Genomic DNA, 71,941 nt, shown 5'->3' on the forward strand with positions numbered 1-71,941 from the left:
ATGTTTCTGGAAACTAGCTTTACTATGAGCCAGTGATGATTATTTTTAATGAGACTGTAAGTGTCAGGGCTCTGTGTGCGGGCAGGCGGAGAGGAGGATCCAAACGCAGGACTCAGACACTAACTTGAAACTCAAAGAGCTCAGCTTTATTGCTGGTACGAAAGCAAAACATGAAGTGAACATGGAATATGGAGAACCGAAACACACAGGCATAATCTGATGGCACGACGCGACACCTAGCATGGGAAAACACAGGGCTTAAATACACAGGGTAGTAATGAGGGAATGGGCCACAGAAGGGAGACACAGCTGGGGGAGATCAGGGCTAACGAGACGGGGGAGCTAGGCTGCACACACACTAACATAAGACAAAGACTTTCACAATAAGACAGGAAACAAGAAGTACTAAACCAGATGCAGACATGACACTGAACAGAAACTGCAATACACATGAGAACCCAAAACCTAAGAACTGATCCCTCACCAAGAATAACAGAAATAGATCCATAATGATAATAATAAACAAAGCACCAGAACATCAGAAAACAATCCATAATGCAAAAATAAACCAAAACATAATAAACTCAAAATACTGAACTGAATACTGAATACAGAACCGTGACAGTAAGGTTGTATAGTGCAGATGCAGGCACTGTGGGGTTACCCTTATCAGTGCAGAGGCTGCAGCACTTGTAAACAATCATCCAGTTATTACTATTATTATCATAAACTGTTAGATCTGTTACTACTCCTTCAATGAGAGGTCTGGACCTTTACCAGGCGTTACCACTGCAGTTCTTTCATTCTTTTGTCAACCATTCTACTGTAGGTATGATGGTGTGCTTGAGAAGTAAACAGTGCAGTCAATATATTTGGTACAACTGCGGTAACAGTTTTATTAATAATAGAAATTTTTTTAATGCAAGTAATGTAATAAAAACATCCATTAGTTCTAGTAAAAATAGAGCTGGCAGACCTCAGTCTAAGGACAATAAAGATGGTGTCAAACTTTGGAAATCACCAACCACCTTACTCAGACTAATATTGTTGATTTGAACACTGCCACCTCAAGCTTCCCTTTCAACTTCTCGGGGTTGTTATTTATCTTTTCAGATCCTTCCAGCAAATGTCTTCTTCTATTATTAATACTGGCACCTAATTACATCATCTAATTAAATTCTGTAATTACACACAGATCTATTTATGTGTATCAGTATTTCTGTATGAGTGCATGGGTACGTGTATATATAGATAACACTATGCATGAATATACATATATTAGTATAGGTATGTGAGCAAAATTGCATCCACATTTGCATCTGTGTAGATGAACATATCAGGCTCATCACAGTTGAGATTTCAATTCTATTTTTCTCCCATCCAGGACAAGCTGTTTATAGCTTTTCCTGTTACCCTTGTACAGTGGGGCAAAAAAGTATTTAGTCAGCCACCGATTGTGCAAGTTCCCCCACTTAAAATGATGACAGAGGTCAGTAATTTGCACCAGAGGTACACTTCAACTGTGAGAGACAGAATGTGAAAAATAAATCCATGAATCCACATGGTAGGATTTGTAAAGAATTTATTCGGAAATCAGGGTGGAAAATAAGTATTTGGTCAATAACAAAAATACAACTCAATACTTTGTAACATAACCTTTGTTGGCAATAACAGAGGTCAAACGTTTACTATAGGTCTTTACCAGGTTTGCACACACAGTAGCTGGTATTTTGGCCCATTCCTCCATGCAGATCTTCTCGAGAGCAGTGATGTTTTGGGGCTGTCGCCGAGCAACACGGACTTTCAACTCCCGCCACAGATTTTCTATGGGGTTGAGGTCTGGAGACTGGCTAGGCCACTCCAGGACTTTCAAATGCTTCTTATGGAGCCACTCCTTTGTTGCCCGGGCGTTGTGTTTTGGATCATTGTCATGTTGGAAGACCCAGCCTCGTTTCATCTTCAAAGTTCTCACTGATGGAAGGAGGTTTTGGCTCAAAATCTCACGATACATGGCCCCATTCATTCTGTCCTTAACACGGATCAGTCGTCCTGTCCCCTTGGCAGAAAAACAGCCCCATAGCATGATGTTTCCACCCCCATGCTTCACAGTAGGTATGGTGTTCTTGGGATGCAACTCAGTATTCTTCGTCCTCCAAACACGACGAGTTGAGTTTATACCAAAAAGTTCTACTTTGGTTTCATCTGACCACATGACATTCTCCCAATCCTCTGCTGTATCATCCATGTGCTCTCTGGCAAACTTCAGATGGGCCTGGACATGCACTGGCTTCAGCAGCGGAACACGTCTGGCACTGCGGGATTTGATTCCCTGTCATTGTAGTGTGTTACTGATGGTGACCTTTGTTACTTTGGTCCCAGCTCTCTGCAGGTTATTCACCAGGTCCCCCCGTGTGGTTCTGGGATCTTTGCTCACCGTTCTCATGATCATTTTGACCCCACGGGATGAGATCTTGCGTGGAGCCCCAGATCGAGGGAGATTATCAGTGGTCTTGTATGTCTTCCATTTTCTGATGATTGCTCCCACAGTTGATTTTTTCACACCAAGCTGCTTGCCTATTGTAGATTCACTCTTCCCAGTCTGGTGCAGGTCTACAATACTTTTCCTGGTGTCCTTCGAAAGCTCTTTGGTCTTGGCCATGGCGGAGTTTGGAGTCTGACTGTTTGAGGCTGTGGACAGGTGTCTTTTATACAGATGATGAGTCCAAACAGGTGCCATTCATACAGGTAACGAGTGGGGGACAGAAAAGCTTCTTACAGAAGACGTTACAGGTCTGTGAGAGCCAGAGATTTTCCTTGTTTGAGGTGACCAAATACTTATTTTCCACCCTGATTTACGAATAAATTCTTTACAAATCCTACCATGTGAATTCATGGATTTTTTTTTCACATTCTGTCTCTCACAGTTGAAGTGTACCTCTGGTGCAAATTACTGACCTCTGTCATCATTTTAGGTGGAGGAACTTGCACAATCGGTGGCTGACTAAATACTTTTTTGCCCCACTGTATAAACCTTCACAGTCAAGCAGATAGTTGGACCAGTAGCCCACAGTTTGACTTTCCAGATGTCTCCTGTTACTTCCAGATGGGCTGAAGTCAGGTTTGAAAAGTCTCTCAAGTTCAAGAGCTGTGAGTTTCTTTTCCATGTGACACAGGACCGGGGAAAGCAAAGTAGGGTGTTGCTGGAGCGCACTCAGGAAATTAAGTGCTGAAAGACCCTCTTTAAATCTAAAGAATGAGGAGAACTTTTTGTCATTTACCAGTTACATGCACAAACTATGGACACACTTTGAACTTTGGAAACCTTGGAGAATGTAAAACATTTCAGTTGGAAATTATAGAATTATTGTTATGACGGTGTTGTGCATAGTCTCTTCTATAATAGTCTCACCTGTCAATTACAGAGTTTCGAGCAATTATATACCACCGGAGATAGTCAGACACAATGTCTTTCTTTTCCTCAACTGTGGAAACATGCCTTAGACAACCAGCCACCTGTAGCATAGTACTGTGTTTTATGACAGTGGACATCCACTGAACCAGCACTGTCGATCTGAAAAACCCATAAAAATGGACATACACAATGTAAGCTTATGTGTCTGATTTTCATTCCTGTCACGGTCTGGCTGGCAGACCGTGGGGGATGTTGGAGAAAGGACCCAAACGCTGGACTTAGTGGAATGAGCAGTGGGTTTATTTACAGTGAGGTAAATGTACACCATACAATAAATCTCCAAAGTGCTCCCTCGACTCCCGTGACGTGTCTTCCCCTAAGTGCTGGTATTCCGTGCTCTCTGCTCCCGTGCCTACGCACACCCTGTGCGTCCTGCAGTCCCGTGTTCCGCTCTCCTGAGGGAAAAACAACAGACACCGCCGTTATGGCACCAACTCCAGCAGGCATACACTGACCAGTACTTTAAACACTGACATGCAGTCTAACTCAACGATCCTGCGCCGGAGGAAGCTCCATCGCTCTGTTAAGTAGCTCCCCCGACGAGCCCGATCAGAAGCAGGTGTGTGAGAACCTAGGCATGACCGGCAGCCGGCAGGGCCACGCCCATCAGGCCTGCAGGTGGCTGTCCTTCATTCTTCAGTCACACCCGCAGACACCCACACACCCACACCAGCATGGAACACAAGAGCACAGTGCAGCAAACATACATCCAATACACTAATAACAATAATAATAACAATAACAATAATGGTTCACACTGTTCACGAACCCCGAGTCCCCGGAACCGGGTCCGTGACAATTCCTGTTTTTTCCCTACACAAAGAAAGAATATTTTAATTTCATACAGATGAAGAAACTGTAGTTCTATCCTGCATTCAAATCCTGCGCTGTCCTCACCTCTTGTAAAGCTTTCCCTATGTCGTCATCTGTGACTGAGGCAACTGTTGCTTTTACTGAAGTCTGGCCTACAAGATAATGTACCAGCTCTTCTGACAGGAAATGGGGCCCTGGACCACCATGCACAACTGACACAGCTATCATCTTTCCTGCTAGGTAGTAGTCATTCTCCCTTACAGCTGTGAATGAATACAGTAAATGATAAACTCTCTCACACACACACACACCTCTCTCTATCGATCGATCAGAGCCGATCGATGTCAGATCAATCGACCAGATAGACATACTAATGCTGTGTTGAAATAATCCAAAAAAATATTATGAGTTGCTTCTGATAATAATATAAAAAAATTGATTTACAAGTCCCAAAAATGTTTTTAACCCTCCTGCCATCCTTTAAAAAACTCACACCCATCACCCTAGGGACCATTCTCAGCCATGCCATAAAAAGACCATATATCCATATTTTATTCCACTTTAAATTAGCCAACCTTGTAAAACTACTTCTCCCTGAAATATTCATGTAAAGTTTTAATTATATTTTCGTTGTTTTAACCCTTCAAATCCCAGTGTTATTACATGAGCGCCCTGTGTTATAAGCCCCAAAAACCAAAAAACGAAACTAAATATTTCCACAAAAAACCAGTTGAAGTAATATGTGATTGTCATTATAAGTAGGCCTTTAGATGGACCAAAGATTGGCACCAACATACATTTTGACCTGCCATTATTTTTTTTGCATTTTTTTTGCAATTTAAAAATTAAAACTTCAAGGCCCTGAGTCTTCATTGACATCCAAGAAAAGAAGAAAAAATAAAATCATATGATGATAATTTGGGGTTGAAAAATAGCGTTTATAATGGAAGTCAATGGGCAGAAAATGGTCCCCAGGGTGATGGGTGTGGGGATTTCTGCTGCTCAGCCATTTTAGGCTGATTTAAGGAATTCACACTGGAATATTAACATTGACAGGTAAAAACTATCCTGTGGCAAGTTTGGTTATATTCCACTGAACACAGTGGAAATGGCAGCCATTTAACACATAGCAGTGGCACAAAAAGGTCCCAAGAAGGCAGGAAGGTTAAATTAAGTTTATCAAACATCTGATCATTGCATACCCTTTGCATTGTAGACGAGGAATCGATGTCCTTCTGGTCCATCAAAAATGGGAAGATCTTTCATGTGTTTCATTAGCAGACTCAAAAACTCTCGTTTTGGGCCACCTGCATCAAATCCTTCTTCTAGAATGCCAGCATCATCAGTAAATTTAACCAACATGTCATTGGTTTCAGAGTATGACAACCGCCTGAAACCCCTGACTGCTCCATCCCAGACATTTGCTCTTGAGATGTTGAATCTGCTGACACTTCCATGATGAATAGCACTGGATAAGTTTGCAATGATGTCAGGTAGAGTAATGTTAACGTCTTCCCTGTAATCACAAAAATGAAAGACAGAATGCAAGACTATACAATTTAGTGTTGTTATTTGAAGTAGTATTTGATATTTTACAGTGTTTTGGAATCCATCAGTGAAGTAACTTCAACCAGCTCTTCATCCTCGTCCTCAATGCATGGGGCACACAGGTCTGCATATTTACTGTTGAGAAATTATAATTCCAACATTAGAAAAACTTGTGTTGACCCTATAACTATCTTTACCCATTTCACAAACCCAATCCTGTACTGTAGTTACAGGTTTAAAATTACGTATAAGACACAATTTTATTTACCTATAGGGACTCATGACTGGATTTGTTTCGTTTTGGTGATCAAGATCCTCTGTATCAGATATTACAATCTGAAAAACAAGAAAAACAAAGATTGCATACTGTACATAAACATACATAGCATTGTATTATTTCAACAATAGCAAAAAACCTCATGCTGACATAAATTGCCCAAATACCTGACATGGCTGTATGGTAGATGAAGGTCCTGGAGCATGTCTGAAACAGAATAAGAGTATTGGAATTAAAATGTCCAGATAAGAAGCTCATACAGTTTAATATTTTTTATGATACCAACATTATAAAAATGCTATGAAACCAATAAATATTTTTATTAGGGCGGGGCAATAAAATAACAACAATATGTATTGCACTATACTTTTTTCTCAATGGAAATATGAGACTATTGCAATAGAGCTATCCATCCATTTTATATGCTGCTTATTCCTCTAATCCCTCTTTTTTTTCATTGACATAAGAATAGTCAATCAATTCAATTCAATTTTATTTATTTATTTATATAGTGCCAAATCACAATCATATGACCCCCTATGAGCAAGCACTTTGGCAACAGTGGGAAGGAAAAACTCCCTTTTTTAGTTATCTGAAACGAATGTAATATGTTAATACATCTGTCTGTCTGAACGTATGACAGGAAATAAATATTTAAATCAAAACAAGCTTCTGAGGATTTCACATCTTACTTATGAGCAACGGCACATTTAATATGCACAAATCTAGCTGTTTATATTGTGATGTATATCAATATTCCCTGAAATAAAACAAAGAAATATTGTGACATATTGTATTGCCCAACTCTAATATATAGCAGAACAAGCTCTGAAATAACTTACTCCTTCTCTGCATGTTTACCATTAGGGGTACTCTGGTCTTGTGGTTTGAAAACCTAAGATGAAAAATATGCACTTTTCAAAGCTTTCAACAACTTCGTATTGCATTTAGATAGTTCATCAAAATAATAATAATAATTTTTTTAAAGAACATACAATCACACAATGAAAATAATCCACCCATGGATGTTACAGAATTATGATCATTATAGAGAAAAAAATAGAGCACTCAGCCTGGGCCACTCACAGGCCTCTGGCATGGTGGAGGGGGGAAAAAGTACACACCAATGTGTCTGCCTGGTTGAACTCAGCTGTGCTTCTTGATGTAATCACAATCTCAGGGTCTGAGTCTGAGGTACCATCCTCTGCAATCAGAGCTGAGAAAATAAACACATTATTAGTTGTTGTATATGTAAATACATCAAAATATAAAATTAACAAACCTTGTTTGAAGTGGCTCTCTGGGCAAATGAAAAGAGAAATCCTGTTGTAGTTCTTTCCTATTTCCTCTTTGTAGTCTGCCAGTCGGAGTGGCCTTTCTGTCCCAGGCACATTTATCACCTCTGTGCAGTCGGGATACAAAAGGACATATGGTCCCTCCACCAAGTCCTTGTTGAATGTTATCATTTTTTCTACAGCCTGCTTTCAGGAGGTCAGGGGCTGTAATTTCGGGGCTAATAAATAAGGGCAGTGTTTTCCCTCTTAGCGGTTTTAAGTCCGTTTGTTGTGACACCATTATTCCTATATTGATCTAGAAACAAATAATAAAAGCAAGATCACTTTAAGAATAATTGCCAAATCCTCGTTTATAAATTTACCTGTGATGGCTTACCTTGACAGGTTTACTCTGTAACTTGAGTTTAAATTTTGCTCCACAGTTGAAGGCTTGACGCTCTTTGGATTTTGATTTTTTGTACTCCATGAACTGCTTGTATGACGGACATGTTTGTTCTGGTTGAATGAAAAACGTTTAACATCAAAACGGGGTTATAAGCACTCTCCATTACTAAACGTAGACGAGAATACAGTATAAGGAAACATAAAAAGAAATCGGAGCCAAAATGGTAAATAAACGTGCTATTTAACTGAAATAGTATAGACTGTCTGAAGAGAAAAAAAGTGAGTAATATATCAAAATTACTTTGTACAGAATTTTTTGTATGTTTTGATGTCCCTGGGGAGTTTGATCCTTCGGCCTGGTCTGTGTCCCGCAAAAGCTCCAGAGACCGTCCACAGGAAGCACAAAAAGGGGTGAAGAGGCAGAAGCTAACGCCACAAAACGGGCAAAACATTTTCCAGTTCTCTATGTAGTGCAGCGAGCACCGTCAGGGTAATGAGGAAGCGCTGTGAGGAGTGCATTTCTCGACGTTTGTTTACATCCTGAATCACTTTTCTGAGCTACAAATATGGAGTAATCGTTGTGTCACTTCCGGTATTTCAGACAATCCCTTTCCGTCAAGGATTTTTAATTTGTTGCGGGTTTTTGTAATTTGTTGAGGTTTTTTTTTTTAAAATTTGTTGTGGGTTTTTGTAATTTGTTGTGGGTTTTTGTAATTTGTTGTGGGTTTTTGTCATTTGTTGTGGGTTTTTTAAATTTGTTGCGGGTTTTTTAAATTTGTTGCGTTTTTTTTTTTAATTTGTTGTGGGTTTTTGTAATTTGTTGTGGGGTTTTTTAATTTGTTGCGGGGTTTTTTTGTAATTTGTTGTGGGTTTTTGTAATTTGTTGTGGGTTTTTGTCATTTGTTGTGGGTTTTTTAAATTTGTTGCGGGTTTTTTAAATTTGTTGCGTTTTTTTTTTTAATTTGTTGTGGGTTTTTGTAATTTGTTGTGGGTTTTTGTCATTTGTTGCGGGTTTTTTAAATTTGTTGCGTTTTTTTTTTATTTGTTGTGGGTTTTTGTAATTTGTTGTGGGGTTTTTTAATTTGTTGTGGGTTTTTTAATTTGTTGTGGGTTTTTGTAATTTGTTGTGGGTTTTTGTAATTTGTTGTGGGTTTTTGTAATTTGTTGCGGGTTTTTTTTTATTTGTTGCGATTTGCACTTCCCAGCCACCGTAGTATATGAAGCTGAAAATGAAGACACGAAGTTGCAACAATTTATGAACTTACACTATTTCTCTCTTTTGATATTAACTGAACATGAACTTAGTGTTTTATTTTGTATGATTTGGCACTATTTGAGAATGATTTGAGCCCATACATTAATGAGGTTCCATCTGAGGGAGTCTTTGCAGCTTAATGAGTTACCCCCTGCAGGTCATTAATTGGGATTTTCTGAATATTGTAGCTGCAGAGAAGAATAAAGTGAAGTTCCAAATGGAGTTAGGGTTTTTGAGATGTTTTTAATCCAATTTATTTTGAAAGTGTAATTTAGGGAGCTGAAATCTATAAAATCTAAGCCACCATTGTTATAATTGTTCATAACTACGGATTTGCAAATGTAGTGAATTTTGTTTTTCCACAGAAAATTAAATAATATTTTATCAACAGATTTGCATGCAGAGTTATTGACATGTAAAGATTGAGCAGCATAGGTCAGACGAGACAAACCCTCGGCTTTGGTGAGCAGTGTTCTACCCTTTAGGGACAAATCCCTTTGCAACCAATTGTTGAGGACATTTTGAGTTTTATTGATGATAGGGTTAAAGTTTAGAGCGTTCCTAGAATTCATATCCTTGGTAATAATGATTCCCAAATATGTTACACAACTTTTCACTGGGATACCGGAAACATAGGACCAGAGATGGGCAGTAACGCGTTACTTGTAACGCGTTACTGTAATCTGATTACTTTTTTCAAGTAACGAGTAAAGTAAGGGATTACTATTGCAAAATCGGTAATTAGATTACCGTTACTTTCCCGTAGGAACGCTGCGTTACTGCGTTACTAAAACCGTGATTTTTTTTGCGAGAATGTCTCATGACAGTGACGTAAGCAAGTGCGACGTTGGTGACAGCAGCTGTGTGCAGATCAACAATGGATAATATATCGAGTGCGGGAGAGAGTATGAGCGTGCAGCGTTTAAAGCGTGGAAGTACTGACCTTACTTTGAGTTTGATTCCATAAAAAGTGACAAAAACATTAGCGTCCATCGTGCGTGGGAAGAAAACTTCTTTTTACAGCGAAAAAAACCCCTAAACTTCCGAGCAAGCACCGAGTAGCTACGACGTGATGGGAAACTCACAGAGACACTCGCGCGGATTCTTCAACTGACCGCAGCACACCTACACCAGGGTAACCCTCCGCCTACCCTGCTCCTGCTTTACAGGTGAAAATAGAGCAAAAGGACCGCTGAGTCTTTGACTTTATTTATTTTCTGCTGTGTTTTACTTGCATCTGTTTGAAAGAGTGAGTGAAAACACAAAAAATATTTTATTTTATGTGCTGGAATGTGCAGAAAATAGGTTTAAATGTTAAACTAATTTATTCAAGTCAGAGAATGTTGCATATAATTAAATGTTTTGCTTGATGCATAAAGTTAAAAGATTAAAACTGATAAAACAAGTTAAAAAAAGAGACTTTTCCATTTGATTACATTTTGTATGATGGATTATGTAGAAAAAGTAGAATTGGGCTGAAAGATCTATCACTTTATCACCTCTTCAGGTTGTAAATCGTGTTTTTAAAAAGTAACTAAGTAACTAAGTAATTAATTACTTTTGAAAATAAGTAATCAGTAAAGTAACGGGATTACTTTTTGGGGGGAGTAATCAGTAATTAGTTACTGATTACTTTTTTCAAGTAACTTGACCAACACTGCATAGGACACGGTACACTTGTTCACATCTTTAAGGAAGAGCACTGTGTCATCTGCCAGCTGACTGATAAAAATCTTTCTTCCTGAGGTCTGAGTCCAGCTTTCCAATGCCAGCCAGGTCACATGACACAGGGGTGTGCTCTGATGTCAGCAGGCAGGTCAGTGGATCCCTCTGGTGATGGATATATGGCAGTGAAACAGGAGGAGGCCTGAGAACAGATAGCAGGCTTAACTAGCAGGACAAAGTAGCATGTAGTACTTGAAGGAGTCATCACAGCCAATCAGTTCTCAGGAAAATGGAACATCACATAAATATTTCTCTTCTTTGATTTTCATCAATGTATTTCCTTTGATATATTTTCTGTCAATAGTTCTGCCTGATTAGAAGCTCATAGGCACTTCCTGTCACTCTACAATAAAATGATGTAAAGGCTGCCCTCTCTGCCCTCCCACTAGCTGACCTAACTGACACAAGTAAACTGTGCTAAGATACCCTACATGGACTAAGGTTCTTGGCCACATATATATAGATTTGCTTGGCTGTAGAAATCCATGTCATGGAGCTCCCAGCGCACATTTTTGATGCTTCTGTTTGTGGCAGAGGAGGTTTGGAGCTCTGCAGAGCCTTGGTGACTTTTACTGACTGTGCACCCCTACCCATTTATTATGAAGAAACAGCACAAAAGTTTTTGCTTTTTTTTTGTATAATACAGATGTATGATTTAGATTTATACTTATGTGGCAGCTATTTACTGACCTGACAAAGTTATTGGAAATGATTTCATGTCATGAATTACACAAGTTATTTTCCATGAAAACTAAAAGTGGGGAGATTTAGATTGTCCAATCAATGTTGCTACTAATTCCCTGATTGATACATTTCTTTACATTTGCCCATTTTTTTGTTGATTCAGAAATAATTCATTTATCAAATTAAACTCCAATTCCTGCAAGCTTTGACAAAGCTGAGCATGTTCGGTCTGTTGTGTATACAGTCGTGGCTCTAAATACAAACTGAAGTGGCAAAGTGCGCAAAAGCAAACTTTGTACTACTGACAAAACATGAGACCACAACTGTATTCATAACTCAGGCTGACTCAGGCTCTGTTAGAGCTTCTGCTCTGTAACCCTGTTTTGCTTGGCTTCAATAAGTCATTTCAGCCAGGGATGATTCTGAAGTTCCTCTAGGGTGAGGCGGTCTTCATGGTTCTGACAGAAACAACCCAACAGAAAACACTTGTCCTGCTAGACCTTAGTGCAGCGTTCGATACTGTCGACCATAATATCCTATTAGAGCGATTAGATCATGCTGTAGGTATTACAGGTACTGCACTGCAGTGGTTTGTATCATATCTATCTAATAGACTCCAATTCGTACATGTAAATGGAGAGTCTTCTTCACACACTGAGGTTAATTATGGAGTTCCACAGGGTTCAGTGCTAGGACCAATTCTGTTTACATTATACATGCTTCCCTTAGGCAGCATCATTAGAAGACATAGCATACATTTTCACTGCTATGCTGATGACACCCAGCTCTATCTGACCATGAAGCCAGATAACACACACCAATTAGTTAAACTGCAGGAATGTCTTAAAGACATAAAGACCTGGATGGCCGCTAACTTTCTGCTTCTTAATTCAGATCAAACTGAGGTTATTGTACTCGGCCCTGAAAAGCTTAGAAATATGGTATCTAACCAGATTCTTACTCTGGATGGCATTACCTTGGCCTCCAGTAACACTGTGAGGAACCTTGGAGTCATTTTTGACCAGGACATGTCCTTCAATGCACATATTAAACAAATATGTAAGACTGCTTTCTTCCATTTGCGCAACATCTCTAAAATTAGAAATATCCTGTCTCAGAGTGATGCTGAAAAACTAGTTCAAACTTGATGAAAAGCCTTCAGTTAATCCAAAATGCTGCAGCAAGAGTCCTGACAGGGACTAGAAAGAGAGAGCATATTTCTCCTGTTTTGGCTTCCCTTCATTGGCTTCCTGTTAAATCCAGAATTGAATTCAAAATCCTGCTCCTCACATACAAGGTCTTAAATAATCAGGCCCCACCTTATCTTAATGACCTTGTAGTACCATATCACCCTATTAGAGCACTTCGCTCTCGCTCTGTAGGCCTACTTGTTGTTCCTAGAGTATTTAAAAGTAGAATGTGAGGCAGAGCCTTCAGTTTTCAGGCCCCTCTTCTGTGGAACCAGCTTCCAGTTTGGATTCGGGAGACAGACACTATCTCTACTTTCAAGATTAGGCTTAAAACTTTCCTTTTTGCTAAAGCATATAGTTAGGGCTGGACCAGGTGACCCTGAATCCTCCCTTAGTTATGCTGCAATAGACGTAGGCTGCCGGGGGATTCCCATGATGCATTGAGTTTTTCCTTTCCAGTCACCTTTCTCACTCACTATGTGTTAATAGACCTCTCTGCATTGAATCATATCTGTTATTAATCTCCGTCTTTCTTCCACAGCATCTCAAATTCAAATTCAAATTTTATTTGTCACACACACACAACCATACACAGTATGACATGGGGGTGAAATGCTTGTAGCTGTACAATGCCCGACCATTAAATGACAGAAGAAAAGTTTTACAATATTTACAATTTACTACAAAAATGTACAAATTAACTTAGGAATTTACAGTAAAGAATGTGCAAATAGCAGAAGAGATTATAAAGATTATAAAGATTATAAATTATAGGAATTATAGGATTATAGGAAATGTGTGGTGGTGCGTGTGGTGACGTGTGTGAGAGTCCAGTCTTATAGTGACGTGTGTGGGAGAGTCCAGTCCTACACCTGGTTCAGGCCCCGAATAGCCTGGGGGAAGAAGCTCCTCTTCATTCTCTCTGTTTTGGCCTTAAGGGAGCGGAAGCGCTTCCCAGACCTCAACAGTGAGAAGAGTCCATTGTTGGGATGGGAGAGGTCCATCATAATCTTCCTAGCTTTGGACTTGCACCGCTTGGTGTAGATGGACAGCAGGTCAGGGAGCTCTGATTGAATGATGCGTTCTGCCGAGCGCACCACCCTTTGCAGATCTCGTCTGTCCTGCTTGGTGCTGTTCCCAAACCAGGTGCAGATGTTTGACGTCAGGACGCTCTCGATGGTGCAGGAGTAGAAGTTCTTGAGCACCTTCAGTGGCAGATGGAAGTCTCTAAGTCTTCTGAGGAAGAAGAGACGCTGACGGGCTTTCTTAACCAGGGTGTTGATGTGACAGGACCATGACAGGTCCTGAGTGATGTGGACACCCAGGTATCGGAAACTGTCCACTCTCTCCACTGGCGTGTCACTGATGATGAGGGGTTTGTAATTCCTCGCCTGCTTTGTAGTGAAGTCCACGATCAGCTCCTTAGTCTTGCTGATGTTTAGGAGGAGGTTATTCTCCTGGCACCAGGTCTCCAGGTTCCTAATCTCCTCCAGGTAGGCCGTCTCGATGTTGTCAGAGATCAGGCCCACAACAGCAGTGTCGTCAGCAAACTTGACAATGGAGGTGGTGTCGGATGTGGCTACACAGTCATAAGTGTACAGTGAGTACAGCAGGGGGCTTAAAACACAGCCCTGAGGCACTCCAGTGCTGAGTGAGATGGAGGGGGAGACTTGTTTTCCCACCCTCACTGATTGGGGTCTGTCTGTGAGGAAGTTGAGGATCCACTGACACAGTGATGAGCTGAGTCCTAGATCCGTCAACTTGGTGAAAAGCTTAGAGGGAATTATTGTGTTGAATGCTGAACTGTAGTCCACGAACAGCATCCTAACATAATTCCCTCTGCCAGTGTCCAGGTGACTCAGGGATGTGTGGAGCAGGTGAGATATGGCATCGTCTGTGGAACGATTAGTCCGGTAAGCAAACTGAAGTGAGTCGATGGTGGCAGGAAGTGAAGAAGTGATGTGATCTCTCATCAGTCTTTCAAAACACTTCATCACAATTGAAGTCAGTGCTACTGGACGGTAGTCATTGTGGCAAGCGGGCTGTTGTTTCTTTGGAACAGGGACAATAATGGACCGTTTGAAGCACGTGGGAACCACAGCTTGGGCCAGGGAGAGGTTGAAGATCTCCGTGAACACCGGTGCTAGTTGATCAGCGCAGGCTCTAAGGACCCGGCCAGGGATTGCATCTGGTCCTGCTGCCTTCCTGGTGTTCACCCTCCTGAAGGTGTTCCTCACGGCATGCTCTGTGATGACGAATGCATTTTCTTCACTGGTGCACTCCGAGCGCGCGCAGCCGTTTGTTGTTTTTATTGCTGCGGCGTCGAAGCGAGCATAAAACGTGTTCAGCTCATCAGCCAGTGAAGCATCGGCATTCATCATTGAAGAAGCTGGTCGTTTATAGTCCGTTATAGTCCGCAGTCCTTTCCACAGGCTCCTAGAGTCACACTGTCGTAGCTGTGACTCTAGTTTTTCCCCGTAGCTCCGCTTTGCCTTTCGGACCGCGCTGCGCACGTTGTAGGACGCAGCCTTGTATAGGTCCATATTACCGGAGACAAGCCCTTCATTGTAGGCAGCGGTGCGTGATCTCAGAGCGTCGCGGATGTTTTTATCCACCCACGGCTTCTGGTTGGGAAACGTTCGGATGATAGTTCTTTCTGCTGTGTCGTCCGCTAGTTTCCCGATAAATCCCACAACCGCTTCTGTAAACATGTTGATGTCATCAGAGCTGCGCCGAAACATGTCCCAGTCTGCGTCATCCAGTGCGTCCTGCAGCGCGGCCACCGATTGGTCCGTCCAGCGAGCGACCTCCCTCCTGATTGGTGGTTGCTGCTTTAGCCTTTGTTTGTAAGCAGGTATGAGGAAGATGGCGGAATGGTCCGATTTTCCAAATGCCGGCAGGGGTTGAGCCTTGTAACAGTTCTTGAACGGGGTGTAGCAGTGGTCTAATGTCCTCGTGCCCCGGGTGGGGCAGTTGATGTGCTGGTGAAGGTTGTGAAATGTCCGTTTGAGATTCACTCTGTTAAAATCTCCCATAACAATGAGTGCGGAGTCCGCGTGAGGCGGAATGTAAACAGTGCAGGCAATGACCGCAGTGAATTCCCGAGGGAGATAGAAAGGGCGACATTTAACGATCAAAAGCTCCAGATTGGGCGAGCAAGAGCGTGTGAGTGGGGAGATGTTTGTGCTGTCGCACCATCTGTTGTTCACCATCAAACACACTCCACCACCTCTTTTCTTCCCCGACTCCATTGTCCTGTCCATGCGGTAAACCGAAAAGAACCCCGTCGGCTGCACGGCGTGGTCTGGTATCGCTGGGTTCAGCCAAGTCTCGGTGAAGCAGAGGAGGTTGCAGTCCCGAATGTCTCTCTGGAACTTGATTCTGGCTCTGAGGTCATCAAGCTTGTTCTCGATGGATTGAACATTGGCTAGCAGGATACTGGGCATGGGTGCGCGGTGTGCGCGAGCCCGTAGCCTGTTCCTGATGCCGGTTCTTTTACCTCGAGGCCGTCGCTTAGGGTCGCGTCCTTTGTTCTCTCTCAGGATCTCCTTTGGCCAGGTTGGGTCCGGAGTTAAACATGGTGAAATGTTTGTGTATTGCAGACCAATAGAAACCAAAGTGTCTCTACTGTAGCGGATTTGTGTGTTTTGCATGATGCCCATGCAAGATTATCGCAGATATAGCAAAAAGTGACGAAAAACTGCAAAAAGTGGAGAAGTTAGGGCAGAGCATCCAGCACGGCAGCCGACCTCACCGGCGCCATTTTTTTCGAGATCTCGAGATCACAATTCGGATTGTCAATATAACACCCAGCCAAGAAGGCAGATGAAACCTCAAACTGTCCCACAAGGAGGGGACACAACACTGGCTCAGAAGACAGGTCAACATGGTGGCTGACTGGGAACGTGTCTCGATGACGCTGAAACTAAACGTTTGCAGTCGTTAGCCCAGAAATACCCTCACGTGGCTGGCCTGTCGACTGTGGGGCAGTCCGTGGAGGGCAGGCAGCTGTGGGTGATGCGGATCGCCAGGGACCCCGACAGAAAGTCACTGGGGAAGCCTAAATTTGGATACGTTGGGAACATGCACGGCAACGAGGCCGTGTCCAGACAGGTGCTGGTTTGCCTGCTGGCCAGATACGGGGAGGAAGAGCGCATCACTGAACTGGTTAACGGCACAGATGTTTGCATCGTTCCCGGCATGAGTCCCGACGGCTTTGAGAGGTCCACAGAGGGGGACTGCAGTGGTGATCACAGTGGTCGAAATAACGCCAAAAATAAGGACCTAAGCGGAGGCTTTCCTGACCAGTTCGACAAGTCTAACGTGGATCCAGCTGATATCCCCGAGGTGATGGAGGTGATGAGATGGATCCAGGAGATGGGATTTGTGCTGTCGGGGGGCCTGCATGGTGGCACTGTGGTTGCCAGTTACCCTTTTGATGACTCAGCCTCCCACGAGCAAGAAGGTCACTACAGCCCGTCGGCAGACGATGGTCTGTTTCGCCAACTGGCCCTGGTATACAGGGAGTGCAGAATTATTAGGCAAGTTGTATTTTTGAGGAATTTTATTATTGAACAAGAAACATGTTCTCAATGAACCCAAAAAACTCATTACTATCAAAGCTGAATGTTTTTGGAAGTAGTTTTTAGTTTGTTTTTAGTTTTAGCTATTTTAGGGGGATATCTGTGTGTGCAGGTGACTATTACTGTGCATAATTATTAGCCAACTTAACAAAAAACAAATATATACCCATTTCAATTATTTATATTTACCAGTGAAACCAATATAACATCTCCACATTCACAAATATACATTTTTAATTGCACCTTAGAACACACATGCATCAACACTACAATGAGCGGGTGGAGGGAGGTTTGGAGTCTTCTCTCACCCCCGTTCTCTGCGGCCTGCTGGAGCGGGGGGGCTAGGAGGAGGAGTTGGCCGTCCGACTGCGGTCTGGAGTGTGGGGCCTCCCTGCTGCTGCGGAGTCGGGGTGGTCTGCCTCTCCCCACCGCAGGGAAAAGGGTAACACCACCTGGGTCTGGGTGCAGTTCCCCCCCTCCAGGGGCAAGGGTACCTAGACCCGGTTTGTAGAGTACGCTTGGGGAGTGTGATCGTGTGTACAGTGTCTCTTTACGTCTGTCTCCACGTTGGTTGAGTGTGGAGTAAGTGCATATGAGAGCATGAGGGTGGGAATGGATGTTTGTATCTGTGTGTGCCTGTATGTCTGTGTCTATATGTCAGGTTGAGTATCAGACGCCACCTCTCTGGGGACATCTCAGGCCCTCCAAGGTTTGGAGGCCTATCTCCACCCACCACCACTTCCCCTGCCAGTGGCGGACTCCCTCAGACATCGGTGCATTGGTGGTTCTTTGTGGCTGGGGATGGGCGTCCGGGTACACACCAGCTCACTCCTTGGCAGCCGCTTATCGGGGCCTGGAGCCTGGGGCTCGCTCGGGCCACTTCGGAGGTGGGGTGCCCCCGGCCTCTCGGCCTGGGGCTCGGTCACTCAGGCACAGCTGGCTGCCGGCGGAGCTCACGGGCGCGTCACTGCAACTCCCCCTGGCTTCTGCTCCGCGGCTGCTGAGTGAGCCCTCATCTGGGACTCTCCTCAGCTCTTACTGGGACAGTGGCACGGCTGCCCCTCTGTTGGTCTTCCTTGGTCTCTTGTGTTCTGGGGGCCTCTGCATGTCTGGAGTTTTGATCTCCTCCATACCTGCTTCATACCCTGGAGGACGGGGCTGTGTCTCCCCACACTCCCTAGCAGATCGTTACATGGAGAAACCTTTGGAATGCAAGCATGCTGATCCACACAGGTATGCACACAGGTGTCCACACGGGTATTCACAGACGCGGACTACAGCTTTCTTGGCTGCTGCCTCAAAGCACACTGTGCGCTGTCTATCTTGCGTGCTGCACAATATCGTTTATTATTTAGTATCTACTGATATCTACTGCTAGCTAGTTTATTGTGATGGTGCTTTTTTTTTTTTTATTATGTTGCTCTTTGTTGTTTGCTTTCTCTTCTGTTTTTTTTCTCCATACAGGTGACCCAGGTGTTTTTTTGTTTTGTTTTTCTTCTTTTTTTTTCTTTTCTTTCTTCCCCCCTTCTCACCGTCTCTTCTCCCCTTTGGTTTTCTTTCTCTCCCTCTTTCTTTCATTCTTTCTCCCTGTCCTATCCCCCAGTCATGTCTGCATGTTAATGCAGCACTACGGGCAATACCTACAACCACGATTACCGACACTAACAAGCTGATCTACAATACGGCAACAGTGATCAGTGAGATGCTTGGCTACAAGTTGAACAGCGACAAGGGGCAGTACCCTCCATGGAGAAGGAGGCTAGAGGGCAAGATCAAAGTAGCATGGAGGGAGGTTAGCCAACTAACGGAGTTGCAGAAAGGTGCGACAAATAAGGTGCCTACGAAATACAGCAAGCTGTCCATACCTGAGGCCTTGGAAACTGCCAAGCAAAGACTCACAGCCTTGGCCAGCCGCTTGAGGAGGTACACCAGAGAGATAGAAGGCAGGAGAATAAACCAGCTGTTCTCCACAGAACCAGCAAAGGTGTACTCTCAGTGGCAAGGGAACAATAAGAGAACAGCACCACCAAGGCTGGAGACGGAGCAATACTGGAAGAGCATATGGGAGAAGGATGCAACCCATAACGGCAATGCTCAGTGGCTAGAGGATCTGAGGGCTGACCACAGCGACCTCCCTGAACAGGGTCCAGTAACCATCACAGTGGCAGATATCCAAGAAAGGGTCTCCAGTATGAAGAGTTGGACAGCACCAGGGCCTGACATGGTTCACGCCTACTGGCTGAAGAAGCTGACTGCACTCCACGAGCGTCTGGCAGCACAAATGAACCAGCTGCTAGTTAACGAGAGACACCCGGAATGGCTAACTGAAGGCCGGACGGTCCTGATCCCCAAGGACCCCAAGAAGGGACCGGTCCCCTCCAACTACCGACCAATAACCTGCCTCAGTACTACATGGAAGCTCCTGTCAGGCATCATATCGGCTAAGATGAACAGGCACATGGGTCAATACATGAGCGGGACACAGAAAGGAATTGGCAAGAATACCAGAGGCGCAAAACACCAGCTACTGGTAGACAGAACAATCAGCCGAGACTGCAAGACCAGACTGAAAAACCTGTGCACTGCCTGGATTGATTACAAGAAGGCCTATGACTCAATGCCCCACAGCTGGATACTGGAATGCCTAGAATTGTACAAGATCAATGGGACCCTAAGAGCCTTCATCAGGAACTCAATGGGGATGTGGCGTACAACACTAGAGGCCAACTCCAAGCCCATAGCACAAGTCACCATCAAGTGCGGGATCTACCAAGGAGATGCTCTGTCCCCACTGCTGTTCTGCATAGGCCTGAACCCCCTCAGTGAGATCATTAACAAGACTGGCTACGGATACCGACTACGGAACGGAGCAGTTGTCAGCCACCTCCTGTACATGGATGACATCAAGCTGTATGCCAAGAGTGAACGAGACATCGATTCACTGATCCACACTACCAGGCTATACAGCAATGACATTGGAATGTCGTTCGGACTGGAGAAGTGTAGTCGGATGGTAACAAAGAGAGGGAAGGTAGTCAGAACTGAGGGGATTGAACTACCAGAAGGCAACATTGCAGACATAGAGGACAGTTACAAGTACCTGGGGATCCCGCAGGCAAATGGGAACCATGAAGAGGCCGCTAGAAAAGCTGCAACCACCAAGTACCTGCAGAGGGTCAGGCAAGTCCTGAGGAGTCAGCTGAATGGTAAGAACAAGATCCGGGCCATCAACACGTACGCCCTGCCCGTGATCAGGTACCCTGCTGGGGTAATAGGCTGGCCAAAGGAGGAGATAGAAGCCACTGACATAAAGACAAGAAAGCTCCTTACCATGCATGGAAGGTTTCACCCCAAATCCAGCACCCTGAGGCTGTACGCTAAGCGGAAGGAAGGGGGCCGGGGACTGGTGAGTGTCAGCACCACAGTCCAGGATGAGACAAGGAACATCCAAGAATACATTGGGAAGATGGCCCCAACTGACCGAGTGCTCAGTGAATACCTCAGGCAGCAGAAACCCAAGAAAGAGGAGGGAGACGAGGAACCATCATGGAAGGACAGGCCCCTGCACGGTATGTACCACCGGCAGATAGAGGAGGTGGCTGATATCCAGAAATCCTACCAGTGGCTGGACAAAGCTGGACTGAAAGACAGCACAGAGGCACTAATCATGGCAGCACAAGAACAAGCTCTGAGCACAAGATCCATAGAGGCTGGGGTCTATCACACCAGGCAAGACCCCAGGTGCAGGCTGTGTAAAGATGCCCCAGAGACAATCCAGCACATAACAGCAGGGTGCAAGATGCTAGCAGGCAAGGCATACATGGAACGCCATAACCAAGTGGCCGGCATAGTGTACAGGAACATCTGTGCCGAGTATAACCTGGAAGTCCCGAGGTCAAAATGGGAGATGCCCCCAAGGGTGGTGGAGAATGACCGAGCTAAGATCCTGTGGGACTTCCAGATACAGACGGACAAAATGGTGGTGGCTAACCAACTGGACATAGTGGTGGTAGACAAACAGAAGAAGACGGCCGTAGTGATCGATGTAGCGGTTCCGAATGACAGCAATATCAGGAAGAAGGAACACGAGAAGCTGGAGAAATACCAAGGGCTCAGAGAAGAGCTCGAGAGGATGTGGAGGGTGAAGGTAACGGTGGTCCCCGTGGTAATCGGAGCACTAGGTGCGGTGACTCCCAAGCTAGGCAAGTGGCTCCAGCAGATCCCGGGAATAACATCGGAGATCTCTGTCCAGAAGAGCGCAGTCCTGGGAACAGCTAAGATACTGCGCAGGACCCTCAAGCTCCCAGGCCTCTGGTAGAGGACCCGAGCTTGAAGGATAAACCGCCCGCAGGGGCGTACTGGGTGTTTTTATATATATATACACTCAACAAAAATATAAACGTAACACCTTTGTTACTGCTCCCATTCCCCATGGGATGGACGTAGAGACCTAAAATTCATTCCAGATACACAATATAACCATCCCTTCCAAACAGTGGTCACAAATCAGTCCAAATGTGTGGTAGTGGGCACATCTGCCATATTGAGATAATCCATCCCACCTCACAGGTGTGCCACATCAGGATGCTGATCTGACATTATGAGTAGTGCACAGGTGTACCTCAGACTGCCCACAACAAAAGGCCACCCTGGAATGTGCAGTTTTTTGCGCTATTGGGGGTCTGGGGACCCAGAACCGGTCAGTATCTGGTGTGACCACCATTTGCCTCATGCAGTGCAACACATCGTCGCATGGAGTCTATCAGATTGTCAATTGTGGCCTGTGGAATGTTGGTCCACTCCACTTCAATGGCTGTGCGAGGTTGTTGGATATTCGTGGGAACTGGTACACGCTGTCGTATACGCCGGTCAAGCACATCCCGAACATGCTCAATGGGTGACATATCCGGTGAGTATGCTGGCCATGCAAGAACTGGGACATTCTCAGCTGCCGTCTGCCCTGAACAATGTGAACCATGATTCATCCGTGAAGCGCACACCTCTCCAACGTGCCAGACGCCATCGAATGTGAGCATTTGCCCACACAAGTCTGTTACGGCGACGAGCTGGAGTCAGGTCAAGACCCCGATGAGGACGACGGGCATGCAGTTGAGCGTCCCTGAGACGGTTTCTGACAGTTTGTGCAGAAATTGTTTGGTTGTGCAAACCAATTGTTGCAGCAGCTGTCTGGGTGGCTGGTCTCAGACGATCTTGGAGGTGAACCTGCTGGATGTGGAGGTCCTGGGCTGGTGTGGTTACACGAGGTCTGCGGTTGTGAGGCCGGTTGGATGTGCTGCCATATTCTCTGAAACACCTGTGGAGACGGCTTATGGTTGAGAAATGAACATTCAATGCACGGGTGACAGATCTGGTTGACATTCCTGCTGTCAGCATGCCAATTGCACGCTCCCTCATTGCTTGTGGCATCTGTGGCATTTTGCTGTGAGACAAAACTGCACATTCCAGGGTGGCCTTTTGTTGTGGGCAGTCTGAGGTACACCTGTGCACTACTCATGATGTCAGATCAGCATCCTGATGTGGCACACCTGTGAGGTGGGATGGATTATCTCAATATGGCAGATGTGCCCACTACCACACATTTGGACTGATTTGTGACCACTGTTTGGGAGGGATGGTTATATTGTGTATCTGGAATGAATTTTAGGTCTCTACGTCCATCCCATGGGGAATGGGAGCAAAAACAAAAGTGTTGCGTTTATATTTTTGTTCAGTATATATATATATATATATATATATATATATATATATATAGAAACAACCCTTGGTTTTCTCCTCAGCTCTCCAGTCTACTAAAAAAAAAAGGGATGCTGCCTGGGCTAAGTGTCACGGTCCTGGGTCTCCTGACCCAGCGTTTTTAGTTCTTTGTGATGTTTGTATTATTGTACTTGTGAGTTATTCTATGGTTTCTAGTTTCGATCCCTTGCCCTTCATGTTTCTCTGTGTCCCCTCTGTTCTGTGTAAGTCTGTGTCTGCATGTTGAGTTCCCCTCTGTGTCTTTCGGTTCTTAGAGTCCTCTGCCTTATGGTTTATATCTCTGTGTTTCTTAGTTGCTGTCTCCACTGTGTCAAGTTCGTGTCTCTGTGTGAAACTTCCTGTTTTACTTTGAAGGTCCGTGTCTTATGTGAATGCGTCCTGCTTTGCTTGTCTCGTCAGTCCTGATTTCTCCCAGCTGTGCCCTCCTTCTGTGTCTCATTCCCCTCGTTACTCCCCAGTGTATTTAAACCCTGTGTTTCTCTGAGTCAGTGTCGCGTCGTCCCTCATGCTGTGTGGATCTCCCTGTGTCTCCCTGTGAGTTTTAGTCCATTGTTTCCCAGTTTAGCTTAGTTTACTTTGTATGCTCATTTTTCTGTGACCAGCCAATAAAGCTGTGATTTTGAGTTCATCCCCTGAGTCTGAGTCCTGCATTTTGGGTCCAACTCCTGCCTGCCGCACAGCGATTCATGACACTAAGGCCAGAAGATCTAAATCCGAAGCGGACTGGCTGATTTTTAGACAGCTCAGAAACCGTTCAACTCCCTTAATTAAAAAGGCCAAATCAGAATTCTATCTTTCAAAAACTACTAAACATTTGAACGATCCTAAAAAAGTCTGGAAAATAATAAAATCTTCTTAAGGGGACATAACTACAAATGAGACGCCAACTTTTGTTGTAAAAGACTCTTTTACACTTTAACAGAGAAATGCGACATTCTAAACTGCTTTAATGAGCATTTTGTTTCTTCAGGATCTCTATTTGAATCTTTATATCCAGATTTAAAATAGCTTAATCAACAAGAGGCTCTCTCTGCAACCGCTCAAACTGAATCTGTGGTCCAACCCTTCAGTTTTTCTCCGCTAAATGTTTTTGAGGTCCACAGGGCTTTAAATCTGTTGGCTCTAAATAAATCTGCAGGACCAGATCAACTTGATCCCTATTTTCTTAAGTTGGCTGCAGATTTTATAGCAGAACCGATAACTTACATTTTTAATCTTAGCCTCTCGAACAGTGAGATCCCTGTAATATGGAAATCTGCCTATGTTGTCCCTTTGCTCAAAGGAGGTGATCCTTCAGATGTTAATAACTACAGGCCCATATCTAAATTGTGTGTTCTAGAAAAGTTCATTAGTGAACAACTGAAAGACTTCTTTAATTCAGTTCTTTCCCAACATCAGTCAGGATTCAGAAAACAACACAGCACAATAACTGCTGCTATTAAAGTGGTTAATGACATTGTTGATTCAATGGACTGCAAAAAATACTGTGCTGCTCTTTTTCTTGATTTGTCAAAAGCTTTTGACACAGTTGACCATGCTATTTTATTAAATAGACTAAACAATATTGGTCTATCTGTAAATGCTGTAAGTTGGTCTTCAAATTACTTGTCAGCAAGAAAACAGTGTGTCCGTGCTGCTGGGTCTTCTTCCTCTTTTCTCCCAGTATCCAAAGGAGTTCCGCAGGGCTCCATATTAGGACCATTGCTATTTTCTCTTTACATAAACAACCTTTGTGATAATTTGTCAAATGCAGCATTTCATCTTTATGCAGATGATACAATTATTTATTGTTCATCCCCTTCAGTAGCACAAACCCTGCAATTTCTGCAGTCTGCCTTTGATGTCGTTCAGTCCCATTTAACTCAACTTAAGTTGGTGTTAAATCAAGAGAAATCCAAGTTCATGTTATTCTCAAATGGCAAAGAGTTGTTAGCTACGTCTCCTAAGATTAAAACAATTCAAGGATCTGAAATTGAAATGGTCACATCTTACAAGTATCTAGGGATCAACATAGATCAGAATTTGTCATTTAAGACTCACATTCAAAGGCTTGTGTCGAAGTTAAAACTAAAACTAGGTTACTTTTTTAGGAACCAATCCTGTTTCTCCCTCCAAGTGAGAAAACATTTGATTCGTGCAACCTTTTTACCTTTATTGGATTATGGTGACCTGCTTTTTATGAATGCACCTGCCCACTACCTAAAGAGGTTGGATACTGTGTACCATTGTGCTTTAGGTTTTATTACTGGCTATGGAAATCGTGTACATCATTGTTCTTTGTATGCTGCTGCTAAATGCCCATCTTTGCATATTCGCAGACTCTCCCATTGGTTGATCTTTATCTATAAATCTCTCCTTGGGCTGGTTCCATCTTATTTATGTGTTTATATGTGTAAAAACCACAACCAATACAGCCTTCGTTCGCACAATATCATACAATTTATTGTCCCGAAAATCAGAACAGAATTGGGGAAAAAGGCTTTTAAATACGCTGCCCCTGCTTCCTGGAATAATCTGCAGAAGGAACTGAAATTATCAGAATTGGTTACCTTGGGAGAGTTTAAGTCTGTCTTAAAGGAACGAGAAAACAGCTCTTTTACTCAGTGTGATTGTTTTTAATGTACTCTTAATTTGATCTGTTATTGTATATTTTACACATGTTGGTATGGCATATTGTATTTGTTTTAAATGTTATATACCTATGTGGTATGTGACTTTTGTTGCCATGATGCCAGGTCTCTCTTGGAAATGAGATTTTTAATCTCAATGAGATTTTTTTTACCTGGATAAATAAAGGACTAATAAAAAAAACAAAAAGTCTTTATCCTGTCTTCTTTCTCTCACCCAACCAATCACAACAGATGGCCCCACCCCTCCCTGAGCCTGGTTCTGCCGGAGGTTTCTTCCTGTTAAAAGGGAGTTTTTCCTTCCCACTGTTGCCAAAGTGCTTGCTCATAGGGGGTCATATGATTGTTGGGCTTTTCTCTGTATCTACTGTACAATATAAAGCACCTTGAGGTGACTTTTGTTGTGATTTGGCGCTATATAAATAAAAGTGAATTGAATTAAACACGGTGGCACGGTGGTTAGCACTGTTGCCACACAGCAAGAAGGTCCTGAGTTCAATTCCACCATCAGGCCAGGGTCTTTCTGTGTGGAGTTTGCATGTTCTCCCCATGTTTACGTGGGTTCTCTCCGGGTACTCCGGCTTCCTCCCACTGTCCAAAGACATGCACTTATTGTGGATAGGTTAATTGGTTAATCCAAATTGCCCATAGGTGTGAATGTGCGAGTGAATGTGAGTGCAAATGGTTGTCTGTCTCTGTGTGTTGGCCCTGCGACAGACTGGCGACCTGTCCAGGGTGTGCCCCGCCTCTCGCCCTATGACAGCTGGGATAGGCTCCAGCGACCCTGAAAAGAATAAGCAGACGTGAATGGATGGATGGATGAATTAAACTTGTAATCTGTTCAGAAATACAATAGAGTGGTTTGAGTTTATATGTTGGTGTGTATATAAGTCTGCGTGTGCATTAGTGATACAGATAACACTGAAAACAGAATTCTCAATCCTTGTAATGCGACAGGTTAAAGAATTAACATTCAGCTTACCCTCTGAAATGTCAGTGTGCATCTCAGATGTGTTGTTGTCATCAGGGATGATGTGATGTACCAGCCAATCCATCACCGCACCCAGCTGCAAAACTGTGACGCAATCTGCTGTGGTGGCATTAAAGTCCTGCCAGTTTACAGCGGCTGATTTGGTCCCTAAAATCCAGAAAGTAATTATTCATGGTAAGGAATTCATGTGGACACTAAACGTGTGGGCAGGCAAGGACATTTAAACAGTGAGGCTGACAACCTACCATTTCTTCGTGTGACTGCTTCTGGTCTAAAAGGGACTCCAACACCAAAATCGATGAATTTGACACATAGAAATGCTGGATGATCAGGCGATGTGTCAAACACAATATTGTCTGGCTTAATGTCTCGATGGTAGACACCCTTGGATTGCATTTCAGCGGCTGCATGTACCAGCTGTCTCATTATGACCAGACAGACAAATGAAAAACATGTTCAAATAATCAGATTTACATTATCCATTAAAGTTTGCCATATATGTCATCTTGACCTTAACCTCCCTCTCGTGCACAAAGATTCTTCTGTTTGCCAGGTAGGCTTCCAAGTCTATGTTTTTTTGGCCTTTAAAAGAGCATAATGAGTTCGTCTTCCAAGTCATACCAGTCGTTTAAAATGGGCGTCACATTGCTGCTCGTACCCTCTGGTCCTGCCCCCACTTTTATTAGCAATGCCACCTCCTTGGGAATCTCGGTCATTTTACCATTAAGAAGCTTGAGAAACAGAACATCAAGGTCAGTGTTCAAACATTAGGCCCTTTGAGGTACACGTTGGGGGAAAACAACAGAAAAAGACAAACATTTCTTACCACTGGTAGGTAGCTGACTAAAAACTGAGCAACATGCTTAATCACCACCTGCATTACAGAGAAAATGTGTTATAGAAAAAGAGAACAGGAGGAACTAGAAGAATTGTAAAGTGCACACATAAGAAGCCTGTTGGGTTTGTGTTTCCACAAACCCCACTAATTCTAGAGACTTATTCATCATGAAGAAAACAAAACAGTCGATCGATCGATTATTTGCACAAGGGAGGCCTCGTCTGTGTCCACCACGAAAATGACCCCCAGATCTGACCTCCTCCTGCTACCTTTTATTGGGAGACAGTTCACACAAAACACATCAGAACAAAGCCACGCCCACATGGTTCTAAGACAAAGCATTTTATGTATATGTGTGAACTTCTGTAAGTGTGTGTGTGTGTGTGTGTGTGTGTGTGTGTGTGTGTGTGTGTGTGTGTCAGACCTCCTGCTGACCAAAGGGTCGTAAACGCAGGAAGCTTACATCAAAAGAAACAAATCTTTCAGATAGGATGTATCTACAATAAAACCTCCCCCAGCACAGAGTGGTTGGAGAGGTGGTCAGGATCAAAGGAATGGCTTTGATCCTACTGCTTGAACTAAGACTGTACAAATTTAAGAAACACAATGGCAACATTCAACAATTAGACTTAACAAAGCCATACTGGGAAATTGTCTTCTCTGCGTTTTCCAAAGAAGACAGTCCCAAAGCCTCCTTCGCCCAGCTTACCCTGCTCTTCGTATTTTTCTTCTAAGTCCTCTAAAGAGAGACAAAACAAACACAGGGGTTGTGATTAGTTGTATGTAGGAAAGCTGACTTTGCCTCAATGTACACATTCATACAGTCTTTGTTAGAAGCTTCCTAGTGATTAATTCAATTCAATTCAATTTTATTTATATAGTGCCAAATCACAACAAAAGTCGCCTCAAGGCGCTTCATAGATACAGAGAAAAACCCAACAATCACATGACCCCCTATGAGCAAGCACTTTGGCGACAGTGGGAAGGAAAAACTCCCTTTTAACAGGAAGAAACCTCTGGCAAAACCAGGCTCAGGGAGGGGCGGGGCCATCTGCTGCGACCGGTTGGGCTGAGAGAAGGAAGACAGGATAAAGACATGCTGTGGAAGAGAGACAGAGGTTAATAACAGATATGATTCAATGCAGAGAGGTCTATTAACACATAGTGAGTGAGAAAGGTGACTGGAAAGGAAAAACTCAATGCATCATGGGAATCCCCCGGCAGCCTACGTCTATTGCAGCATAACTAAGGGAGGATTCAGGGTCACCTGGTCCAGCCCTAACTATATGCTTTAGCAAAAAGGAAAGTTTGAAGCCTAATCTTAAAAGTAGAGATAGTGTCTGTCTCCCGAATCCAAACTGGAAGCTGGTTCCACAGAAGAGGGGCCTGAAAACTGAAGGCTCTGCCTCCCATTCTACTTTTAAATACTCTAGGAACAACAAGTAGGCCTGCAGAGAGAGAGAGCGAAGTGCTCTAATAGGGTGATATGGTACTACAAGGTCATTAAGATAAGATGGGGCCTGATTATTTAAGACCTTGCATGTGAGGAGCAGGATTTTGAATTCAATTCTGGATTTAACAGGAAGCCAATGAAGGGAAGCCAATACAGGAGAAATATGCTCTCTCTTTCTAGTCCCTGTCAGGACTCTTGCTGCAGCATTTTGGATTAACTGAAGGCTTTTCAGCGAGTTTTTTGGACATCCTGATAATAATGAATTACAGTAGTCCAGCCTGGAAGTAATAAATGCATGAAGTAGTTTTTCAGCATCCCTCTGAGACAGGATATTTCTAATTTTAGAGATGTTGCGCAAATGGAAGAAAGCAGTCTTACATATTTGTTTAATATGTGCATTGAAGGACATGTCCTGGTCAAAAATGACTCCAAGGTTCCTCACAGTGTTACTGGAGGCCAAGGTAATGCCATCCAGAGTAAGAATCTGCTTAGATACCATATTTCTAAGATTTTCAGGGCCGAGTACAATAACCTCAGTTTTATCTGAATTAAGAATTAAGAAGCAGAAAGTTAGCAGCCATCCAGGTCTTTATGTCTTTAAGACATTCCTGCACTTTAACTAATTGGTGTGTGTTATCTGGCTTCATGGACAGAGAGAGCTGGGTGTCATCTGCATAGCAGTGTAAATGTATGCTATGTCTTCTAATGATGCTGCCTAAGGGAAGCATGTATAATGTAAACAGAATTGGTCCTAGCACTGAACCCTGTGGAACTCCATAATTAACCTCAGTGTGTGAAGAGGACTCTCCATTTACATGCACAAATTGGAGTCTATTAGATAGATATGATACAAACCACTGCAGCGCAGTACCTGTAATACCTACAGCATGTTCTAATCGCTCTAATAGGATATTATGGTCAACAGTATCGAATGCTGCACTAAGGTCTAGCAGGACAAGCACAGAGATGAGTCCACTGTCAGAGGCCATAAGAAGATCATTTGTAACCTTCACTAAAGCTGTTTCTGTGCTGTGCTGAGCTCTGACACCTGACTGAAACTCTTCAAGTAAACCATTACTCTGGAGATGCGGCGTGCAGCTCGGATCTCAGCTGACCCTTCTCACCCTGGACACAGTCTGTTTGACCTGCTCCCCTCAGGCAGGAGGCTCCGGTCCATTCGCACCAGAACCTCTCGCCATAAGAACAGTTTCTTCCCCTCTGCTGTTGGACACATGAACAATAACCATATGACTGTTCCCACCACTAACACATGACCCTACGCTGTGTTACTGCATCATTCCATGTTTGGCACTGATCACCACCTGCACTCATGTATATATCTTTCTACGTAGCACTCTTAATTCTTATTCTCATGTATATATCTCATGTATAGCTCATGCACATATCTTTCTACGTAGCACTTTTAATTCTTATCCCTACTTTTATTTTTTCATGTCTATTTAAGTGCTATTTATGACACTATTTAAGTGCTATTTATGACACTATGTTTGCACTGAAGCACCGCAGCAATTTCCTAATGTTGTAAACCTGCTCAACATTTGGCAATAAACCCCTTTCTGATTCTTTCTGATTCTGATTCTGATTCTGAGATGATCTGTTAGCTGTTTGACAACTACTCTTTCAATGATGTTTGATATGAAAGGAAGGTTGGAGATTGGCCTATAATTAGCTAAGACTGCTGGGTCTAGAGATGCTTTTTGAGTAAAGGTTTAACTACAGCCAGCTTGAAGGCCTGTGGTACATAGCCGATTATTAGAGATAGGTTGATCATATTTAAGATCGAAGCATTAATTAATGGCAGGACTTCTTTGAGCAGTTTTGTAGGAATGGGGTCTAAAAGACACGATGGTTTGGAGGAAGTAATTATTGAAGTTAACTCAGAAAGATCAATTGGAGAAAAAGAGTCTAACTTAACATCAATGGTACTAAGAGTAGCTGTAGATAATATTACATCTGTGGGATGATTACTGGTAATTTTTTCTCTAATGATAAAAATTTTATTTGTGAAGAAGTTCATGAAGTCATTACTAGTTAACGTTAAAGGGATTGTTGGCTCAAAAGAGCTCTGACTTTTTGTCAGCCTGGCTACAGTGCTGAAGAGAAACCTGGGGTTGTTCTTATTTTCTTCAATCAGTGATGAATAGTAAGATGTTCTGGCTTTGCGGAGGGCTTTCTTATAAAGCAGCAAACTATTTCTCCAGGCTAAATGATGATCCTCTAAATTTGTGACACGCCATTTCCTCTCCAGCTTACGAGTCATCTGCTTTAGGGTATGTGTTTGAGAATTATACCACGGAGTCAGGTACTTCTGATTTGAGACCTTAGTTTTCAAAGGAGCTACAGTATCCAGAGTCGTACGTAGTGAGGAGGTGAAATTATTAACAAGATAATCGACCTCTGTTGGGGTAGTGTTCAGATAGCTGCTCTGCTCTGTGTTGGTACAGGGCATTTAAGATGATAACAGTGGGTGGATTATATTCTTAAACTTAGTTACAGCGCTTTCAGAAAGACATCTACTTTGACAAAGTCTACTCTCCACCACTGTGTAATCAATTATTGTAAATGTTATCAGGAAATGATCAGACAGGAGAGGGTTTTCAGGAAACACTGTTAAATGTTCAGTTTCTATGCCATATGTTAAAACAAGATCTAGAGTGTGATTAAAGTGGTGGGTGGGTTCTTTTACATTTTGAGAGAAACCAATTGAGTCTAATAACAGATTAAATGCCATGTTGAGGCTGTCACTTTTAGCATCTACATGGATGTTAAAATCACCCACAATAATTATTTTATCTGAGCTCAGAACTAAATTAGATATAAAGTCTGAGAAATCAGACAGAAACTCTGTGTAAGGCCCAGGTGGATGATAGATGATAACAAGTAAGACTGGTTTCTGAGTTTCACAGCTGGGGTGGACGAGGCTAAGCATCAGGCTTTCAAATGAATTAAAAGTCTGTCTTGGTCTTTCAATAATTAATAGGCTGGTGTGAAAAATTGCTGCCACACCGCCCCCTCGGCCTGTGCTTCGAGGTTTCTGGTAGTTAGAATGACTCGGGGGTGTTGATTCATTTAAACTAACATAATCATCCTGCTGCAACCAGGTTTCTGTAAGGCAGAGTAAATCAATTTGTTGATCAATTATTAAGTCATGTACTAACAGAGACTTGGAGGAGAGAGACCTAATGTTTAATAATCCAGATTTCACTGTTTTACTCTTTGGTTCAGATGTGGATGCTGTATTGTTCTTTCTTTGTAATTGTTTATGTTTAAGTTGTTTGTTGCTGGTTTTTAGTTGGTTTTTTGTCTTTTTGGAAGCTGACACAGTCTCTATGGAGATGGGTTTTTGGGGGGGTAGCAGGAGGAGAGAAGCTGCAGAGAGGCGTGTAAGACTGCAACTCTGCTTCCTGGTCCCAACTCTGGATAGTCATATTTTGGGGGGTTTAATAAATTTGTCCATATTTCTAGAAATGAGAGCTGCTCCATCCAAAGTGGGATGGATGCCGTCTCTCCTAACAAGACCAGGTTTCCTCCAGAAGGTTTGCCAATTATCTATGAAGCCCACATCGTTTCTGGGACACCACTCAGACAGCCAGCAATTTAAGGAGAACATGCGGCTAAACATGTCACTCCTGGTCTGATTGGGGAGGGGACCAGAGAAAACTACAGAGTCCGACATTGTTTTGGCAAAGTTGCACACCGATTCAATATTGATTTTAGTGACCTCCGATTGGCGTAACCGGGTGTCATTACTGCCGACGTGAATTATGATCTTACTGAATTTACGTTTACCCTTAGCCAGCAGTTTTAAATTTCCTTCAGTGTCGCCTGCTCTGGCCCCTGGAAGACAATTGACTATGGTTGCCGGTGTCTCTAGCTTCACGTGTCTGAGAACAGAATCACCAATTACCAGAGTTTGACCCTCGGCGGGTGTGTCGCCGAATGGGGAAAAACGGTTACACACATGAACGGGTTGGTGGTGTATCTGGGGCTTCTGTTTAAGACTATGCTTCCTCCTCACCGTGACCCAGCCGCCCTCTTTCCCCAGCTGCTTGGGTCTGCCGGGGAACAGCTAGCGGGGCCTACACTATCTTCGGCTGCACCAGCTACAGGGGCCTGGCTAGCTACGGGTGAATGAAGGTTGCGAAGCAGAGTCTCCAATTCAGTAATCCTGGCCTCCAGAGCTGCAAATATGCTACATTTGTTACAGATATCATTACTGCTAAAGAAGGCCGAGGAGTAACTAAACATCTGACACAATGAGCAAGAAAGTGCAGGAGGGACAGGTGAAGTAGCCATGGTGCTAACGAGTCGGCTAACAGTACAGAGACAGTGAGTGAATACTTTGGCTATAAATTAGGTAGTGAGTACACAGAAAGTGTGCTTTGGATGAAGCATGTGAAGATTATACTATGAAAAAAGAATGTATTTAAAAGTTGTTAATTAAATTGCTAAGCAAATAAGCTACTCAGAAACACCACTGTGTTTGAGCAGGAACAGGAAGTGATACTCTACCGCAGAGCGAGCGAACACCAAGTGACAGCGCCACCAAGAGTGCAGGTGGATACCAGCTAAACTCTGAGAGCCTGGGAAAGAGGCTCTATCACTGCAGGTGTGGTGTGAACTTACCTATGTACTTCTTACCTTTAGTGTGACTTTTGTATGTGCTGTGTGTAGATACACCAGGGGAACCAGGGATCAGTGTGGCGGTCTGCAGGTTGTACAAAGATCACTTGGTTACTGAATCAAAACACCTGAAGTAAAAGCCCAAAATTAAACAAATTGAATTTAACAGGTAAAGGAGACTTTACTCACCTATATTTTTACGCACACCCACAGCACGTGGTGTGGTAAAGGTCGGCCAAGATTTTGACCACATGTCAGAAACTGGTTCAAAATTGGACTAAACTCACTTGAACTCTGACTTTGTCTGCACTTAGAACTATCACAAGACATTAAAACAAAACATCGGGCATTGATGACATCACAGGAATCTAACATTCTAATCTATGCAAACTGTCTCCAAGGCTACATAATATCAAATTAAATCATAGCAAAGGAGTAAAGAGCAGGATCAGTCTTAGAGTGTATGTTACATGTTTGCCAGTTTGGATGAGTGAGTGCAATACTCCATCGGCCTGTGTTGTAGCAACCTGTTGAACCTGCTGAGAAACTTTTCTTTGTCCACTCTGCCCCAAACTTCACATGCTCCATAAAAGTCGAGGCCTAGAGACCTCTGCATAGTTATTGCAATTAGCATTAGGTTATCAGTATCATCTGATATATGACATTTATAGTACAGTACTCACACATGACATACGAGGGAATAAATATGAACTTTTTGACATAAATTTGATCATATGAAATTGGATTTTTTTAAAAATGTGAAACTTTTCGAGAGAGTTCGTCCGTTAGTCGAACCTCAGATACAGGAGGAACAATGCGGTTTTCGTCCTGGTCGTGGAACACTGGACCAGCTCTTTATCCTCTCCAGGATACTTGAGGGTGCATGGGAGTTTGCCCAACCAGTCTACATGTGTTTTGTGGACTTGGAGAAGGCATTCGACCGTGTCCCTCGGGGTGTCCTGTGGGAGGTGTTGCGGGAGTATGGGGTGTCTGGCCCATTGCTACGGGCCATTCGATCCCTATACAACCGTTGCAAGAGCTTGGTTCGCATTGCCGGCAATAAGTCGGACTCGTTCCCGGTGGGTGATGGGCTCCGCCAGGCTGCCCTCACCTATGGCCACGAGCTGTGGGTAGTGACCGAAAGAACGAGATCGCGGATACAAGCGGCAGAAATGAGCTTCCTCCGAAGGGTGGCTGGCCTCTCCCTTAGAGATAGGGTGAGAAGTTCGGCCATCCGGGAGGGGGCTCAGAGTAGAGCAGCTGCTGCTCCACATCGAAAGGAGCCAGCTGAGGTGGTTCGGGCATCTGACAAGGATGCCCCCTGGGCGCCTGCTGGGTGAGGTGTTCCAGGCATGTCCCACCGGGAGGAGGCCCCGGGGCAGATCCAGGACATGCTGGAGAGATTATATCTCTCGGCTGGCCTGGGAACGCCTTGGTGTTCCCCCGGACAAGCTGGAGGACATGGCTGGGGAGAGGGAGGTCTGGGCCTCTTTGCTTAGGCTGCTGCCCCCGCGACCCGGCCCCGGATAAAGCGGATGAAGATGGATGGTGAAACTTTTTTTCCTTCCGTCATACTTCAGAAATATAATATATTAAGTTTTGAACATTTTAAAACATTTAAGTTTGCTCGTTGTATTTATAAGATCCTACATGGACGTGCTCCACAATCATTGGTCAGTCATGTTAAAATCCATTATCAGTGGAAAACAAACCTGATCCTCTACTAGAGGCGATTGTGCAATACCTTTTAGACATAACAATCAGGAAACAGTTATTATCAGTTAAAGGTAGTGAGATTTGGAGTGATACATGACACATGACGGAATAAGACTCGCAGACTTAACATGACGAACCGACGAGGAACACGTACACTGTGAATACATACAGAGGGAAAAGGGGACTGGAGATGAGACATGGACATAACTAAGCACAAACAGAACATGATGGCTGGGGGGGGAAACACACGTGACAGAAGGAATGGGTCACAAGGGCAAAACATGTAAACGAGAGGAGGAGACGGGAGAAAAAGACATTACTGAAATACATGAAGGGCCAGGGCTGGGGCAGCCAACCAGTCACAGAGCCACAATTTTTACTGTGTCACCGCAAAGAGCCACATCATACACCTGGGCACACATGAGCATCACCCCAAGCCGGGTTTGTTTGTCCTTGTTTCCCTCTCCTGCCGAGTTCCTCCTGACGGAGTTCATAAGCCAGTCAAAGATCTGCACGTCACAATGGACTGAGATGTCAACTTCCTCCCACCAAAAAAAAAGAAAAAAGTAAAGTCGTCATGAAGCATGAGAACAAAAAGTCATACTACAGCTATATGTCTGTGAAGGTTCTCAGTCATCCAGGTCATCGTAGTCAAAGGAGCTTGCAAAGAAAAGCGTCTGGACTTCTTTAAGTTACTTGTAGACGTTTCACCTCTCATCCGAGAAGCTTCTTCAGTTCTAAGGTCAAATGGTGGAGAGTCCCAGATATAAACCTAGTGGGAGTTTCCCCCCACAGAGGGACAAAGGGACCCCCTGATGATCCTCTAATCGCCTGAGCCAAGGTGTGAAACTGGGTGTGGGTCCCAATCAGCCAGAGTTTCGGGTGAGTTCATTGTGAAACCTGGCCCCACCTTATCATTCCTGATCTCAGGAATTCGCATGACAAGGTGGTAGTATGGTCAAGCTCTTTTGACCATACTACAGCTACTGCACCCCTCGAATTTGTTAGATTCTTTCAATTATGTGTTTCATAGGGGCCTCGGAGCACTTCTGCAAACTAAATGAGCTGTGCTGGAACTTACACCATCATGTAACACATAAAGGAAATCTCTTATTCAAAAAAAGAAAAAAATGTTTGCTTTGATTACTCCTTGAGAAACTGAATGTCACGGTCCTGGGTCACTGGCTCAGTGTTTTTTATTTTGTTTTACTAATTTTTGATTTCTTGACGTGTCTTTGTTAGTTCTTAGGTTTTGGTTCTGTGTCCCCGCTGTTCTGTGTTAGTACTGTTGTTACGTCCCCCCCGAAGGGGTCTAGGCATGCGAGTGAGGGGACCAGTAACAAATGAGTCCAGAACAGAATGAAAGGAAAACAGACAGGTGTTCTTAGTAAATAACAGTCTTTATTGTAGATAATCATAACATAAGGAGCCGGCAACGCCGTATTACCAATAACATGCCGAAAAAGGGAAAAAAGGTTGCAACAACAAAGAACAACAACCAAACAAAAACTCCACACCACGAGGAGGCACTTCCAGGGGCCCACAAGCTCACCCTGTCACTAACAGCAGCTGGCTTTACTGCTGCCAAGGCCCACAAGCCCACACTACTCACGTAAAGCAGCTATACTGCTTCCACAACTCCACACTTCAGGCAGGCTACCTACACACCAAGCAGAGACACCCCACACACTCTGCTCACAGCTCATCCCCAGCTTATATGACCTCAGAGAGGTGATTGCTGACTGGGCCCAGGTGGTAAGTGAGTCCAATGAGCAGCAGCTGTGTCCTGGGGAGAGAGAGAGCAAGAGAGAGACAGGGGGGTGGAGCAAAAGAGGAGGAGGCGGAGAAAAACACCACGCCCACACAAGGGCAGTATCAGGAGGCCCAGCTAGGGCCGTAACAACTGTGCCTCTACATAAATAGCGTCATAATTTCATATTTTGTCAGCACTTCCTAGCAGTATGGCCTGCCTGCATGGCCTGCATTTTGTATAGCGCTTTACTAGTCCCTAAGGACCCCAAAGCGCTTCACACTACATTCAGTCATCCACCCATTCACACACACACACATTCACACACTGGCGATGGCAAGCTACATTGTAGCCACAGCCACCCTGGGGCGCACTGACAGAGGCGAGGCTGCCGTACACTGGCGCCACCGGGCCCTCTGATCACCACCAGTAACTACACAATAAATGTCAGGGTTTGCGTATCGAGATATGAATGGAGGACCCAAGATGCAGGCACTGCTGATGTGAGTGAGCTTTATTTATGGAGAGTGACATACAAACAAAGGCGAGGGAGGCGAGAAACAAAACTAGGAAAACCTAAACTGGGAAAGCTGAGAACCAAATAACAAACCTGGACACGAGGGAATGGAGTTAAAACACAAAGGCTGACAAGCAGGAAAAAAAGCATGGAGGAACACAGACGGACCAGTAACGCACACAAGAGGACGAATGCTATAAATTAGTGATGGCCAGCTTGAAGCTGACGCTCCGGCGCGTGTGTCAAAAAACACCAACACACCGCTTCAGAAGCACTCTGTCGATGCTTGATTCGTTTGGCCACAGTCACGTGATCAGTGACGTCCAATTGTGAACTGAGGATCTTAACGTAGTTTGCTGGGACGAGCCGGTGGTCTCACCGTCCACGCTGGCCAGGAGCCAGCCACGCACACGGGGCTGTAGCTCTAAACACGAGGGAGATAGTTGTAAACATGGGGCACGCACACACAAAAGAAGAGCCCTCATCTGTTATTTCTAAGATAAGGAAAACAAAAATAGAAGGTTTTGGGTCCAAGCACTCAGAATCAAATGTCCTGCAACTAGTAAAAAGCTCATCACCTTTAGGAGCGAGGTTGAGCATCTCTCCAGCTCGCATAGAAAGCTCCTCCTGAGAAGCAGCTGTAAAGTCATATTCTCCTCTGGCCACCACGTGGTTGTCCTCCTCGCTCGCCCAGTTAGTGTCTAAACCAAGCAAGGAAACTGAATGAAAGACATTCATAATTTTAACTGGTCTTAACCAAAAACAAGTCCTTCTGCTTTTCCTCCCACTTTTAAAGTAACTAATGGCATATGGAGCTATGGTACCCAATTTATTTGTCACTGAGTTACACAAAGGCACATATGATGTCGTACAAGCAGACTCATCTTTACACGTGTACTGCAGCCCTGAACATTACCAGGTTCGGATTCTATTATCAAACTTTGCAACAGCATCCTTAATTACTTTTAACTCAAAACAATTAGCACCTGCAGCCACTGTCCTGTGTTGAGTACACCTCTCAAAACAACAAAATGTACTCATATGAATATGTGAGTGCTTGCTGTTCCATCTCTTCAGCCTGCTGCACAAACCTGCTGGGGGGATGTCCTCAAGGTGAGGTGTGTGTCTGTATCCTCCCAGGCTGCAGCCGCCACCGTAGCTGTAGCTGTAAGGCCTGTGGCCACCACAGATGGAGCTCCCATAGGGGCTGTAAGAGGGGAGAAGGAGCTGTTGGATGGACAGTAAGACTGCTAGACCTGACGAGGGGGCACCGGGGGCGCCATCCTGGGCAGGACAGAAGAGCCAGCGGAGGTGGAGGAGCCTGTAGCTAATCCCAAATCTGTAGATCTGTTTGGTGACAACATAAAGATAGAATATCAGTAAAATCCACCCATAATTCATTGCAACATTAATTGAGCAAAGCATTAGTTCAGAAACGTCATGGAGTCAAGCTAAACCACAAACTGAATGAACAGCTCATAGAGTGGCTCTCTTCCACAGCGTGCCCTTTGTCCTTTCTCCCTCCCCTCAACCCCAACCAGTCCTCAGAGGCTGCCCCTCCCTATACCTGGTTCTATTGGAAGTTTCTTCCAGTTAAAATGGTGTTTTTCCTTCCCACAGTCACCAAGTGCTCGCTCAAAAGGGGTTGTTTTGATCATTTAGTTTTCTCTGTATTACAATAGGGCCTCCACCTTGCAGTATAAAGTGTCTTGAGGTGACTGTTGTTGTGATTAACGCTATATAAATAAACTGAAATTGAATTGAGTCAACTTTTCCTCCTGCCTTATCTCCAGCTCTGCTACTCTTCATCTGTACAGACTGTGGAAACACACAATAAATTCACCATCAACCAGCAGCTAGCGGCAACTTTTAGCATGGGATGTTTTCTCACATGAGCTGACGTTATGAACCAGTCAACACACCTTAAATATCCTTAAATATCATTATCACAGCTCTGATTGGTCAGCTTCTCCAATCTGATGACCATATTCTCTTAACCTTAAAAAGATATGTTGATATGTCCAAAAAAGATAAAGATGTGTCCAGATTTAATTCCATTTCCTCACTTAAAGTGGAAAAAAGTGTCAGGGTGGGGGGACTGATTGAACTGTGATTGTGGAATTTGCCTCACACAGGTGTGTTCGCTGTTGCTTGTTTGAGAATACTGCTGTATATATACAAATGCTGACTGCATAAACAAACTGTTGTACATATATTTTTAAAATTATCTGAATATATTAAGAAAAAGACAATAAAAAACAATGACTTGCAGCATCAAGCGGAGGAGTTTAATCTTCTCTTGTTTACGAGTTTGGGGACAGGTGAGCAGAGGACTGACAGATGAAAAACACGAGCTTTCTCTAAGGGTGTTGCCTCTCCCTTAAAGACAGGCTGAGGAGTTCAGTTACTCAAAAGGGGCTCAGAGTAGAGCTGCTATTCCTACACGTTGAAGAGAGGCTGATGAGAAAAGGAGAAAGAGGCCCAGGGCAGACCTAGGACACTCTGGAGAGGCTATATCTCTCAGCTGGCCTGAGGATGTCTTGGTGTTATCCCAGAAGAAGTGGAGGAGGTGGCTGGGGAGAGGGAGATGTGGGCTTCTCTGCTTAGGCTGCTGCCCGGGTAAACTAGTCCTTGATAAGCAGAAGAAAGTGGATGGATAACAATAATAAGCAGAAGAAGCTAAAAGACACAAATTTAGAATAAAACATTATTAGTTATGAATTGAAAGATATAATTATTCAGTTATATAATAACTCAGCTTATAAATATATATGTAGGCATTTTTTTGAAGTAAATTATCGGGTTTGTTGGCAAACAGCACCAGGAAGACAGCAGTTACATTTTCTTCTGAACTGACAGTTAGCAAGTACAGAACAAACAGAAATGCAACGAAAATATTTCTGCAGCTTTTATTAATTTCACTTATTAACCAGAACTGCACAAAACAAACAAAAACTCTCAATTAACAGAAGAGAGAGAAATCTAGTGAGACACACTGACTAGGACACGGCCTCAGAGGACCAAACTAGCAGTCAGCCACTTGTATGGCTGTGCAGATAAATAATTAGTTGCTTTTTTATTCCTGGGACTTCTGATCCTCTCCAAATACACAGGGAAGTACCTGATGCAGATAGTTTTGGGTACTACCATCACCAAGCATTTAAAAAATCTATTAGAGGATAATAAAGTGTTTTCACCAGCTTGGCCCAGAAGAAAAACATATTTTAGCGTATAAAATAGCAGTCTCTTCCAAACAAGTCCTTTAGCATGCTGATGTTAAAAAATATCATGTAGAGTGAGACGGGCATAGAGAACAGCACTGACTGGGAGAGGCTTTGAACAGATGACATACTCAGATCACTTCAACATATAAGACTTTAACAATGCACAAGCATCTATCAAAAACCTATTTAATCTATCATCTGTGATATTATTATATACAATTATAATGTATTTTTCATCTCCCTTAAATAAACAGGCAGCCTTAAGGTATAAAATATTAATTTGTCTACTGTTTCAGTGGCTGATAATGCCCCACAGGCCTCAATGTACGGAGCCCCGCAGAGGACATGGGAGAAAAAAAATTAAGACTGACTTTTGCGAGATCTCGCAAAACTAACTCGGGATCTCGCAAAACCCATTTTCTCCTGTTTTGGGTTAGTTAAGGTGGTCTTTATTTTTGACTTTGTTTTGGTAAGGTCAGGGGTGCGGGATTTGTGTAGATTTGTTTTGTTTATTGTTTTGGCCTTGGCTCACCCTGAAGTGTTGACACTCCCGTTTTGGTTCCTTTATTTCACATTGTAAATTAATCACCTTGTATCTAACGGATTTGTTTCTTGTGGCTGCTTGGGTCTTGGGGGGGAAGCGAGTGCCTCACTCATGTTATGGCCTGGCCCTAGACGGGTCGTAACATGAATTGGGGGCTCGTCCTCTGCCTTTTTCTGTGGTTTTCGTGTTTTTTGGTCTGTTTGGCAGTTTTCTTGGTGTGGGGGTGGTAGGTGTGTGGGATGATGGAGTTTTCTTTGGATGATTTTGTTACTTCGCCTTCATGGGATAAAATAGTGAAGTGCAGGAAAGCGGATTTGCTTATTATTGCTAGTTGTTATGATATTCAAGTGTCCTATGGATGGGATCAGCCACCAACACAGGCCCTGGTGAAATGTAATTGGCCTCAGCTATGACCACCGGCCCTGGTAAACTGTAAATATCCTAGGCCAGGCACCACAGGCCCTGGTATGGTGAAGATGGCCTCACAGGAAGCACTGTCCCTGGAGTAAAGTGTATGGCCTCAGCCAACAACACTGGCCCTGGTGAAATGTGGATGGTATTGGTCAGGACCACACAACCTGGTGTAATGTAAGCCTTAGCCAACACCACTGGCCCTGGTGAATTGTGCATGATATTTCTCAGGACCACAGGCCCTGGTGTAATGTGGATGTCCTCATCCAACAGTACAGGCCCTGGAGTGGTGATGATGGCCTCACAGGAAGAACTGTCCCTGGTGTAATGTGGATGTCCTCATCCAACAGTACAGGCCCTGGTGTGGTGAAGATGGCTTCACAGGGAGCACTGGCCCTGGTGTAATGTTGATGGCATCAGCCAGTAGCACAGGCCTTTGTATATTGTGGATGGGATCAGCCACCAACACAGGCCCTGGTGAAATTTAAATATCCTCAGCCAGTAGCACAGGCCCTGTTGTAATGTGGATGGCCTCATCTAACAACACTGGCCCTGGTGAAATGTGCATGATATCGGTCAGCACCACAGGCCCAGGTGTAATGTGGATGGCATCAACGAGCAGCAGAGGCCCTGGTGGCGTGAATGTGGCCTCACAGGAAGCACTGTCCCTGATGTGATGTGGATGGTAGAAGGCGGCATCACAGGCCGTGATTTAATGTGGATGGTATTGGCTAGCAGCACAGGCCCTGGTGTAATGTGGATTGCCTCATCCAACAACACTGGCCCTGCTGAAATCTGGATGGTATTGGCCAGTAGCACAAGACCTTGTATATTGTGGATCGCATCAGCCAGCAACACAGGCCCTGGTGAAATGAGGATGGTATCAGCCAGAAGCACAGGCCCTGGTGGGGTGAATGTGGCCTCACAGGAAGCACTGTCCCTGGTGTAATGTGTATGGCATCAGTCAACAACCGTGGCCCTGGTGAAATATGGATGGTATTGGTCAGCACCACACACCCTGGTGTAATGTGAATAGCCTTAGCCAGTAGCACAGGCCCTTGTGAATTGTGGATCACATCAGCCAGCAACGCAGGCCCTGGTGTGGTGAAGATGGCCTCACAGGGAGCACTGGCCCTGGTGTAATGTTGATGGCATCAGCCAGTAGCACAGGCCTTTGTATATTGTGGATGGGATCAGCCACCAACACAGGCCCTGGTGAAATGTAGTTGGCCTCAGCCATGACCACAGGCCCTGGTAAAATGTGAATGGCCTCATCTAACAACACTGTCCCTCGTGAAATATGGATGGTATTGGTCGGCACCACACATGTGAATGGCCATAGACAACACCACTTGATCTGGTGAAATGTGCATGATATCATTCAGCACCACAGGCCCCGGTGTAACTAGAATGTCCTAAACCAACACCACTGGCCCTTGTGTATTGTGGATGGCATCAGCCAGTAGCACACTCCCTGCTGTGGTGAAGATGGCCTCACAGGAAGCATTGTCCCTGGTGTAATGTGGGTGGTAGAAGGCGGCATCACAGGCCGTGATGTAATGTGGATGGCCTCAGCCAACAACAGTGGTCCTGGTGAAATGTGGATGGTATTGGCCAGCACCACAGGCCCTGGTGTAATGTGAATGTCTTCAGCCAGTAGCACAGGCCCTTGTGTATTATGGATCACATCAGCCAGCAACACAAACCCTGGTGAAATGTGGATGGTATCAACGAGTAGCACAGGCCCTGGTGTAATGTGAAGGGCCTCATCCAGCACAAAAGGCCCTGGTGTAATGTGGATGGCACCAACGAGTAGAATAGGCTCTGGTGTAATGTGGATGGCATTACCCAGCAACGCAGGCCCTGGTAAAATGTGGATGGTATCAGCCAGCAGCACAGGCCCTGGTGTGGTGAATATGGCTTCAAAGGGAGCACTGGCCCTGATGTAATGTGGATGGCCTCAGCCAGCAACGCAGGCCTTGGTGTGGTGAATATGGCTTCAAAGGGAGCGCTGGCCCTGGTGTAATATTGATGGGATCAGCCACCAACACAGGCCCTATTGAAATTTAAATATCCTCAGCCAGTAGCACAGGCCTCTTTGTAATGTGGATGGCCTCATCCAACAACAGAGGCCCTGGTGAAATATGGATGGTATTGGTCAGCACCACACACCCTGGTGTAATGTGAATGGCCTTAGCAAACACCACTGGCCCTGGTGAAATGTGCATGATATCGGTCAGCACCACAGGCCCTGGTGTAATGTGGATGGCCTCAGCCAAAAGCACAGGCCCTGGTGTGGTGAAGATGAACTCACAGGAATCACTGTCCCTAATGTAAAGTGTATGGCCTCAGCCAACAACAGTGGCCCTGGTGAAATGTGGATGGTATTGGCCAGCACCACACACCCTGGTGTAATGTGAATGTCCTCAGCCAGTAGCACAGGCCCTTGTGTATTGTGGAACGCATCAGCCAGCAACACAAGCCCTGGTGAAATTTGGATGGTATCAGCGAGTAGCACAGACCCTGGTGTAATGTGGATGGCCTCATCCAAAGACACTGGCCCTGGTGAAATATGGATGGTATTGGTCAGCACCACACACCCTGGTGTAATGTGAATGGTCTTAGCCAACACCACTGGCTCTGGTGAAATGTGCATGATATCGGTGAGCACCACAGGCCCTGGTGGCTTGAAGATGGCCTCACAGGAATCACTGTCCCTAGTGTAAACTGTATGGCCTCAGTCAAAAACAGTGGCCCTGATGAAATGTGGATGATATTGGCCAGCACCACAAGCCCTGGTGTAATGTGAATGTCCTCAGCCAGTAACACAGGCCCTGGTGTAATGTGGATGGCATGAGCCATTAACGCAGGCCCTGCTGAAATGTGGATGGTATCATCCAGCAGCACAAGCCCTGGTGTGGTGAATATGGCCTCACAGGGAGCATAGGCCCTGGTGGAATGTGTATGGCCTCAGCCAGCAACACATTACACCAGGGAAAATGTGAAAAATAGCTCTAACTTTTGATAGAAGACTCATACATACATATTTATGGCTTTATGTTATAGAATTCAATATCCCCGTGCTGGGCAAACAGGTTTTGCAGTTGTTTGTGCTGAGATTTTCAAGTTATTCACATAATGAAAATCTATACTTTGTTTCGGGCGAATTCCCCATTTAAATGCATGTAACAGTGAGAAACGCACTGTCTTGACGAAATGAAGTGCTTTTGTACAACTTCATATAAATAGCTGTAACTTTTGATAGAAGACACACATATTCATGGCTTTATCTTATAGAATTCAATTCACAGGGAGCACTGGCCCTGGTGTAATGTTGATGGCATCAGCCAGTAGCACAAGCCTTTGTATATTGTGGATGGGATCAGCCACCAACACAGGCCCTGGTGAAATGTAATTGGCCTCAGCCATGACCACAGGCCCTGGTGAAATGTAAATATCCTCAGTCAGTAGCACAGGCCCTGTTGTAATGTGGATGGCCTCAGCCAACAACAGTGGTCCTGGTGAAATGTGGATGGTATTGGCCAGCACCACAGGCCCTGGTGTAATGTGAATGTCTTCAGCCAGTAGCAAAGGCCCTTGTGCATTATGGATCGCATCAGCCAGCAACACAAACCCTGGTGAAATGTGGATGGTATCAACGAGTAGCACAGGCCCTAGTGTAATGTGAATGGCCTCATCCAGCACCACAGGCCCTGGTGTGGTGATGATGGCCTCACAGGAAGCACTGGAAGTGGTGTAATGTGGATGGCATCAGCCAGTATCACAGGCCCCTGTGTTTTGTGGATGTCATCAGCCAGAAACACAAGCCCTGGTGCAATGTGGATGGTATCAGACAGCAACGCAGGCAGTGGTGTGGTGAAGATGGCTTCACAGGGAGCACTGGCCCTGGTGAAATGTTGATGGCATCAGCCAGTAGCACAGGCCTTTGTATATTGTGGATGGGATCAGCCACCAACACAGGCCCTGGTCAAATTTAAATATCCTCAGCCAGTAGCACAGGCCCTGTTGTAATGTGGATGGCATCAACGAGCAGCAGAGGCCCTGGTGGGGTGAATATGGCCTCACAGGAAGCACTGTCCCTGGTGTAATGTGGATGGCCTCAGCCAACAACAGTGGCCCTCGTGAAATGTGCATGATATTGGTCAGCACCACCGGCCCAGGTGTAATGTGGATGGCATCAACAAGCAGCAGAGGCCCTGGTTGGGTGAAGATGGCCTCAAGGGAGGCACTGTCCCTGGTGTAATGTGGATGGTATTGGCCAGCACCACAGGCCGTGATGTTTTGTGGATGGCCTCAGCCAAAAGCACACTCACTGGTGTGGTGAAGATGGCCTCACAGGAAGCACTGTCCCTGGTGAAATGTGGATGGTATTGGCCAGCACCACAGGCCCTGGTGTAATGTGGACGGCATCAACGAGCAGCAGAGGCCCTGGTCGGCTGAAGATGGCCTCACAGGAAGCACTGACCCTGGTGTAATGTGAAGGGCCTCATCCAGCACAAAAGGCCCTGGTTAAATATGGATGGTATTGGTCAGCACCACACACCCTGGTGTATTGTGAATAGCCTTAGCCAACACAACTGGCCCTGGTGAAATGTGCATGATATTGGTCAGCACCACAGGCCCTGGTGTAATGTGGATGGCATCAGCAAGTAGCACAGGCCCTGGTGTTGTGATGGTGGAATCACAGGAAGCACTGGCAGTGGTGTAATGTGGATGGCCTCAGCCAGCAACACTGGCACTGGTGAAATGTGGATGGTATTGGCCAGCACCACAGGCCCTGGTGTAATGTGAATGTCCTCAGCCAGTAGCACAGGCCCTTTTGTATTGTGGAACACATCAACCAGCAACACAAGCCCTGGTGTAATGTGGATTGCCTCATCCAACAACAGTGGCCCTGCTGAAATCTGGAGGGTACACTCAAAAAAATAAAACATTAGATTTACTTAAAGTTATGTCAAGTGGTTCCACACAACTGCTTTAAGTAACTTTTAAGAAATGTTGTTACTTAGTTTGAACTCAATACTGTTAAGTTAGATTTACGTAAGTGTATTGGCTAAATGTAACTTAATTGCAATGCTCAGCTGATACTTATCTTTGTCGCTTTAAGCCTACATAACTTGTTTAGGCAATATCTTTGTAATACTGTTACTTAGCTGGTACATAACTTTTCTGCTTTAGAAGGACATAACCTGGTTAGGTAGTATCTTTGTAAAACTGTTATGTAGCTGCTACATAACTTTGTTGCTTTTGAATTATATAAAATTGTTAAGTAATTTCTATTCATTACAATTACAAATAAATCATTTACACTGGTTACTTCCATACAAAATAGCAAAGTTTCTTAAAAGTTACTTAAAGCAGTTATGTGGAACCACTTGACATAACATTTTTAAGTAAATCTTAGGGAGATCTTTTAGGAAGAAATGAAGACAGCACCCAAATTATCAAACACAATCCTGCCTTTAATAAGCACATTCAGTGCATATAAAATACTTTTTTCCAAGCACAACAGCTTAACACAAAGTGCAATCAATGCAACTTGTTACAAATTCCAAGTGAATATTTTGTGCAGAAAATGTAGATCAGTATAAAGTGCTAACCAACTTGTCGTCAAACTAAAATGATTTAAAAAATGATCCAACAAAGTCCTGTCTTTACTAAGCACATTCAGTGCATATTAAATACTTGTTGACAGACCGAAAAGACTGTAGAGCCGTAGCTTAACACAAAGTGCAATCAATGCAGACAACTTGTTACAACTTTAACTAAATACTTTGTGCATAAAACAATATTTTACTTCAAAGATCAGTGAAGTGCTAACCAACTTGTCTTTCAACTGGTCCAGAAAGCATCCAAATTATCAAAAAAAATCCTACATATTACAAGACGTTTCAGGAATTATTTTCAAACACTGATAAGCATGAAAGAGCAAACTAAACTCATTTAAAACAGTGAAAATTGGCTGTTTTGTTCAAAAACTGTACTGTAAAACAGTGCTACTCAGTTTTTCAAGTTATGGTTACATCCCAAGTTGCAGACAGCTGCCAAATGTCACATTCTTTGAAATATCAAATCACAGCGGCCTAACCGCTAAAACTTTTAAAAATGTCTGTCATTTTCTGTATGTTGTCAAGTAGCAGTAGAAGAAGTGCAACACCAATTTTTTAAGTAACAGTATTTTGCTAAAATGCAAATGAACATTATTGTTCTCTAAAACTGGTGAATGTTCCCAAGAAACAGTACTGACAATGAAAAAAAGTGTTTATGAACAACTTAACTATACCTGAACGTAAAGCATTCAAACTAAGTTAAGCAATAAGGGCCTCCCGCTTCCTCCTCTTTATTCAAGGAGTTTGTTTCTGAGCACTTGAACTTTGTTTGATAGCTTCTTAGCATCAAGTCCCATCAGTACTTTCTGAAAAAACTCAAAAGTGTACCTGAGGTTGGATGGGTAGCTCATGTTTAAAGTGTAGATCAGGCCGAACAACAACACAACAGCAGTGGCAACATCAGGAAGATCTCTGAGCACAGCGACACCCTCAATTATGATACCAATGTCTTCTGCCGGGTCAAGGTCACGCTCTCCTTCTGGTTTGATGACGTAGATGCCAATGAGTGTCTTCTCCATTTCACTTTCGGCCTCATGGAAGTCCACATTCTAAAAAAATTAATAAGTAAATAAACATAATAATACAAGTTGCAGGGTTTCTTATCAATTAAAGGGATATTCCACCCAAAGTGGAAATTTGTCTATTACCATATTGCCAAGAGTTAGATAAGTGAGAAAAAAGCATTTTGTAACCAGCACAGTACATTTCTGATCTTATACCCATTGTTCCTGGTGAGCTCAATAATCATGTCGACTGCAAATGAAAAGTAAAAGTTTTGCAAGGACAAATGAAAAAACAGTTGTAGTACTAAGCCAGGGTTTCCCAAAACCCTGGTCCTCAGGGCCCACTGTTCTGCATGTTTTCCATGTCTCTGCTTGAGTTTGGGTCACTGAACTCATGTGTTGCACAGTGTGTCACGTCTCTAGAGTCCTAAGAGTGTGTCATGGGCAGCCGTGTGCGACGGCCGAAAAAACGCATGGTGTGATCCCGGCACAAAACAACCAACAGCAGAGGACATCCAGGACCACAATCTGAATATTACAGACAACACCAACAAGTACCAGATTCAAAACTGTTTGTAATGTAAAGCATGTTGGTGCAATAGCTTTACTTTTGAGCTGATTTTATAAGACAGACCATCGCATCATTACAGAGTGATAAATCCGAATCTGTGAGCCGCGTAAATGCGGCAAGGCGCAAAAGTGAAAAGTGATAAAACTCAGCTCAGAGACCTCCCTTTATCCCGTCTTGGTTTGAAAGGTGCCTGATGGCAGTTTATTCTAGCTTCAGCTTTTCTACTGTAAATGCCAAAATTCTCCCCAGGGAGCCGCGGCAAATCCCGTTTTGGAAACGCTACGGTCCTGTAAAAAACAGCTTTTAATTCTGGCAATTTTTTTTATGAAGTATCCAAATCAACTTAAAACTTTATTACTGTGACAACACTATCATGAAAAGGACAAAGAATAAACAATCCCATAATACCAACATTAAACTTTACCTTACAATAGAAGGAGACAACAAAATCATATGTATTAAAAGAGGGAATGAAGCATTCAAAAAAATTAATTCCAAACCTCATCAATTGCAGCCATGATTTCTGTGATCTTGCGTCCAGATGTTCCTCCCTTGTTTCTGAAGACTTTGGTCAGTTTGGTTGTGTTGTTGTCCAGCTGTGCCATAAATGTGGATGTTAGCGGGACCGTAGTGATGCGCTGGAATTCAGCATTTATCTGTAAAATAAACAAATGTTTAGCGTGATGGGTTTAAAATATTGCATTTGCAGATCAACTGATTCAGTTACCTCACGTGGAGAAAAAAGAGCTGGCCATCGGCTTTTAAAGTCAGCTACGAAGGGCATGTCCTGAAGAATTTCTTGCCTCCGGTGAGGAAAGGTTTGGGCCATTTTTGCTTTGATGGTTTCATTGTTGTTCTTCTTCTTGAACTCTGAAAGCAGCACCAACCTTTCTTCTTCCTGACTCTCTCGGGTTTCTCCAGCTGGATAATCAGGGCAGAAATTCACCTCCGCTCTCCTGGGTTTCTTGACTTGGTTGGGATGCACATTACTGTTCCCTCTTCTTTTGAGAGAATTGATGACCAACTCACTACACCCTAAGTTCTTCAGTTTTCCACGATAGTTTGACATTTTATACTTCAAACTGATCTTCCATGCAGAAAATCCAGTTTCTGAACCTTTCTCTTTCAAGCATGGATGCTTTACAACCAAAGCTTGGCAAACATCACTAAGATTGCTGTTTGAAGGGTAAGCTTTGTACTTCATAATTTCTGAAGACAAGCTCTCTAAAATGTCAGACTTGAGCTTTGGTTTTAGGGTTAAAAGTGTTCCATTGGCTTGGAATTCCTGGTTGCCTTTTGTCAATTGCAGCTCTACATCGAAGCTAAACTCAGGTATGCGAAAGTCCAGTGGCCAGGCTTCTGATCGCAGCGTGGAGTTTGCTGAGCTCGAGGAGCTTGATGACCTGGATTCTGGCGATGACAGTATATCTGTGTCATAATCAGGGTTGTGGCCAGAGCAGGGGCTACCCAAGTTAAATGAGGACACACTGCTTTCATTACTACCAGTGGATGTTTCTGGTACACCTGTTTTAATCACTTTTATTTTGTCCATGTCTTTTAGATCAAATGTGGATGTCATGTTAAGGAACTGATTAAAATCTGTGTCCATGTACTGCAATCTGAACTGTTCAGAAACTCCGCACTGATTTTCAATCTCCGCTTTGAACTCGTTAACATTCTTTGGTATCCCCAAAGGAAGGGTTAACTTGAGTGCGTTGTTCTCCCCCAGGATTATCAGAAGCTTTGTTGGGGCTGTCATTTCTGATGTCCCAATCTCCAACTGTTACTCTAAAAAATAAGTGCAAGAACATGAGCAGGTGGTTCCCAAACTTCAGTACATGTTACAATGGTGAAGCAGGTATTTTTTTTAGTGGTATTCAGAATTTCGCAGCACAATTTTTTTCCTAGTATTTTTACAAGGCTTGAAACATATCCGAGTAGATTTAAGTTCTGGTCCAACTATTTTTAAGAACCAAACTTTGAGAAGAACTGCTATACAGCACAAAAATTTAATCGGCAACATGGACATTAAAATTACCTGAACAGTGTATGTATCTCTTTAATGTAACCATGCGAGAAGCTCCGACTTGGTAGTCACAAAGTGGATAACAATCCACCAGATCCTCATGTGCAACAAGAGAAATTTCCTTTGGAGATGGGTCAATTTTGAAGGATCCATAGTGTTCAGTGTACCACGAGCTCAGTTTTTTTTACTATAAACACCAACGAATCTGCCAAAATACACATCTGCAGGATTTCAGCAAACTCTGGCAGACCCCCCAGTGATCCATGTACTATTAACATGCCCTTCCTGTAGTAGATGCCCGCAACAGACACACTCTGGGCAAGGCTAACTACAGCTGTGTCAGGGTACTTTTCAGCAAGACAATGTGCAATTTCACGTTTGAGAAGTTCTACTGGGACTGCCGAGACTCGTGAAACCTCAAAAGTGGCTTTGCTACAGCCTGATGAATGCATGTAATGGCCAATCATGAGCTGGTGTTTGGTTGACAAAGACAGGGTTATGTTTTTGAAGCAGTTTGTGTGTCTAGCAACTTTTTTAAAAAATGTGTGCTTTGCCTCGAATCTGATTGTCCATAATAAGGCAAGTGGACCAAAATGGCGAATTATTGAGGGATAATGAGCCAGAAAGTGATGTTTTGGCAATGGTCTTCTATCTGGGCATACTTCTTTGTACCTTTGATGGTGGTCTAAAATCTTACTCTCCAGGTATGCAACTGAGTCACTGTTATGAACAGGACACACAACAAGCTCAACAATATTCTTCAAATCTAGTAGAAGTTCCCAAGCTGGTTCGTTTTCAGGTATGTGTTGTCCAATAATAAGTGGCAGAAGTCTTAGTAAACACCAATTTTCATGTGCATTGCCACCAACAGTTTTTTTACTAAGAAAATTGTGAGGCAATTTCTGAGGGCGATTAGTCTGATCCCCTCCTTTGTAGGGAAATGACTGAACAAGTCTATTTAGATTTTCAAAAGTGATGTACTTCTTGCCTATTAGTATTCGAAGGCACTCAGCTATCTCAAAAGGCACAATACCTTCAAAAAGGTCATGTGCAAGATCAGGGGGGAATCCTGCAGTGACCTTGAAGAAAGACAGACTGTCTGCCAAGACACACGAGCTTTTCACACCACAACAAGCTACCCCTGTCTCACGTGCAGTTGCTATGTACACGATGGAGCTCCTCAGTTCTCAGAGAAAAGTCACTATTTGTAGCTTTTGATTCAATCTCTGAGCGTGTAGCAGTACAAAACCTGCAAAAGTAATCTCCAGAAAAACTTTCCACAAAACCGGCCAATCCATGAGCTCCGAGGCTGTCTGCCACTACATATTGGACAGTGCCTTTAAAGTTGACCCCTAAATTGTCAATGAACACTCCCTGCTGCTCTAAAATGACAAGGTCTTGCAAAAGTGGCTCAAATATTTTTGGATAGCCAAAGGTCCTAAGGTCCTCACTTTTGCACAAGAGAGCCAAATAAATAGAAGAGAGGGATGAATGACTACCTGGTGGCAAGTTACCTAAAATCCAGTAAACTGAGCAAAGTTTATGCTTTTTCCGTGATGTCCCCAATGGATTGCAAATTTCGAAATCATCAACATAAAGACAAATAGAGATTCTTAGTTCACCGCCTGAGAAAAACTCATTATTTTGAAAATGTAGACCATCTTTATATGATGTATACTTTTCCTTATTTACAAAAGGATTCTGATTGTGGCTAGTGACAAATTTGTTCAGTATGTTTTCTTGTTTAAATATCTGCTGTAATGATTTTAGAATAGGAATATACTGAAAGGTTCTCTTGCTTTGGGAGTCGAGAATGTATTCAATTGGATCAATTACTTCAAAATGTTTTCTGTAATACTGTCTGCGTTTGAAGGCAGTGGCAAGTGTGCCGTCCTTTTCTATGGCTTTTAACAAAGGGTTAAAAGAAACTGCCTTTGTCAGTTCTTCAATAACAGGCTGGTCTAGACAAAGGTTATGATTCTTGAGTATGTCTACAATTACTTGATTTGTCAAAGGCACTGATGCACAGCTTATCAGGTAGTGCAATTCTGAAAGCAACTCGTCAATTGCTATGCTGGGAACATGAAAATAGTTTTCCAACTTAAGTAAAAGAGATGCAAAATTAAGTTCTATTACATTTGCCAAATCTTCAGTCTCACTTGTAGTTGTATCGTGATCAATATTTGCACTTATGTCCTCTTCTACAATAGTGTCTGTACTGTCATCAGGTGATGTTTGGCCTACAATAGTGTTAGCAATACCGATTTTAAAGTCTTTTAAGGTATAAGGATTGTTTCCTATTTCGATGAGACTTGAATGTACCATAGATATTTGTTTTGAAAGAACAACCCTCAAACATGCAATGCACAGTCTCGTTACATTTTAGATGGTTGTTAATGTGAGAAAAATACTCCTGCTCTGAAGCTATGTTGCAGCAGGAACACAAATGGCAGTTAAATGTTGCCAAACTCACAGACTTGTCTAGAGTTCTTTGGGTATGTGATCTGCTTAAGTGGCTATGTAGAGCATTCCATGTTTTGAAAACACAGACACAATCAGAATAGGCACATGGATACTGCTGTCTACTATGAACTAACCTGTAGTGTTTTAATAACAGAGCTCGTGATGACACCACTTTTTTGCACAATTTGCACTGCCACATCAACGTATCTGGGGGAGAAGCACAAAAGACATTTTCATTACACTGTCCCTGAAAAAACTAAATAATTTGCACATTGTTAATGTTTCATATTAATCAGTTTTATTTTTAATATTGTATGCTACAACAATGAATTTATTGATCTACATCATCACCACTGCATATTGTGTAAATGTGTGTGTAATCTGACATTAAAAGTCGAGTGAGAAATCCCATGGACATTGTACAACATTAATGCAGTTCATCTTACACCAGCTTACTAAATGCTTTCTGCAAGCTACATCAAAACGTAAGCTGAAATATTAGACAGAAAATACACCCTAACCTGTCTGCTAGCAAGGAGCGCTTCTCCACTGTTGTTGGCTAAAGTGCAACGCAGTCAGGCGTCCGAGTATAAACTCGGCGCGAAAGTGCGTGCCGTACCGAATGCGCTGCCTGTACCGACGCATACCGACGCTAGCACTACATTACATTTGGGCTGAAAACAGAGCTTTGCTATTGCAATGGAGTCCCCTCCAAAATCATTTGGAAACTCACGTGCAGCTAGTCCACGTTAGCAAACCTTTACCGGGCAAAACCCTGCCTGTACTCTTTTCTTAGTAGCACTTGCGACATTAACTGACGTGTGAACATATATATGTAGACGGGCTTTACAAGAAAAATGACTTCTTACCTGATTTTTGGACAAAAATGCGGCTGAACCAGTCCACATGGCGAAGAAAAAGCAAGCTTGAGAAAGAGGGTGGTGCGCATTGGCCCTTACTCAGGCGGGCTCTGAACGCAGCAGTATGTGCAGAGGGACAAACCTGTGAATTTACTCAACAATGTTACGTTGACACAGTTCAATGACTTTGTGTAACAACAAAAAGTAACAACGTTTCATTAAATTTGCACAAACACTTTAAGAATTTTTGCAAAATCGAGTTTATTAAGAACAAACAACAAAATCTACTTTTGTAAAAGCAGAGATAGGCTGAGTTCATTTTTTTGAGTGTATTGGCCAGTAGCACAAGACCTTGTATATTGTGGATCGCATCAGCCAGCAACACAGGCCCTGGTGTAATGTGGATGGCTTCAAGGTTCAAGGTTCAAGGTTCTTTATTTGTCACATGCATAGTTATACAAGTATAACACACAGTGAAATGTAGCCTGACACGCTCCTCGACATGTGCAAAAATGGGGGGGGGGGGTAGAGGAAGAACATTATATATATATATATAGTATATACATTGGGTGAATGTGCAGTAGTAGCAGCAAGCAGGTGAATTCTGTACATTAATATGAATAGACATTGACTATTTTACAAGATAGACAATATAAATGTGATGTTGGCATCACATTTATATTGTCTATGGGTTTGGCACCCATGGCCACACTCTAAAGTCGGTAACTTTTGTATTTTCATTCATTTGAACATAGTAATACATTTTAGTTTCCAATAACTTTATTGATTGGTTTGGATACATTTGTTCTATTTGTAAGCGCGCACATTTGGTTTACTTATGTATTCATACTACTTCATTTCTTTGCTTTCTGACTAACCTTTGTCCTTTTATTTCTTACCTGCCATCATCCCTGGGAGTTGCTGGACAAAAGATGGTAGCCAGGGTTTGAAACCATTAAATACAAAGGAAGATAATTGGACCACACCATCACTTCCTGCTGAAGGGGGGAATGTGTGTTTTCTTTATTTTAAAAACAAAGTATTTGTATTTGAGTTTAGGGTTTAATGGGGTTTTTGAGTTTCTTCTTTAGTGTTTAGTTTATTAACAAACTAGATTGTACTGCATCGTTTGTGATTTATGATTGTGTTTGTTTGTTACCCCTCATGTGTCACAATGGTCTGATCAGCCATTATATATACCCTTGTATGTCATTTCATGTTTAGGTCAATTATGTATGTTTGGGCAGTCATTTGGTTTGTTAAGGTTGCAGTCTGTGCCTGAGTTCAGTTTTGTTTCTTTGACCTCTTTTATGAGCTCAACATTTATTAGTCTTGTAAATATAATTTTTTGGGGTTAAATAAATGGAAACTATATTTTTCTAATAATTCCTGGGCTCCTCCTGTTTTTCAACTCGGTCCATCACATGTGGTGTCAGAAGTGGGATCCTTCAGTTGAGGAGACAGGATTTTATTTTGCATTTTTCTGCCCTTTTTTCTCCCCTGACAAACTTTTTGAGCCATGCAGAATGCTGTGCGCCCAAAGAGAGGAAATAAAATGGAGGCCAGAGAGGCCTTGCAGCAGCCAGAGAGGGAGAAGGAGATGGAAGAAGGAATTTCAGTTGTGGCTGGAGACACTGAAGGAGAGGATACCAGGGAGCCAACTCTCCTTGATATTGCTGGGATTCTTCAGGCTTTCATGGGACAACAGGAAGTTCGAGATAAAAAGCAGAGAGAGGATGCTATACTGCAAGAACAGCGTTTTAAGAGTTTGCAACACCAGTTTCGGCTTTTGCAAATGGAAGTGCAGGCCAGAACCACCCCACTTCCAGAGCCCACATCAACTGATCCAGAGTCTGTTGAAACTCCAGCTGATTATCAGACACAAGCAACATCTCAGCATGAGGGTTCTGGCTCAGCCTCCATATTAACAGGTCAGTCTGTGCATATTCATCATCCTAAACTGGAGAAACTAGCTGTTGAAGATGATGTTGAACATTTTCTGACCACTTTTGAGAGAATTGCAGCTGCTTGTCGTTGGCCAGAGTCAGACTGGATTTTTCACCTCATTCCTCTTCTCACTGGTAAGGCTCGAAGTGCCTATGTTAATATGGATGTGGACGAATCACTGCAATATGATAAGGTAAAAGCTGCCATTTTGCAAAAATATGATATAAACCCAGAAACATATAGGCAAAGATTTCGCTGTCTTGACGTTTTTGATGAGAGTCCCAAGGAACTGTATGCGAGACTGAAAGAACTTTATGAGAAGTGGATTCAGCCTAAAAAAAGAACTATAAAAGAAGTTGGTGAAATTATTATCTTGGAGCAGTTTTTAAGAATGCTGTGTCCTGAGCTTCAGGTCTGGACTAAGGATCATAATCCAAAGTCTGCTGCAGAGGCCGCCACCCTGGCTGATGTGTTTGTAGCTGCCCGAAGTAAGAGTCAGCCATGGAGCAACAGTACATGGAAGGCTGCCAGAGATTCACGTCGGTCGCAACCCCCTCAGCATCCTCAGAGGTCAGCGACGGGTGTGGGTAAGCCCTTTACAAGGGAAACGCAGCCTCTGAATACCTCGAAGCCAGGTAAAAGGCCACCAGTGTGCTACCTTTGTGGACAGGAAGGTCACACTAAGCCCATGTGTCCTAATAATCAAAGAAAATGATCTCAGATGTGTTTTGTGCCTCACCAGAATGTGGATATTAAATCTGAGAGAAAGCAGTCAAATAAAATCACCACAGTTAAGATTAATGGACAAGAAATTAATGCTTTAATAGACACTGGCAGCACACAGACTCTGGTACACAGAAAATATGTGTCAAAAGACTACACATGCCCCTCTGAAACCATATCAGTTTGCTGTATACATGGTGATGAAAGACCATACCCTACTGCTGATCTGTTTATTGAAGTGCAGGGGACACCCCATCTGTTAAAGGTTGGTGTAGCTGATAATCTGCCCTATCCTGTAGTTCTTGGGGAGGATCTGCCAGTCATCTATGATCTGTTGAGGGAAGTACATGAGTGCAATGTTGCTATAACAAGGGCTCAAACTAAAAATCAGGATGAGCATTATGCAACCCTCAGTGCTTTACCCTTCTTTGAGGCTGAACTAGAGACAGATCCCGGGAAGTCTCGGAAGCCACGCAGTCAAAGAAGACGTGAAAAATTTCAACACACTGTTGGAAAGACATCAGTTCAGGCTGCTCCAGATATGCCTTTAGGTTTTTCAGTACCTACGAACATCAGACAAATGCAGCAGGCTGATCCAACTTTGTCTGCCATGTTGCTGAGGGCGAAGGAAAAGGACTCTGTTGAATCTGACATAAATAAAGAGCTGTACATTATGCAAGATGGCATTTTATACCACCAGCATGGCCAGGTTAAGCAGTTAGTAGTCCCTAAAGTAGCCCGTGAAACAGTGCTTACTTTGGGGCACTCCATTCCCTGGGCTGGCCACCTGGGGAAGCATAAGACCACCGCTCGCATCAAGCGATACTTTTTCTGGCCTGGTTTACACTCAGATGTTGCTATGTTTTGCAGGAGTTGTCCTCAATGTCAGAAGACTTCAATTAGAGTCCCCACCAAAGCACCACTCCAACCTCTCCCAATCATTGGTATACCATTTCAGCGTCTTGGCATGGACGTAGTTGGTCCTGTAGAAAAAAGCAAATCTGGAAATCGCTTTATGCTAGTCATTACAGACTATGCTACGAGGTATCCTGAAGTCTTTCCATTAAAAACTGTTAAAGCAAAAACTGTAGCTTCCTCACTGATTCAACTGTTCTCAAGGGTTGGATTCCCACAGGAGATTTTAACTGACCAGGGCACTAATTTTATGTCCACACTGTTGAAAGAGGTCTATAAGCTGTTAGGCATCAGGAGTGTGCGGACAACCCCTTATCACCCACAGACAGATGGACTGACGGAGCGCTTCAACCAAACTCTCAAACAAATGCTCCGAAAGTTTGTCAATGATACAGGGTCTGATTGGGACCAGTGGCTGCCATACCTCCTTTTTGCCTACAGGGAAGTTCCTCAAGCCTCCACTGGCTTCTCCCCGTTTGAGCTTCTTTATGGCCATGAGGTGAGAGGCCCATTGACCCTGCTAAAGGACTCATGGGAGGGAGAGCAAGGTGAAGAGGAATCGGTCAATGTTATTTCATATGTCATTCATATGAGAGAAAAGCTTCAGCAGATGAGTGAACTGGCTCAGAGTCATATGGCAGCTGCTCAGAGGCAACAAAAGACTTTGTTTGATAAAAAAGCTCGCCACAGGAGTTTTGTCCCTGGCCAGAAGGTTTTGGTAATGTTGCCAACTTCTGACAGCAAGTTGCTGGCAAAGTGGCAGGGACCCTTTGAAGTACAGAAGAAACTTGGACCTACTACCTACAAAGTTTCTACACCAGGTCTCCAGCGAGGGAGTAGAGTGCTCCATGTTAACCTTCTTAAGGAATGGATTCCACGCACTGAGAATAAAACAGAGGGTTTGCTTATTCACAGCGTGGATGAGGAGGAAGAAGTTAATGACTACTTGCCTTCAGTAACAGTCTCTGTCCTGGACCTGAGCCATCTCACCAGTGAGCAACAGTCTCAGGTAACGCCTCTGATTAATTCAGACATATTTCAAAAGTACCCAGGTCGCACGAGTCTGGTGGAGCATGACATTGTTTTAAAACCTGATGCAGCTGTGAAGCGTATGAGTTACAGGATACCGGAATGCTTCCTGGTGGAGTTAAAGGAGGAGGTGGACCTCATGCTGTCTCTTGGAATCATCCAACCTTCAACAAGTGAGTGGTGCAACCCTGTTGTGTTGGCTCCAAAAAAGGATAGCACGATACGTTTTTGCATCGACTTCAGGTACCTCAATTCCATATCAAAATTTGACTCTTACCCGATGCCACGCATTGACGATCTCATTGAGCGTTTGGGGAAGGCAAAATATCTAACGACCATTGATCTCTCCAAGGGATACTGGCAAGTACCTCTCACTAAACGGTCTCAAGAGTTGACAGCATTCCGTACTCCGTGGGGATTGTTCGAGTTCACAGTCTTGCCATTTGGTCTGCATGGGGCCCCAGCAACATTTCAAAGGCTAATGGATAAGGTACTCTGTGGGCTCTCAGCATTCACCTGTGCGTACCTTGATGATGTTGTTGTTTTCAGTGGAACTTGGGAAGAGCATGTGGATCACCTAAGAATCGTGCTGGATCGGCTGTGTTCCGCAGGGCTTACCATCAATCCAGCAAAGTGTGCTCTTGCTAGGACTGAAGTCCAGTACCTCGGGTTTACTGTTGGAGGTGGGACAATTAAACCACAGGTTGACAAAATTAATGCAATTGCATCATGTCCTCTTCCACAAACCAGGAAACAGCTGCGATCCTTCCTCGGCATGGCTGCGTTCTACAACAGATTCATTCCCAACTTCTCAGCTAGAGCAGCCCCACTGACGGACAGGATTGGCTCAAGATGTCCCAATAAGATTCGGTGGACAGCTGAAGCTGTTGCAGCTTTCAAAGACCTTCGCCAGTCCCTGAGTAAGGACCCCGTTCTGCACTCACCAGATTTCACAAAAGACTTTACATTGCAGACTGATGCTTCTGCAGGGACCACCAGAGGATGGACATCCTGTCGCCTACATCAGCCGTAAGCTGCTACCAAGGGAGAGCCGCTACGCAACGGTTGAGAAGGAAGCCTTGGCCATTAAATGGGCACTTGACTCTTTCAAGTATTATTTGCTGGGAAGAGAATTCATCCTTCAAACTGACCACAAAGCCCTGCAGTGGCTGGAGAGAATGAAAGACACTAATGGGAGAATCACCAGGTGGTATCTGGCTATGCAGCCATACCGGTTTAAGGTTCACTATATCCCCGGTAAAGACAACACCATTGCTGATTACCTCTCCCGCTGCCTGATGGAAGATCCAGAAGTGGGGGGGTGTGTGATGGCCAAACCCATGGCCACACTCTAAAGTCGGTAACTTTTGTATTTTCATTCATTTGAACATAGTAATACATTTTAGTTTCCAATAACTTTATTGATTGGTTTGGATACATTTGTTCTATTTGTAAGCGCGCACATTTAGTTTACTTATGTATTCATACTACTTCATTTCTTTGCTTTCTGACTAACCTTTGTCCTTTTATTTCTTACCTGCCATCATCCCTGGGAGTTGCTGGACAAAAGATGGTAGCCAGGGTTTGAAACCATTAAATACAAAGGAAGATAATTGGACCACACCATCACTTCCTGCTGAAGGGGGGAATGTGTGTTTTCTTTATTTTAAAAACAAAGTATTTGTATTTAATTAAATATTTGAGTTTAGGGTTTAATGGGGTTTTTGAGTTTCTTCTTTAGTGTTTAGTTTATTAACAAACTACACTCAACAAAAATATAAACGCAACACCTTTGTTACTGCTCCCATTCCCCATGGGATGGACGTAGAGACCTAAAATTCATTCCAGATACACAATATAACCATCCCTCCCAAACAGTGGTCACAAATCAGTCCAAATGTGTGGTAGTGGGCACATCTGCTATATTGAGATAATCCATCCCACCTCACAGGTGTGCCACATCAGGATGTTGATCTGACATCATGAGTAGTGCACAGGTGTACCTCAGACTGCCCACAACAAAAGGCCACCCTGGAATGTGCAGTTTTGTCTCACAGCAAAATGCCACAGATGCCACAAGCAATGAGGGAGCGTGCAATTGGCATGCTGACAGCAGGAATGTCAACCAGATCTGTCGCCCGTGCGTTGAATGTTCATTTCTCAACCATAAGCCGTCTCTACAGGCGTTTCAGAGAATATGGCAGCACATCCAACCGGCCTCACAACCGCAGACCTCGTGTAACCACACCAGCCCAGGACCTCCACATCCAGCAGGTTCACCTCCAAGACCGTCTGAGACCAGCCACCCAGACAGCTGCTGGAACAATTGGTTTGCACAACCAAACAATTTCTGCAAAAACTGTCAGAAACCGTCTCAGGGACGCTTAACTGCATGCCCGTCGTCCTCATCGGGGTCTTGACCTGACTCCAGCTCATCGCCGTAACAGACTTGTGTGGGCAAATGCTCACATTCGATGGCGTCTGGCACGTTGGAGAGGTGTGCGCTTCACGGATGAATCATGGTTCACATTGTTCAGGGCAGATGGCAGCTGAGAATGTCCCAGTTCTTGCATGGCCAGCATACTCACCGGACATGTCACCCATTGAGCATGTTCGGGATGTGCTTGACCGGCGTATACGACAGCGTGTACCAGTTCCCACGAATATCCAACAACCTTGCACAGCCATTGAAGTGGAGTGGAACAACATTCCACAGGCCACAATTGACAATCTGATAGACTCCATGCGACGATGTGTTGCACTGCATGAGGCAAATGGTGGTCACACCAGATACTGACCGGTTCTGGGTCCCCAGACCCCCAATAGCGCAAAAAACTGCACATTCCAGGGTGGCCTTTTGTTGTGGGCAGTCTGAGGTACACCTGTGCACTACTCATGATGTCAGATCAGCATCCTGATGTGGCACACCTGTGAGGTGGGATGGATTATCTCAATATGGCAGATGTGCCCACTACCACACATTTGGACTGATTTGTGATAACTGTTTGGGAGGGATGGTTATATTGTGTATCTGGAATGAATTTTAGGTCTCTACGTCCATCCCATGGGGAATGGGAGCAGTAACAAAGGTGTTGCGTTTATATTTTTGTTGAGTGTAGATTGTACTGCATCGTTTGTGATTTATGATTGTGTTTGTTTGTTACCCCTCATGTGTCACAATGGTCTGATCAGCCATTATATATACCCTTGTGTGTCATTTCATGTTTAGGTCAATTATGTATGTTTGGGCAGTCATTTGGTTTGTTAAGGTTGCAGTTTTTGCCTGAGTTCAGTTTTGTTTCTTTGACCTCTTTTATGAGCTCAACATTTATTAGTCTTGTAAATATAATTTTTGGGGGTTAAATAAATGGAAACTATATTTTTCTAATAATTCCTGGGCTCCTCCTGTTTTTCAACTCGGTCCATCACAATAAACATATTTAAAATTAAAGGAATTTGAAATGTACATTGTGCCTTGGTTTAGCGTGTCTGGAAGAGAGTCCTGTCTCAGTCAATTATAGATGATGTGAGAGGGCGGGTGTGTGTGTTTAGGGCACGGATGGCTTGGGGATAGAAGCTCCTCTTGAGTCTCTCTGTCCTTGCCCGGAAGATGCGGAACCTTCTACCAGATTGCAGAAGTTGGAACAGTTTGTTGCCTGGATGGGACGGGTCCTTCAGTATCTGCGCTGCTCTAGTCCGGCATCTCCTGGTGTAGGTGTCCTGAAGCGGGGGGAGAGCAATCCTGCAGCAGCGTTCTGCTGTACGGATCACTCTCTGGAGAGCTTTTTGGTCCTTCACACAGCTGTTCCCAAACCACGATGTCATGTTCTGTGTGAGGATGCTCTCCACAGCGCCTGTATCGAAAATCCTGAGGATCTTTGGAGAGACCCTGAACTTCCTCAGTTGTCGTAGGTGATACAGGCGCTGCCTAGCCTTTTTGGTCTGGACCTGAATGTGGGCAGCCCATGTCAGGTCTGAGGAGATGTGGACACCAAGATACTTGAAGGACTGCACCCTCTCCACTGGAGCTCCATTGATGATAATGGGCTTGTAGTCTCTGTGCTGACCCCTTCCACCACCAGCTCCTTGGTCTTGCTGACGTTCAGCTGGAGGTGGTTGTCCTGGCACCACGATGCCAGATTCTTCACTTCATCCATGTAGGCCGCCTCATCGTTGTTGGAGATGGTATGGAGATGAGATCAGCCGGTATCACAGGCCCTGGTGAAATGAGGATGGTATCAGCCAGAAGCACAGGCCCTGGTGGGTTGAAGATGGCCTCAATGGAAGCACTGTCCCTGGTGTAATGTGTATGGTAGAAGCCGGCATCACAGGCCGTGATGTAATGTTGATGGCCTCAGCCAGTAGCACAGTCCTTTGTAAATTGTGGATGGGATAAGCCACCAACACAGGCCCTGGTGAAATATAATTGGCCTCAGCTATGACCACAGGCCCTGGTGAACTGTAAATATCCTAGGCCAGTATCACAGGCCCTGTTGTAATGTGTACGGCCTCAGCCAACAACAGTGGCCTTGGTGAAATGTGCATGATATCGGTCAGCACCACACGCCCAGGTGTAATGTGGATGGCATCAACGAGAAGCAGAGGCCCTGGTGGGGTGAATATGGCCTCACAGGAAGCACTGTCCCTGGTGTAATGTGGATGGTAGAAGTCGGCATGGTAGACTGGATGGTAGAAGTCGGCCTCACAGGAAGCACTGTCCCTGGTGTAATGTGGATAGTAGAAGTCGGCATCACAGGCCATGATGTAATGTTGATGGCCTCAGCCAGTAGCACAGGCCTTTGTATATTGTGGATGGCATAAGCCACCAACACAGGCCCTGGTGAAATGTGGAAGGCCTCATCTAACAACAGTGGCCCTGGTGAAATATGGATGGTATTGGTCAGCACCACACACCCTGGTGTAATGTGAATGGTCTTAGCCAACACCACTGGCCCTGGTGAAATGTGCATGATATTGGTCAGCAGCACAGGCCCAGGTGTATTGTGGATGGCATCAACGAACAGCAGAGGCCCTGGTCGGCTGAAGATGGCCTCACAGGAAGCACTGTCCCTGGTGTAATGTGTATGGCCTCAGCCAACAACAGTGGCCCTGGTGAAATATGGATGGTATTGGTCAGCACCACACACCCTGGTGTAATGTGAATAGCCTTAGCCAACACCACTGGCCCTGGTGAAATGTGCATGATATTGGTCAGCACCACAGGCCCAGGTGTAATGTGGATGGAATCAACGAGGAGCAGAGGCCCTGGTGTGGTGAAGATGGCCTCGTAGGATGCACTGTCCCTGGTGTAAAGTGGATGGCCTCATCCAGCACCACAGGCCCTGGTGTGGTGATGATGGCCTAACATGAAGAACTGGTAGTGGTATAATGTGGATGGCATCAGCCAGTATCACAGGCCCCTGTGTATTGTGGATGTCATCAGTCAGAAACACAAGCCCTGGTGAAATGTGGATAGTTTCGGACAGCTCCACAGGCCCTGGTATGGTGAAGATGGCCTCACAGGAAGCACTGTCCCTGGTGTAAAGTGTATGTCCTCAGCCAACAACATTGCCCCTGTTGAAATGTGGATGTTATTGGTCAGCACCACACACCCTGGTGTAATGTGTATGGCCTTAGCCAACACCACTGGCCCTGGTGAATTGTGCATGATATTGGCCAGCACCACAGGCCCAGGTGTAATGTGGATTGCATCAGCCAAAAGCACAGGCCCTGGTGTGGTGATGATGGCTTCACAGGAAGAACTGTCCCTGGTGTAATGTGGATGTCCTCATCCAACAGTACAGGCCGTGGTGTGGTGAAGATGGCCTCACAGGAAGCACTGTCACTGGTGTAATGTAAATATCCTCAGCCAGTAGCAAAGGCCCTGTTGTAATGTGGTTGGCCTCATCTAACAACACTGTCCCTGGTGAAATATGGACGGTATTGGTCAGCACCACACACCCTGGTGTAATGTGAATGGCCTTAGCAAACACCACAGGCCCTTGTGAATTGTGGATCACATCAGCCAGCAACGCAGGCCCTGGTGTGGTGAAGATGGCCTCACAGGGAGCACTGGCCCTGGAGTAATGTTGATGGCATCAGCCAGTAGCACAGGCCTTTGTATATTGTGGATGGGATCAGCCTCCAACACAGGCCCTGGTGAAATGTAGTTGACCTCAGCCATGACCACAGGTCCTGGTGAAATGTAAATGTCCTCAGCCAGTATCACAGGCCCTGTTGTAATGTGGATGGCCTCATCTAACAACACTATCCCTGGTGTAATATGGATGGTATCGGTCAGCACCACACACCCTGGTGTAATTTGAATGGCCATAGCCAACACCACTTGATCTGGTGAAATGTGGATGGCATCAGCCAGTAGCACAGGCCCTTGTGTATTGTGGATGGCATGAGCCAGTAGCACAGGACCTGGTGTAATATGGATGGTATTGGCCAGCACCACAGTCCCTGGTGTACATCACTGGCCCTGGTGAAATGTGGATGATATTGGTCAGCACCAAAGGCCCAGGTGTAATGTGGATGGCATCAACGAGCAGCAGAGGCCCTGGTGGGGTGAAGATGGCCTCAAGGGAAGCACTGTCCCTGGTGTAATGTGGATGGTAGAAGCCGGCATTACAGGCCGTGATGTTTTGTGGATGGCCTCAGCCAAAAGCACACTCACTGGTGTGGTGAAAATGGCCTCATAGGAAGCACTGTCCCTGTTGTAAAGTGTATGGCCTCAGCCAACAACAGTGGCCCTGGTGAAATGTGGATGGTATTGGCCAGCACCACAGGCCCTGGTGTGGTGATGATGGAATCACAGGGAGCATTGGCCCTGGTGCAATGTGGAAGGCCTCTGCCAGCAACACATTGGTGTGGGGGTAGGGACAGGCTTAGGGCATCGGGGGGTTCCCCGGAGGCATCTTCGTTGGGGGGCTCAACCCGGGGTAGCGGTCATGTCCTGTTAGGGGCTCTTTTGGCTCTCAGGTGACTGTTTCCTCGCGGCTGCGTGCAGCGGGGCTAAGGGAGGGTCTGTGCTGACGGACGTGGGTTGCTGACCTGGTAGCCTGGCTGCCCCTGGGTGAGTCCAGGATGGGCGTGAGGTTCTGGGGGCGCACCGTCTATGGGCTGGGGCCCGGGCCGGGCCTCGGGCGCTTGGGTCCTGGTTGGTGTGTTGCCGGGGTTGTGGGTGGGTGGGTGCATGGGCGCCCAGCCCTGGAGCAGGGTGCCGCCGGTGCATCAAGCCACCTGGGGGGCTATTCAACTGGTGGGGGAGATTGTCACATCTTGCAGGAACTTTCCTCCTTATTGTCTCATGTAGTCTGGAAGATGAGTGGATGGTGGGGTGGGTGCAGTTTTCTCTGTGGTGGGGTTGGGTGGACTGTCCCGGGCTCTGTGGGGCCGGGAGGCGCTGCTGCACTGGGCCCCGGTCTGGATGGGCCTGGGCCCCCTTTCCCTGGCGGGTCGCAGAGTATGGGGGTGCCTAATGGGGTCAGCGGGGGAGCTGGCCCCAGGGAGGGGTCACTTGCCCCTCCCTTCCTTCCCTCCCCATCTCCAGCTGCCTCCCTCTTCCCACTCCACCACAACCACCCACACATGCAGGACCTTGGAGTAGGGGTATGTCACCAGGGTGCAGAGGAGGCTACCCCCCCCCCCCCCTGTCCCCTTCTGGCTGCCTCTGCCTCAATTTTATCCCACAACTTAGACATTCACATTACTCACACTCTCATTACACATACATATAGGATCTTGGGGGTGGGCACGATACACGGAATCCAATTTACCATCAGGGTGTACACCCCACCCCTGGCGTCGTTGCCCACCTCTCAATTTTAAATACATGTAGACATTGAGGGCTAGCAGGAGGGACCATGCGCTTACCTGCTGCTCTCTGGCAGGTAGCTCCATGCCCTCCTGTGTTTTAAATGCATCTTAGAACACACATGCATCAACACTACAATGAGCGGGCGGAGGGAGGTTTGGAGTCTTCCCTCACCCCCATTCTCTGCGGCCTGCTGGAGCGGGGGGGGGGGCTAGGAGGAGGAGTTGGCCGTCCGACTGCGGTCTGGAGTGTGGGGCCTCCCTGCTGCTGCGGAGTCAGGACGGTCTGCCTCCCCTCACCGCAGGGAAAAGGGTAACACCACCTGGGTCTGGGTGCAGTTACCCCCTCCAGGGGCAAGGGTACCTAGACCCGGTTCGTAGAGTACGCTTGGGGAGTGTGATAGTGTGTACAGCGTCTCTTTATGTCTGTCTCCACGTTGGTTGAGTGTGGAGTAAGTGCATATGAGAGCATGAGGGTGGGAATGGACGTTTGTATATGTGTGTGCCTGTATGTCTGTGTCTATATGTCAGGTTGGGTATCAGACGCCACCTCTCTGGGGACATCTCAGGCCCTCCAAGGTTTGGAGGCCTATCTCCCCCTACCACCACTTCCCCTGCCAGTGGCGGACTCCCTCAGACATCGGTGCGTTGGTGGTTCTTTGTGTCTGGGGATGGGCGTCGAGGTACACACCGGCTCACTCCTTGGCGGCCGCTTATCGGGGCCTGGAGCCTGGGGCTCGCTCGGGCCACTTCGGAGGTGGGGTGCCCCCGGCCTCTCGGCCTGGGGCTCGGTCACTCAGGCACAGCTGGCTGCCGGCGGAGCTCACGGGCACGTCACTGCAACTCCCCCTGCTTCTGCTCCGCGGCTGCTGAGTGAGCCCTCATCTGGGACTCTCCTCAGCTCTTTCTGGGACAGTGGCGCGGCTGCCCCTCTGTTGGTCTTCCTTGGTCTCTTGTGTTCTGGGGGCCTCTGGATGTCTGGAGTTTTGATCTCCTCCATACCTGCTTCATGCCCTGGAGGACGGGGCTGTGGCCCCCCCACACCCTCTAGCAGATCATTACATGAAGGAACCTTTTAAAAAAAAAAAACAAGCGCGTCCATGCTCACAGGTGTACACACGGGTGATCACACCCACAAACTACACCCTTTTTGGCTCCTACCTCAAAGCACACTGTGTTCTGTTGATCTTATGTGCTGCACAATAATGTTTAATATTTAGTATTTACTGTCATATTCCCATATATCATTGTGATTTTGTTTATTCTATTACTCTTGTTCTCTTCTGCTTGTTTTCTTTTTTCTTTCTCAGCAGGTGATCCAGGTGATTGATATATGCATTTTTTTTTCTTTTTTTGTTTTTTTTTCTGCCCGTTCTGTTGGGTTTTTTTTTTTTGCCCTTCTCCCCCGTCCCTCATCTCAGCTGTTTCTCCTTCCCTCTTTCTTTCTCCCCTTCTTTCCCCCAGTCAAGTCTGTCCCGTATTCGGTAAGTGAAAATAAAATAAACAATAAAAGGTGAATCAAATAGACCATTACGGCAAGGCTGGGATGGTCAATTTGGTAAAGTAAATCCGTTGGGCATCTTTCTTTGCCTTTAGACAACAATTCTGATGGCAAAAGAGCCAAACGGGACAGGCAAAAAAAAAAAAAAAAAAGATGATGGAATCACAGGAAGCACTGGCAGTGGTGTAATGTAGGTGGCCTCAGCCAACAACACTGGCCCTGGTGAAATGTGGATGGTATTGGCCAGCACCACAGGCCCTGGTGTAATGTGGATGGGATCAACGAGTAGCACAGGCCCTGGTGTAATTTGGATCGCCTCATCCAGCACCACAGGCCCTGGTGTGGTGATGATGGCCTCACAGGAAGCACTGGTAGTGGTGTAATGTTTTTGTGGATGTCATCAGCCAGAAACACAAGCCCTGGTGAAATGTGGATGGTTTAGGACAACACCACAGGCCCTGGTGTAATGTGGATGGCCTCTGCCAGTAACACAGGCAGTGGTGTGGTGAAGATGGCCTCACAGGAAGCAATGTCCCTGGTGTAATGTGTATGGCCTCAGAATACAACAGTGGCCCTGGTGAAATATGGATGGTATTGGTCAGCACCACACACCCTGGTGTAATGTGGATGGCATCAACGAGTAGCACAGGCCCTGGTTAAATGTGGATGGCATGACCCAGCAATGCAGGCCCTGGTAAAATGTGGATGGTATCAGCCAGCAGCACAGGCCCTGGTGTGGTGAATATGGCCCCACAGGGAGCATTGGCCCTGGTGCAATGTGGATGGCCTCTACCAGCAATGCAGGCAGTGGTGTGGTGAAGATGGCTTCACAGGGAGCACTGTCCCTGGTGTAATGTTGATGGCATCAGCCAGTAGCACAGGCCTTTGTATATTGTGGATGGGATCAGCCATCAACACAGGTCCTGGTGAAATGTAATTGGCCTCAGCCATGACCACAGGTCCTGGTGAAATTTAAATATCCTCAGCCAGTAGCACAGGCCCTGTTGTAATGTGGATGGCCTCATCTAACAACACTGTCCCTGGTGAAAGATGGATGGTATTGGTCAGCACCACACACCCTGGTGTAATGTGAATGGCCTTAGCAAACACCACTTGCCCTGGTGAAATGTGCATGATATCAGTCAGCACCACAGGCCCAGTAATAGTCACCTGCACACACAGATATCCCCCTAAAATAGCTAAAACTAAAAACAAACTAAAAACTACTTCCAAAAACATTCAGCTTTGATATTAATGAGTTTTTTGGGTTCATTGAGAACATGGTTGTTGTTCAATAATAAAATTAAGATAAGATAAGATAAGATGGAACTTTATTACTCCCTCGGGTGGGTTCCTCTGGGAAATTCGGTTTCCAAAAAGCACAGCACCGACAGAAGTTACAGTTACAGAATGTTATATATATATATATATATACCAGAAGGCAACATTGCAGACATAGAGGACAGTTACAAGTACCTGGGGATCCCGCAGGCAAATGGGAACCATGAAGAGGCCGCTAGAAAGGCTGCAACCACCAAGTACCTGCAGAGGGTCAGGCAAGTCTTGAGGAGTCAGCTGAATGGTAAGAACAAGATCCGGGCCATCAACACGTACGCCCTGCCCGTGATCAGGTACCCTGCTGGGGTAATAGGCTGGCCAAAGGAGGAGATAGAAGCCACTGACATAAAGACAAGAAAGCTCCTTACCATGCATGGAGGGTTTCACCCCAAGTCCAGCACCCTGAGGCTGTACGCTAAGCGGAAGGAAGGGGGCCGGGGACTGGTGAGTGTCAGCACCACAGTCCAGGATGAGACAAGGAACATCCAAGAATACATTGGGAAGATGGCCCCAACTGACCGAGTGCTCAGTGAATACCTCAGGCAGCAGAAACCCAAGAAAGAGGAGGGAGACGAGGAACCATCATGGAAGGACAGGCCCCTGCACGGTATGTACCACCGGCAGATAGAGGAGGTGGCTGATATCCAGAAATCCTACCAGTGGCTGGACAAAGCTGGACTGAAAGACAGCACAGAGGCACTAATCATGGCAGCACAAGAACAAGCTCTGAGTACAAGATCCATAGAGGCTGGGGTCTATCACACCAGGCAAGACCCCAGGTGCAGGCTGTGTAAAGATGCCCCAGAGACAATCCAGCACATAACAGCAGGGTGCAAGATGCTAGCAGGCAAGGCATAAATGGAACGCCATAACCAAGTGGCCGGCATAGTGTACAGGAACATCTGTGCCGAGTATAACCTGGAAGTCCCGAGGTCAAAATGGGAGATGCCCCCAAGGGTGGTGGAGAATGACCGAGCTAAGATCCTGTGGGACTTCCAGATACAGACGGACAAAATGGTGGTGGCTAACCAACCGGACATAGTGGTGGTAGACAAACAGAAGAAGACGGCCGTAGTGATCGATGTAGCGGTTCCGAATGACAGCAATATCAGGAAGAAGGAACACGAGAAGCTGGAGAAATACCAAGGGCTCAGAGAAGAGCTCGAGAGGATGTGGAGGGTGAAGGTAATGGTGGTCCCCGTGGTAATCTGAGCACTAGGTGCGGTGACTCCCAAGCTAGGCAAGTGGCTCCAGCAGATCCCAGGAATAACATCGGAGATCTCTGTCCAGAAGAGCGCAGTCCTGGGAACAGCTAAGATACTGCGCAGGACCCTCAAGCTCCCAGGCCTCTGGTAGAGGACCCGAGCTTGAAGGATAAACCGCCCGCAGGGGCGTGCTGGGTGTGTGTGTATATATATATATATATATATATATATATATATATATATATATACATACATACACACACACACACACACACACACACACACACACACACACACACACACACACACACACACACACACACCTATAAATACAGAGACAATATAAATAAAATATACGAATAGAATAAATAGGAATAAAAATAAAAATACAAGTGAATTGCACATTTCAAGTATTGAGGTCTATTGCACTGTTGACTATTTACAAAAGTATTGCACAAAAGTATTGCACAGTGAGGTGAAGAGGCACTACAGCTTAGTTGTTCCCCCCTCCTTTGTCCTCCTGTCTCCCCTCCCTCTCCCCTCCAGAGAGGAGTTAAACAGTCTGATGGCGTGTGGGACAAAGGAGTTTTTAAGTCTGTTAGTTCTTGTCTTGGGGAGAAGCAACCTGTCACTGAACAGACTCTTCTGGTTGTTAATGGCCGTGTGCAGAGGATGCCCAGCATTGTTCATAATGTCCAGCAGTTTTTTTAGTGTCCTTTTCTCTGCCACTGTCACCAGAGTGTCCAGCTTCATGCCGACCACAGCCTTCCTGATCAGTTTCTCCAGCCTGGATGAATCCTTACAAATCATGGACTTTAAAGTCTTATTTAGCTGCTCTACCAGCCCGTCCGTCTGAGGGTGATAGTTGCTGGTCCGAATAGATTTAATGCCCAGTAATTCGTACAGTTCCCGCAGCGTGCGAGCCATGAACAAAGTGCCCTGGTCAGTCGGTATCTCTTTCGGGATTCCGACTCGGGAGATGACCTGAAACAGTGCCTGCGCCACATTCTTTGCAGAGATGTTACGCAGAGGGACTGCTTCCGGGTATCGGGTTGCATAATCCACCAGGACTTATACAAAGTGATAGCCGCGTGCACTCGAGTGAAACGGCCCGATGAGGTCCATGCCAATGCGCTCAAACGGGACCTCCATGAGTGGGAGCGGGTGCAAAGGCGCTTTTGGTATGGCCGGC

At 44.9% G+C, this 71,941-nt stretch overlaps 2 protein-coding genes across 7 annotated transcripts in view; both read right to left on the bottom strand.

The window, feature by feature from the left end:
• The window catches only part of LOC146656123 (G2/M phase-specific E3 ubiquitin-protein ligase-like), a 9,793-nt gene extending 2,467 nt beyond the window's left edge, over positions 1-7,326 (bottom strand). The window contains exons 1-9 of the mRNA XM_085427738.1: positions 7,235-7,326; positions 6,953-7,005; positions 6,278-6,317; positions 6,102-6,169; positions 5,882-5,968; positions 5,488-5,801; positions 4,346-4,548; positions 3,410-3,552; positions 3,032-3,246 (exon numbers count right to left, since the gene is read on the bottom strand). Of these exons, the coding sequence (XP_085283864.1) occupies positions 3,032-3,246; positions 3,410-3,552; positions 4,346-4,548; positions 5,488-5,801; positions 5,882-5,968; positions 6,102-6,115 (976 nt within the window). The 5' untranslated portion in view covers positions 6,116-6,169; positions 6,278-6,317; positions 6,953-7,005; positions 7,235-7,326. The remainder of the gene's footprint in view (positions 1-3,031; positions 3,247-3,409; positions 3,553-4,345; positions 4,549-5,487; positions 5,802-5,881; positions 5,969-6,101; positions 6,170-6,277; positions 6,318-6,952; positions 7,006-7,234) is intronic.
• An 18,324-nt stretch (positions 7,327-25,650) lies between these two features.
• On the bottom strand, positions 25,651-54,359 carry LOC146656124 (uncharacterized). Of its 6 annotated transcripts, none has more exons than XM_085429001.1 (12): positions 54,280-54,359; positions 53,545-53,617; positions 49,649-50,709; positions 49,422-49,577; positions 48,175-48,395; positions 38,629-38,884; positions 38,116-38,238; positions 33,573-37,961; positions 27,446-28,196; positions 26,865-27,350; positions 26,611-26,766; positions 25,651-26,412 (listed from the first exon to the last, which is right to left on the bottom strand). In XM_085429001.1, exons 3-6 carry the CDS (start codon positions 50,678-50,680, stop codon positions 38,788-38,790), a joined length of 1,506 nt encoding a protein of 501 aa, XP_085285127.1. In that variant the 5' UTR covers positions 50,681-50,709; positions 53,545-53,617; positions 54,280-54,359; the 3' UTR covers positions 25,651-26,412; positions 26,611-26,766; positions 26,865-27,350; positions 27,446-28,196; positions 33,573-37,961; positions 38,116-38,238; positions 38,629-38,787. The 6 variants fall into 6 exon arrangements, with proteins under 6 accessions (XP_085285127.1, XP_085285128.1, XP_085285129.1 ...); XM_085429002.1 differs by having other exon boundaries at positions 26,865-27,036; positions 27,241-27,350; positions 33,573-38,238; XM_085429003.1 differs by having other exon boundaries at positions 26,865-27,036; positions 27,131-27,350; positions 33,573-38,238.
• Positions 54,360-71,941: the final 17,582 nt, after the last annotated feature.

Source organism: Rhamphochromis longiceps, linkage group LG13 (assembly GCF_057381845.1).
Source record: "Rhamphochromis longiceps isolate RC_006_pf linkage group LG13, R_longiceps_female_GT1.1, whole genome shotgun sequence".
Classification (NCBI taxonomy): Eukaryota; Metazoa; Chordata; class Actinopteri; order Cichliformes; family Cichlidae; genus Rhamphochromis; species Rhamphochromis longiceps.

What these genes read in the sequence shown, in the direction of transcription:
- LOC146656124 (XM_085429001.1), bottom strand. Translation starts at nt 50,680, where the DNA reads ATGACAGCCCCAACAAAGCTTCTGATAATCCTGGGGGAGAACAACGCA. An exon ending in TCATGGCTGCAATTGATGAG is followed by an intron (nt 48,396 to 49,421) that starts GTTTGGAATTAA and finishes TAATTTTTTTAG; the next exon opens with AATGTGGACTTCCATGAGGC. An exon ending in AGCTACCCATCCAACCTCAG is followed by an intron (nt 38,885 to 48,174) that starts GTACACTTTTGA and finishes GTCACCAAACAG; the next exon opens with ATCTACAGATTTGGGATTAG.